Here is a 60,948-nt window from a genome sequence, read left to right on the forward strand (position 1 = left end):
TTCAGAAATAAACTGTACCATTAAAGAAATAATTAGTGACCCAGAAGTCCCTAAATATCTGTGCCAGAATGTCTGCTCTCGTTTAGGCCCCATATCCTTTCTGGATAATAATTCTGAAAGAATCTCAAATTGAGAAAATGACTACCTGTATTGATAACAAATTGATTTTCCCACAATCCTTGGATATTTGCTCTGTAATTTCCCTGTTTTGTATAGAGACAGTGAACTTTAAGGGGGAAGTACAACATGGCAGAATAGATCTCAGAAGCCATCAGAAAAGTTCTTATGAGTACAAAATGTTGTCCTTCTGAATCTGGTCATCTTATTCCTTATTCTGACTAGAAGGGAAGATTATATTTCAATCATATGTGTACAAGACTGTAGTTGATTTCTGACTTTTTCTGAATGTCTAGTGATCATGAATGCAACTTTTCAGCATAATTATGTTGATTTTATTTTTCCTTTTTATGTTAAATTGATTTTTATTCAGTGGTTGTCTATCAAACTTATCCCTATTTTCCCTTAAATATATGATTTCATATACAAAACCAAATAGAATATAGTAAGTCAAATCCAGCAGAGCACTAATCTCTACTTTGTCTTAGTATATTCTTTCAGTCTAGGAATGCAAAAATGGTTCAACATTTGAAACTCTATTTATAGTTTAAGAAAAATCATAAGGTTATATATCATGGATGTAAAAGGTATTTTTTGAAATTCAATATACATTCCTGATTTTAAAATGTGTAATTAACTAGGAATAAATTTCCTTAACACGTTAAATGTTTATTAGAAACACATTGATGTCTATCCCTCTGTTTCCTCCCTGCTTCATAAAATTATTTTGAGAATTAAAAGCTTTCCCTATGTTGTGGAAATGACAGAGATTACTTATTAGTGATAGTAATAGTGTAACATTAGGGGAACCCCCATTACAGTCAGAAACAAGGAATACAATAAAAATTTTGACTATCACCAATGTTATCCATTCAGTTTTCTTCTTTAATTCTTAAATGACGTAAGAACACTGAAGAGACACTGTTGTCATTTTGTAGTTACATCTATATCTAGAATGATGAAAAGGAATCACTTGGAACTATCAGAAGACAAACTAAGCATCATGAAAACACCCACCCATTTATCATCAATAAAAATTTAAAAGTTAATAGGAAAAAAGTTCTTATCCATAGTTAGCAAAATGTACCTGGGAATAAACACATTAAATCCATGTGGGGAAAAAACCTATGAAACTAATTAAGAGTCAGTGAGGATGGTAATAGATTTATTTATCCTATTAGCACACGTTAATTTTTTCCTGCATTTGTGATTTGGTATCCTAAAAAGTTGGGCTTCAGAAAACTGTTCTTTAGTATGCTAAGAGGAACTTTGTAATTTGGAGAAATTAATAGAATAGTATTTAAATGTTTGAATTCTTCTCCAGGTATGTGAAGTATACACACTTCATAGGGAAACATTTTATCTTGCACAAGACTTTTTTGATAGATTTATGTTGACACAAAAGGATATAAATAAAAATATGCTTCAACTGATTGGAATTACCTCATTATTCATTGCTTCCAAACTTGAGGTAAGCTCTCAGAGTTTATCCCTAGATATATTTACCCCAAACTCTTAAATTATAAGTCTCTGTTTTGATTCTGGGACTAGAATCTAGGTGAAATGTTCCATGACTCACTGTGCCAAACAAAACCACCAATGCTGTCTCTATATACCTAGTTATAGTGCTTGGATTCAACAGAATGGTCTGTGAAACCTACTTAACCAACCAAATGGAATAAATGCTACACTAGGTTAGAATAATGATCTATATCCAGCCTAATATTTCTGTATCTGATAATAGTGCCAGGATAGAAGGAAATAACTTTTCTGCCTGAAATCTCTTTTCGCATAGTTTCAATCTACTTTTCTTAAATTCAGCACAGATCATTAGTAACTTCATCTGATGTAATCAAAGCCTGTACAGTTTTGAGGGTATGGGAGGGACTGAATCATGCATTAATTTCCTTAAGTGTATTTTTCTTCCACGTTTTGTCTTTTGAGGTTTACGGGCTGTCCCCAAATTTTATAAGTTTGTATTTTCAGTATTTCCTTACCTGAAATAATACTGTATGTTTCAAATATTTTTCTAGACTGAATCTTGATCTTTAGCCTGTTCTCACCTGTGGCAGGCATCTCTTCTACTCTGATCATTCTGGTTCTTGTTCTCTGAACTGTTAAGACAGATCTGTCATCAACAAACTGCACAAATTATTGTTTGACTAGCCATACTTTTGTACTTAAGGTTAACAGTTTCAGTTTCTAGACTTTGCTGAGTATCCTGTTTTAGTCTAGTATGCTAGGGAGTCCTAAAACAAGTTTGGCTTTCTGCTTTAACCAGTTGCTGAAATCACTGATTAAAATACTCTAATTGTTTATTAACTAAGATTTTAAATCAGTTCTATACAAATCTTTCAATCAATACAAGTGGGCTAATTTAGATATAGATACCTAGATATGAAAAATATCATTAAATAAGGTTGTTTTGGCTATCATAGAATTATTTTATAAAGATTTATAATCACTGTGAAGCTGTCTTTTAAAAACGAAGCCTAGATGTGGTCTGTATATGTGTATATATGTGGTTTGTTTTAGTCTCAGTCTCAACTGTGCTTGATATTAATTAAATTCATTTTAAAGGAAATCTACGCTCCTAAGCTCCAAGAGTTTGCTTATGTCACTGATGGTGCTTGCAGTGAAGAGGATATCTTAAGGATGGAACTTGCTATATTAAAGGTAATAATAATTATATCTTTATTATTTCTACTTGCAATTTAGTAACTGTAGTTTGCCAAATCTCAAAGACTACAATGTAAGTAGTGAAAACTGAGATTTTAGTATTAGGATCCAGTTCTATGATGGGAGGGGAATTTGCTTAACCTGTAAACTATTCTTCTGCATCTTTTAAATTTTCCTATATTGAGAATATTATTTGTTAATTTAAAAGTGTTTAACAACACTTTTAAAACTTACAGGTAGTTAGCACAGTGTGTGTACTAAATGAATCTCAACAATGATTCTCAAATCTGAGTTGTTTTTCTACTTCCAGCAGATAGAAAATGAGAAATATTTTACTGCCTTTTTTTCTTCTCTATATGTATGGCAAGGGCTATTAATAGAGGGTAGATGAGAGATGCATAAAGGTGTTTAATTGGGCCTTGAATTAGAAATTAAAGGGTGAATGTTAGCTACTAGAAAGTATGTTATGGAATTTGAGCATCATGGCTTTATAAATGGGACATAGAGGAGAACACAATATGACTTTCATTTGTAAGTTATCTGTAAACTATATGCATTGAAATATAAATTACAAATTTGTTGTAAAATATTTATAAACATTCAGATTGATAGCTCTATGTTAGAATGTGATCTTGTTGGCATGCTGATACTGTTTTTTTTAAAAGAATTTATTGACATAGTTGATTTTCAAATGTTAGTTTTAGCTGAACAGCAAACGTGATTCAGCTTTATATATATATATATATGTACACACACACACGTTCATATTATTTTTCAGATTTTTTCCCATTATAGGTTATTATATTTAGTATAGTTCTGATATGTTCTAACAATCAAGTTATCTAGATTCAAACTTCAAGTACAGTGTATGCATACATGTATGCTAAGTCACTTTAGTCATGTCCAACTCTTTGCAACGCTATGGACTGTAACCTGCCAGGCTCCTCTGTCCATGAGATTCTCCAGGCAAGAATACTGGAGTGGGTTGCCATGCCCTCCTCCAATGGATCTTCCCAACCCAGATCTCTTTCATCTCCTGCATTGGCAGGTGGGCTTTTTACCACTAGCGCCACCTGGAAGCCCGAGGTATACTATAAGGATCTATAAAGAGAAGATGGAATTCTCTGGGTGGTCCTACAGGCATTAAGACTGTTCTATCCTAACTATTGTAGACTTATAAATGGTAAAGTCCCAGGGCTTCGTGGAGGGAAAGCTATCATAAATTAGGATTTGTCTTTTTTTTTTTAACTTTTACTCTTTGAATAGAAGCCACTGGAGATCACAGAAAGAAAGAAAAAGTGTAGAATCAGTTCTTGGAAGACTCGAATGGAATTAGCTGTGGAGTCATTGAATACAATTAAAAGGGCAGTTTCAATAAAGTAGAGAACACTTTTGGAAGACAAGGGGCTGCTGGAAATGAGAAAAACAGAAATGAAAAACAGGCCCAATGAACTTTGTAAATAAAGATAACTAGAGTATAATAAAGGGGTCTATATCAATAATAGACTAAAACACAAGCCACTTTAGATGGTGAGATACCTATAAATATTTTCATTAAAATAAGAAATAAGCCTAAAGCAGAAAGTTTCTTAAAACAGCTATTTAAGGAACTACCCATATAATGTGGTGTATATATAACTACACTTGTTAACAGGCATTTTAATTTCATTAACAGGCTTTAAAATGGGAACTTTGTCCTGTAACGGTCATCTCCTGGCTAAATCTTTTCCTCCAAGTTGATGCTCTTAAAGATGCTCCTAAAGTTCTTCTACCTCAGTATTCTCAGGAAAAGTTCATTCAAATTGCTCAGGTATTGATATTTTTATTGTATATATGCTAATGTTATTAATTACAGGTTTTGTTTAGTGTATTTCTTTAGTGTTAAATAGGCTAGACAACAAAATGACAACATACTGAATTAAATTCACTCCTTAACTGACTAGAACAAAGCTCCTGATGCATAAAATTCTGTCTCAGTATTTACATTGCTAACTGGAAATTCTAGAAAAGTTTTTAAACTTGAGTTTAAATATATCATGAGCACTTTTCACTAGGAGTATGAATGAGGTAGACAGTTAAATCCCTCTTTTTGATTTAACAGAGAAAAATATTTTTCGGCCAGTTGTTTCAGGTTTTAAATGGTATAAAAATTATTGCAATATAAATTATCTTACCGTCTTATATTTGAATACATATGGAACCTATTTTACATATTGGAATTAAAATCACCTAATTTAGTTATAACATTATTTAAAAATTTAAGTTTAAATTAAACTTTCCTAGGCCGGTGTGTAACAAATGTTCTAAGAAAGTACAGGAGGAGGGTACTATTCTTTCCTGCCTGCTTCTCATAAGTAGAATAATCAGAACTATAAAGGTCTGACTTCTTAAAGACCCTTTCTAGGCCGTAACTCTCTAGCAGCTCCCTTTTTAAAAACATGAGGGAAAAATATTCCTTTTTCATATTTTTTGTGTTCTGAAATACTGGAGTTCCACAGAAAAGTAATACTTTCACACTTATCTTTGGAAATTCTGTTTCCTGTATCTAGAACATTCTCTACCCCCCAGTCTCTCTGGCTGCCTCCTCTGTTAAGACTGATTTAAGCAGTCTTCCCTGCTCTGCATCAGGGCACTTCCTAATAGGATATGCATGCTACATTGTAACAGTCCTTTACTTGTCTGTTAACAAGACTGGAACTTCCTTTGGATGGCAATTTATTTCTCTTTGGATCCCTGCAGTTTTAGCAATTCTTGGCATATGGTCCACACTATAAGCACTTTAAAATGCTAGCTGACTAATGACATGTAGTACTCATTCTTTCCTAAAGTCTTACACTTTTTCCTCTGTTAGCTTTTAGATCTGTGTATTTTAGCCATCGATTCATTAGAGTTCCAGTACAGAATACTGGCTGCTGCTGCCTTGTGCCACTTTACCTCTATTGAAGTGGTTAAGAAAGCCTCAGGTAAGACCGTGTATTTTGTTCTTTTTTTACCCATTTACAACTCTTGAAGGGACTATTTATGAACTTAGCATCCTGCTAAACAAGACTTTAAAATTTTAATGGAAAAAAAGCAATTTAGCAATATCTTCCCTTCTATTATAAGTAGTTTCTAATCCAGCATATATCCACAAATAAAAATAAGGTTGGGACGTCCCTCGTGGTTCAGTGGCTAAAATTCCATATTCCTGATACAGGGGCCCAGGTGCCTCCCTGGTCAGGGATCTAGATCCCACATGCTGCAACTAAGACCCGGGGCAGCCAAATAAGTAAGTATTTTCTTTAAAAATGAAGTCAAATGGAATTTAAATCCATTTGAAGTTAGTCAGTGTGATTACAGCTCTGCCTTAAGTTTTTGGGTTTTGACAGTTTCAATTCCCTATGTAGCATGTACTGGCTAAAAAGCTCTTTTTCTCCCTCAAAACAGTCACATTATAAACCATTTAAGAGGAATAATCTGTTTTGACTTGCTAAACTTGTTGATTTTGTTTTATGTGCTTGTTTTGGTTTCCTTTTTACATGAGTTTTTAATTAACTATCTTTAAATTTTGAACCACAAGCAAATACAGTAATCATGTTTCTGATATAACAGAAACATATGTTATGTATTTTTCTAATGATACATGTATTTTTCTAACTTTTCTTTATCTAGGTTTGGAATGGGACAACATTTCTGAATGTGTAGACTGGATGGTACCTTTTGTCAGTGTAGTAAAAAGTACTAGCCCAGCGAAGCTTAAGATGTTTAAGAAGATTTCTATGGAAGACAGACACAACATACAGACACATACAAATTATCTGGCTATGCTGGTATGTTTCTTGTATTTTTTGGTCTATTTGATAAGGCACTGAAACTGACAGTAAGGATACTAATGGAGTAATATTTCAGGCAGTAATATAAGATAGTAAGGGGATAGAAAGTTCCAGTGAGGACACTGATTTCAAATGTAGAAAACCTAATAAAAATTAACTTTGAAGTCCAATCAAGATTTCTAAATGTCTCAAGATTAATACCAGTACTCCAGGTAGTTTAAAAATACAAGTTGCAGGCAGTTAATATTGTTGAACCTCTAGAATATGACTAGTCACAGTTGTAAAGACAGAAAGAGACCATTATATTAAGCCTAAGAGTCTGGTTTGACTTTGTTATCATATCAATGCTTTATCTTAGCTGTTAATCTCTACATGATTTCTTCACATGTATAGGATGAAGTAAATTATGTAAACACCTTCAGAAAGGAGGGACAGTTGTCACCAGTGTGCAATGGAGGCATTATGACACCACCGAAGAGCACTGAAAAACCACCAGGAAAACACTAAGAAAGTTAACTGAGCAAACAACTTGGAACTGATGAAGTGCTGCACAGCATTTCATGGAACTTAACTACTTAAGTTTTACAGGAATATAGTGCTGTGACTGTCCTGCCAATTCAGAAGTTTCACTGCCATTCTTTGATTTTAAAACCACTTAAAATTGGCACTAAGGAGGAAGTGTATTTAATTCCCATGTTAGCTGTTTAAAGAAACAGCAGTACTTGTTTACAAAGATGACTTCATTCCCAATACTGGCTGGATAAAAGCCAGCCACGATTTATGCCATAACAAGTCTTTTGACCCAGTGTTGCTATGTTTATCTTGATAAACTAGGAATTTCATCATTGGAATTTTCAACTAGATAACTGTTACCTTAAAGGGTATATTAAATGATACAGTACTTTGAATCTAGTTTTTAGATTCTCAAAATTTATAAACTCTTAACTAGTGCAATTTGGTTCTTGAAAATAAAATTTAAACTTGTTTACAAAGGTTTAGTTTTGTAATAAGGTGACTAATTTATCTATAGCTGCTGTAGCAAGCAAGCTATTATAAAACTTGAATTTTTAAAAAATGGTGAACTTTAATCTGTTTGACTATTTTTATTTGCCTTGCTATATAACATTTTTAACCAGTAAAGCTTAGATGAACATGGTGTTTAAACTGTACTCTGAACAGTGGGAATACCAAAGAAATTATAAACAAGATAAATGCTGTGGCTCCTACTTGGGGCTTTGACATAAAGGTTGCTTTATAATAACTCTTTGTACATCACAATTGGGGCAAAAAACTTAAGTACCCTTTCGAGCTATTTATATGAGAAAGTCACTTTATTACTCTTAAAAAAAATCTTTAGGGTTATCTTAATTTAGTGTGACTAAGGCTTTATTTATATTTGCAAAACTGCTAAGGTCCTTTTTAAATTCTTACATTATGAGTTAAGGACAGTGTCAAAGTGATAAAACTTAACACTTGACCTAAACTTCTATTTTCTTAAGGCAGAAAAGCAGTAAATGTATACTGACTCCTAGAAATCTATTTATTAAAAAAAAAAAGCAACAAAACCTTGACATAAGAACTTACTGTATATAGCTACTCTTACATAAACTAGTTTTTTTAAAAATGAAATGTCAGCCTCACAAGTAGATTAGAAAATTATGCTAGATTTACTAGTTTATTGTTGTTGAACATGTGACTCTTTTTCCTTTGAAGAAATTATAAATTTAAGCTATTGTTATGGTATGAAGTCTTCTGTATAGTTTTCATTTTTAAACTAATATGTTTCAGTATTCTGTCTGAAAAGAAAACGCCACTAAATATGTACATATGTATTATATAAACTTAATCTTTTAATACTGTTTATTTTTAGCCCATCATTTAAAAAATAAAAGTTAAAAATTGTAACTAACTGCTTAAAAGTAAAGTTTCGCCATTGCTTGGAGAAACTTTTTTTTCCTTCTCTGCGCTGCCAGCTGTAACACTTCTTCTGGGTTGCTTGCATTCAGTTCTGTCTGGCCGATGGCTTTGATCTTCCAAAACAGAAAAGTGATGTTGTTAGAGGTCTGGTAAAAAACAAAGCTTTGCTAGTATACATAATATAAAACTACCTACTTGCTAACAACGATAACTGAACCTCTAATTGTAGATGCTAAGAGGTGTAGAAGAAATTAACATAAAGACTGGAAGCACTCAAGGAAAAGACCAATTACCACAGTTTGTGGAATTATCTTCAGAATATTAAGTAAATTCATTTAAGTTTTATCTGACTAAAAATATCGCTAAATAAAGCCTGCATGTAATCTGACACATTTTTAAAAGATTCTAAAAAATAATTCAAAAAAATAAAAATTCATGTTTGGGGGCTTCACTTTTTATATATGTAAAAATAGCTAGTTGCTCAGCACTAAATATAGTGACCCATCTCTTTAATGATTAGAAAGAAATACTTCAGCCTGATAAAAATCTATAGTAGCATTCTGCCATGGAATGTTTTGTGAGAGCATGTTTTAAGATCTTAAAATTACCTTTAAAGAAGTTCTAAGATTTTTTTTTTAAAAAAACAAGAGACTATTTGAAAGGTAGCCTGAAGGAAGCTAAGACTATTCGAAATGATCATCAGGTTAGTGGGTAGGAGGACTTGCTGATAATGCTATTTCAATATGAAAGAATCCATGTGAAAAAACCTTGTAGTGGGGAATAACCAGAGTTATTTCAAACAAAATATCCTGAAGACAACTGGCTAAAAAAGTCCAAAGTATAAGACAAATTGGACAGAGAACAAACTTATGGATAACGGTGTGTGGGGGGGATTAATTTCGAGATTGGGACTGACATATATACACTACTACATATTTGAAAAAAAAAACAAACCTACTGAATAGCAAAGAAACTACTCAGTGCTCTGTGATGACCTAAATGGAAAAGAAATCTAAAAAAGAGGGAATACACATATAACCGACTGACTCTTGTACAGCAGACTAACGCAACACTGTAAAGCAATTATATCCCAATAAAAATTTTAAAAAGACAGAAATTGGAATAGGAGGCAGATATTTGAGAGAAATAACACACCCTAAGTGGGTAGTGGTCAAAACCGTAAGTGAATGAGGTTACCTAGGGAGAATGAAGGACCATCATGAAATACCCAAGGACTAACTTCTTGACAAAAACCCAAGTTTCAGGGTAGATAGGGAAATATCCACAAAGAAAAGGCTGAAGAGTCAGGGAGTTAATGATGTCAAGGAAGCCAAAGGAATAAAGAATTTCAAGGAAGGAAGGTGTAAACAATAGAATAAAGACTGAAAAGTATTCACTGCCTTTGGCATTTGGTGTCCCTTGAAAACAGTGGGGGACAGGAGAAATCAAACTGGGTAAAAGAGCTTCAAAAAACTAGGCAGAGGGGACAGAAAGAGGTAGAGGCACAGTCAAGAGAAGTTTTTATTAAGGATGAAATAGTTCTTAGGTTTAACAGGAGTGCTTGACAATATAAGAGGGGAGATAACCAACTGGAAGGGATAGAATGACTGAAGGGATAGAATCAAAAGCATAAAAATGTATCTTCATAAAGGAGTAGCATCAACATACTGAGTCCAGCTGGCGATTGTTTCAAAGGTGAAAAGTAGGGATCTGAAACAGGAATTTGAAGCTGGCGCTCACAAGGCCGTAACTCCCAAGGACACTTTCACAAGGACAGGAACTGATCAGTCTTTTTTCCTTGTCTACTTCAAACACAAGGAAGTTACTGAAAATGGGAAAAGGAGAGAAACCTAAAATATTCCCTAAAAAGAAGGCAGACCACTGACTACTGGCAGGTGGACACAGGAAATCAGGGGCCAACTAAGGCTGCAGGCCATGGAGTACACAAGCCAGTATGTGCTGTACTCCAGGCCAGTAGGAAAGAAGGCAAGTTGGGAAAGGGCTGACAGTCTGGGGACTTGGTCATGAAACTTGAACATCTCATGATCATGAGAAATATGAAAGTCAAGAGGTAAGAAAGGGACAGATTACTGGCAGAGAGATCTTAATAGAGCAATTCTGTCAAAAAGGCCTGGCTATGGATACTGGAGGCTGATGAATAAGGTGACAATGAAACCTGGAATGCTGGGGAGCTGGGTAAGTCGATTATACATCTTTTGATGCAGGCAGAGGAACAACTAGGTTAGCGTTTAGATGAGCTAACAAGGAGGTAGGTTTAAGCTTCCAAGAAGGGGCTTAAAAAATTATAAAAGTAGAGGTAATCTGGATATCTCATCAGGGTACTGAGAAATTTTCAGCATTACCTTCCAACCCTGGTTAAGTTGTAAACGAAAGAGCGAGCAGCTTCCAATAAAGTGGAACTGGCACAACATACTCTTGTCTCTTTCTCTCTTTTTAAAGATGCTGTTGTCACTCTGTCACCTCTAAGTAATGGCCATAGAGTTTAGTCCAAATAGGAAGCTTTAAAATATCAACAACCTCAGATACACAGATGATACCATTCTAATGGCAGAAAGTGAAGAGGAACTAGATGGCCTCTTGACGAGGGTGAAAGAGGAGAGTGAAAAAGCCAGCTTAAAATTCAACATTCAAAAAACTACTATCAACACCCGATCCCAGCACTTTAGGGCAAACAGAAGGGGAAAATATGGAAGCAGTGAAATTTCATTTTCTTGGGCTCCAAAATTACTGTGGATGGTGACTGCAGCCATGAAATTAAAAGACCCCTGCTTCTTGGGAAGAAAGCTATGACAAACCTGGGCAATGTATTAAAAAGCAGAGACATCACTTTGCCAACAGCCAAAGGTGTGGTTTTTCCATAGTCACATATGGATGTGAGAGGTGGACCATAAAGAAGGCTGAGTGCTGAAGAACTGATGCTTTCAAATTGTGGTGTTGGGGAAGACTCTTGAGAGTCCCCTGGACAGCAAGGAGATCAAACCAGTCAATCCTAAAGGAAATCAACCCTGAATATTCATTGGAATGATGCTGAAGCTCTAATACTTTGGCCAGCTGATGGGAAGAACCAACTCATTAGAAAAGACCCTGATGCTGGGAAAGACTGACGACAAAAGGAAAAGGGGGCAGCAGAGGATCAGATGGTTGGATTGGGACATGAACTTGAGCAAATTCCAGGAGACAGTGAAGGACAGAGAAGCCTGGCATGCTGCAGTCCATGGGGCCGCAAAGAGTGGGACACAACTCAGCAACTGAACAACAGCAAAGTAATGATTTCTAAAATGGTGACATCTGAGGAGAAACCTGAGCAAAGTTAAAAAAGAATGTTCCTGAAAGAGAAAATCTTACAGACACTTCGGTGGTCAATGTTCTTGGCATGCTCAGAGAATGGCAGGGGTACTGGTGCAGCAAGACTTAGCAAAGGGGAGTCAAGTGACTAGCTAGCGGTCAGGCCACTCTCGACCTCACAGACCATGTGAGGGCACCAACACTGTATGAGACAAGAAATGGTTTAGTATCAGGGAAATTAAGTGCATCACTGAAGAATCAAAGCACAAAACAACTTACTGCAATTTGTCTTTTATCTGTTTCTCCTCTTTTATGATGAAGATCTAAATGAATCAGTTAAGAATAATAAATTTAATACTATGACATACCATGATATAGAGTCTCTGTTCTGTTCTTCATTTTTTATTTAGAAAATACACGATATTAAATACTTTAATTTACAGAAAATGAACTGTTCTAGTAACACACACATATGTTAATGAAAGGATACAAGTCAAATATTCCAAAATGGTAACATCCCATATGTAGTCATAGTAGGAATCCATTGCATCATGACTGAAAAACAGAATTCAGTTATTTCATCTTCCTTAAGCAGAAAATTTCACCTCTATTATAAAAACCATTCATACCTGTTTTGTTCCTGCAGTGATTTAAAGGCTGTTTTGTAGTCAATCTCTCTGAGGAACTGACATAAAATTGCCACCTACATAAACAAAGAATTAAAAATGGTTTCACATACTGAACTTATGGTTGCTGTGGAGAAGAGATAGTTAGGGATTTAGGGGAGGTAATACACACTGCTGTATTTAAAATGGATAACTAACAAGGACCTATTATATAGCACATGGAACTCTGCTCGATGGTACGAGCCAGTCTGGATGGGTGGGGGCTTTAGGGGAGAATATATGTATAGCTGAGTCCCTTCACTGTTCACCTGAAACTACCACAACACTGTTAATCAGCTATACGCCAATACAAAATAAAAAGGTTAAAGTTTGGGGAAAAAATAAAAGTAAAAAAGGTTTCATGTAATTAGTGTCAACAGTGACTCCCGGTTTTGCAGGGATAGTTTTTAATGACTCTTATGATCAGAACGTGTGCTTTGTCACTCAGTCGTGTCCAGCTCTTGGTGACCCCATGGTCTGTAGCCTGTCAGGCTCTTTCCATGGGATCCTCCAGGCAAGAATACTAGAGTGGGTTGCCATGCCCTCCTCCAGGGGACATTCCCAACCCAGGGATTGAATCCTGCTCTCCTGCAACGCAGGCGGATTCTTTACCCTCTGAGCCACCAGGGAAGCTCTATGTCAGGAATATATTCTCTAACTTAAGAGGCCTTGCAGATCAGGCTGAATGAATCAGCTCGTATGTATGGAATCCATCCAATTTTAATGGTAAAAATCCTTACACGTGTCTGTCTGCCCAATATTTTCTTCACCAGTAACTTAAATCATAAAATTTTTAGAGCTTTACTTGAATGAGAGGCTGGCAAAAAGCCGGTTTAGAAAAGCAAAGGGAATGGAAAACTGACAAAAGTGTTAAATGTTCAAGGACATACATCCAATGGATATTCATCCAATTAGGCCTTTCACAGCTGGCAAGTACAGAAGCTCATTTTGGCAAAATGTAAGCTGCCAGTCTGCTTAAGATTAAAGACAGATCCATTTCAACCAGGTATGTAGGTCATAATGCTGATCTCTTTCTTAAATATTTATAGAAATTTTAAAATTATTATTCACACACCAAAATATGAACCCTTTCAGAGTATAAAATTCAGTGGTTTCTACTATATTCACAAAATTGTACAACCATCACCACTATCTAATTCCAAAACATTTCATTCCCCTACCCCAGGGGAAAAACTCCATATCCATTAGCAGTCGCTCTCCAGTTCCCTCCTACCTCCTCTCCCAGTCTCTGACAACCACTAACCTACATTGACTCTACAGATTTCCTTATTCTGGACATTTCATATAAAGGGGATCATACAAAACAAGCTTTTTGTATCTGGCTGTTTTTTCACTCAACATAAAACTTACAGGATTCATCTCTGTTGTAGCATATATCAGTACTTCATCCCTTTTCATGGCTGAATAATATTCCACTATATAAATGTACCAGATTTTGTTTATCCATTCATCAGCAGATGAGCATTTGGGTTGTTTCCACTTTTGTCTATTATGAATAATGAATGTGCTGTGTTATAAACATTTCACATATAAATTCTTTTGTGGACATATGTTTTCAGTTTTGTTGGTTATATACTCATGAGTGAAACTGCTGGGTCATATGGTAGGGAATTTGATGTTTACTTTCTTGAGCAGGCAGCAAACTGTTTTCCAAAAAGGCTGCCCCACTGCATATTCCTACCAGCCACATGAAGGTTCTAATTTCTCCACAGCTTCACCAATACTTGTTTCTGTCTTTCGATCACTGTCTCTTCATACATGTGAAGTGATATCTCATTGTGGTATTGATTTACATTTCCCTGATGATTAATATGGAACTTCTCTGGTGTCTCAGATGGTAAAGAATTTGCCTGCAATGCAAGAGACCCAGGTTCAATCCCTGGGTCAGGAAGACCACTGGGGAAGGCCATGGTTATCTACTCCAGTATTCTTGCCTAGAGAATCCCATGGAGAGAGGAGCCTGGCAAGCTAGAGTCCATGGGGTCACAGAGTCAGACATGACTGAGAGACTAACCCACACACAGTGATTAACGCACATATCTACTCTTAAATATTAGACATACTTGAGAATGGCTTTTCTAAGGTTCAAAGGCCAATGTTTTGTAACCCACACTTTCATTTCGGTTAAAATTCTGTAAACTATTAAAAAAAATTTAAAGATCATGCCAAATTCTTAAATGCCATAAATTTAAGGAATTATGACATGGAAAATACTTCCCAGTGCAATGCCTTGTATTTACTATAAACTCTAACTTACAAGACAAAAGACCATCATAATTTTATAAACTAACCTGTGTGTGGCAATTCAGCAAAGAACAGCACTTTATCATTCGTTTTATTACCTATAAAAACAAAATTCTGATTACTTTAAAAAACTAATTGATAACAATTGTAACAACTGTTCCACTCTGACGTGGGATGTCAACCATCAGGTAGGCTGTACATGTGCAAGGATGGGAAAAATAGAACTCTATTATTTTTCACTCAATTTTGTTGTGAATCTAAAACTGCTCTAAAAAATAGAACTTCTAATTTTAAAAACCTAATTATTAAAATATTTTAAATCCTACTTTAAGTCATTATTGTTAAGTATTAAAAATGCCATTTATTACATTATGATATTGGAAGCCTAAGCAGTAGAGCATATTGGGAGAAAATAAGTAAAATTTGAGATTGAAGAGACAGAATCAACATTAAAGGTTGAGTGGATATTGGTGGAAGGATTAGAAAAGAAAAGAGGATGACACTCAGGGTTTATGCTTGGTCAACTTAAAGGGCAAAACAAAGTTGACAGATACTTCACTGGGGGTTTACGTTTTTGTTCTGGTGTGGGAAGGTCATTAGGAGGAGAGACTGGCAGAGTAAGATGCTGAACCAGCCGTGGAGAGGTTGAGTTTGAGGTGTTTGAGGAAATCAAATCAGCAATGGCTGTGGGCACTGGAACCATGAAGGTGGTCTGACCTAGAGCAATCAATCCATTTGGGAGTTACCACCAGATTTATGGAAACGAAGAAACTCAGGCAAAAAGAGGCCCAGGAAAAAGAATGTTTTCAGACACTTAAGAAGCAAGCAAGCGCACAACAACAATTTTTACCTGGTCTGTATAAACATCTGGGGGCACAGCCTTGTTAAAGAAATCAGAGCACACAGCTCCTGCCTGGAGGTAATAGTGAAGAGCCGCTGAATACTGATTTGTTGCTTGAAGCAGAAAACAGAGATAAAGATTATCTGTCATTAAATATGCAGCTAAAAAGACAGGGCCTCTTTTGTGAAGGGTCAGGTATTATTACTTCATGTGTGACAAAGTAGATTCAAACCACAGACCTAGGGGCAACACTTAGCCAGGGCAAGAATGAGAAAAATTGGCTTTATTATTTCAACCACTTTAAAGAAGCCCTACATAGACTGTTTTCTTCTAAGACTGATTAGCCAAAATTTTACCTCAGATTCCTTGTCAAACTTACTAGTTCAGAACTTAGTATTTGGAGGCATTTATTTCCCAAATGCTTATACTAGAAACAGACCTTATTTTTCTGAGATAGTTTAGAATCAGAAAATTTACTCTGAATAAAGATATTAAGATCCTGAAAATAAATTCTTTGTGGGGCTAGGGTAACCACAAGCATTAAAACTGGCAATCATTGGGCTTCCCTGGTGGTCCAGTAGTTAAGATTCAGCCTTGCAATAGTGCAGGGGACACCAGCTGCATCCCGGATCCAGAAGATCCCACATGCCTGGGGGTGACTATGCCCAGGCACCACACCCACTGAGCCTGAGCTCTGGCACCTGCGGGTCACAGCGACCGAGTCCAGTGCAGCAACCACTGAAGCCCCCAGGCTCTGGAGCCTGTGCCGGTACAAGGGAAGCCTGCGCGTGGCAACTGGAGAGCAGCCTCCGCTCTTTGCAAACAGAGAAAAGCCCTCAAACGGCAACGAGACCCAGCACAGCCAAAAATAAAGACATATTTGTTAACTGGCCATTGTTTGTTTCAAAAATAATCCGGAAGAGAGCAGGATGATGTAGGTGAGGGTACAGATGAAGTAAGACTGGCCCTGAGTTGACTGCTGCTAAAACTGGGTGGCCACACATCTCTTCCCATGAACACAAATAATTATCAAGTCCCTGGACGTAGTCAGAACCTTTAAAATAGCAATTCTGCAAACTAAACTTTAACCTCCTAAGAATGTTTTACCAACTTTTCAGATGATCACTTACTATGGGAAAAAACAAACAAACAGAAAAAAGGCGGTCAACATAAAATTAAAAACATCTGAATCAAAGACTCAGAAAAATGCATACATTTAACAGTAACAATTATTCTCAATTTCATCTTGGAAGAAGATTTAGAGAATGTCAGAAACAAGACTCAAGTTTAATAAAGTACTGTAATAGTAAGTGTAACATATTTATTTTCACTTCTAAAAGAGTTACAAACACAAAACACAAAGCAGTGATACATGTCACTTACCAAAATAAATGTCCGCCTGAATAATTAACCAGGAGTGGTTGTTTGGGTTTACACTGAGGGCATACCGAACTAGCTCTTTCACTGTGATCGCTACAGCTTCAAAATCCACTGACTGGAGGCTACAGGAAAGACAATAAACATAATTCAGGAGTCAACTTCACAAATCCATACACACATTTATTAAAACAAACAAACAGAAGAGTCAAACTTTAAGTGATCATAAATACAATGCTAAATATTACTAGCAGTAAATATTTTAAAACTATCAAAACAACTTAATTGGAGGACATGTGATCAGCTAACTTTTTATATGGGGCTGAAAACAATCTGATTTTTGTTTCCTTTCCCCAAAATGCCAAAGAAGGTAAACTAGGCCACTCTAAGAGTATCTTTAAACATTTTACAATGTAAAGCACAAAAAGGTGATATGATATAACCCTATCTCCACTCTTTATGCATAACTTACACGCAATAAAATTATAAGGAGATACACTGATAAAAATTTTCCAAATGATTTTTAAGTTCTATTATCTAGAGAAAGCTACAGAAAACAAGGGTTCAAACACCAACAATACTGCTATATGTGGCCTTAAATCCATCCTGTGGCTTCTTCTGAGAGTAACTAACTCCTTTGGATTAGATGTTTCACTGGGGTAGGGGCAAGATCTGGCAAGTGTCATCTCGGCAATGCATTTGGAAGCAATGAAGAATCCAAAAAACCAGAGGGGAACGGGGCCAGCTGCTCTGAGCCCGGTTAAACCTGGAAATTCCGAGACACAGAATAAGATGACAAAAAAAAAAAGAATAAGATGACAGAAGTGTGAGGATAAAAGCCAGGCCAGCACCCAGGAAACACAATCACAGCTCCTACGGAAGCAGTGAGACCCCACAGTAGGGAAAACAGGCTTTTGATTCAGAAGCGTACCACAGTTCAAGTCCCGGCTCTATCATTTACGAGATGAACTTGGACAAGGACAATCTCTGTTGCCCTGAGGAGCTAAATTTTACCATAATTCACCACTGTTCCCAGTGTAGTGGGAAAGTATCGTGGTGCTACTAGAAAACACCCAACTGCTTGTTTACAACTTATTTATTTTTGGCTGCACTAGGGCTTCATTTTTGCAAGTGGGCTTTATTTAGCTGCAGGGCGCGGGAATTGCTCTGGAGTCGAGGTGCGCGGGCTTCTCGTTGTGCTGGCTTCTCTTGCTGCCTCTTGCAGGCCCTAGAGCACACAGGCTTTCAGCAGTTGCAGCTCGCAGGCTCAGTAGTTTTGGCACACCAGCTTAGTTGCCCTTGGCATGAGGGATCTTCTGGGACCAAGGAACCTTGTCCCGTGCAATGGCAGGCAGATTCTTAACCAGTGGATCACCAGGGAACTCCCTGCGCTAAGTCACTTCAGTCGTGTCCGGCTCTTTGCGACCACACGGACTGAGCCTGCCAAGCTCCTCTGTCCATGGGATTCTCCAGGCAAGATCACTGGAGTGGACTGCCATGCCCTCCTCCAGAGGATCTTCCCAACCCAGGGGTCAAACCCACGTCTCCTGCAGCTCCTGCACTGCAGGTACATTCCTTACCACTGGGCCACCAGGGAAGCCTAAAACTAATTTATTTACAATTATTTAAATAAGTTAAGGGCTTCCTTGGTGGCTCAGAGGGTAAAGAATCTGCCTGCAATGCGGGAGACCTGGGTTGCAGGAGACCTGGTAAGTGGACAGGCTGGGCCTCAAGCTCTCCGAGCCTGGCTCGGAACCTCTATGACAAGCCACTGCCTCAGTTATAAACACACACTGAAAAAAAGGAATCAGTACTTTATAATCTGAACTTAGGCTGAAGAAGTAACACCTAAGACTTACTACAACCAAAGGCAAATGGGGATTTCCCTAGTGCCCCAAAGCAGGGGACATGGGTTCAATCCCTGGTTGGGGAGCTAAGACCCCACATACCACAGCATAACTAAACCCCCACACCACAACTGGTGAGCCCGCGGGCTCTGGAGCCCACACTGCAACCAGAGCCCCCTCACCACCACTGGAGAAAGCCTGTGCACAATGAAGACTCAGCACAGTCAAAAAAAAAAAAAAAAGGCAAAATGATCTCTACCTGATTAATGGACTATTATTTTACAAATTTTACATAAAAAATCTGCAGTTATTCGCTTCAGGAAGCATGGTGCTGCTTTGGGAACCAAGCCTCGTAAGTGGAGCCAAGGGTCACTCACACTTTGGGTCTTCCAAAATCCCTGTCTGAGAGAGCTTCCCATTTCTGAGACTGTTTACCTACCTACTACAATCTTTTCTTCTTCAGAGATGCCTTTATTAACAGCAATAAAATATGGCCTAGATTTCTGTGCCTGCCCTTCAGGCACAAAGAAGATGACTAGGGGCTAGGGGAGAAAAGGAAGAGTCATTTCTGTGAGGAAACAAATGGGCTCACCTGAGTAAGAAGCTGGCGTCTGTGGGAAAAGAAAAATGTAAACGGTTTCTTCTTCCACAAAAGGAAGAACACTATCTTCTCCCCTTAGTTGTCCGCCTCTTACTGTGGTTCTCAGGTGATAAAAGGAAGAGAGAAGCGTTCTTAAAGTAACTAAAGAATTTCTTAAGGTAACGAAAAAGAGTTGGGGACCTCTGTCAATCAGTATTAGAAAAACCAGGTAGAACGTCATCCTTTTATTAGCCTCCATTTTCTAATTCCACCACTGACAAATCGGGACTGCTGAGAGACTGTTTAGATTCAACCTAAGGCTAGTGCACTTCAGCTCTTACTTAGCTATGCCTGATGCTTAATTTTTAGGAAGATCATTACTGTAATAGAGAAATATGAAGTTGCTATAGTCGCAACAAACTGCAGCCTTTTAATCAAGTTATTCAAGGTTATCTATATCAGTCTGGATAGTTTATATATATATATACACATATATATAAACAATTTAATAAAATGTAAGCTATAATACTTCTTACTTGGGGATGGAGGATGGCCAGATAGAAATATGTTCAGCTGTAATATCATTCACAATGTCCTCCTTATTAAAAAAAAAAAAGAAAAAAAAAAGAGTGTGATTTAAAAAGAACTTTCTTTCAAAAAAATTTTTAGATGAAATTATGAAATACTGACCCGAACGTTATGAAGTTTCACAAAGAGTGACAAAATAATAGTCAAAACCAATGGTTCCTATGAGAAAGAAAACAAAGAATCCTTAAATATTATATATATCTTAATATTTCTCTATCAGCCTCAAGGATACCAAGTACTTTCCTTCAAAAGATTCTTACCCTTTTGAAAGTTATCACCTGCTTTAGTTAGGAGTACACTAGAGATTAACATTATTCTTAATCTCATGAAAGAAACCACAACACACAATTTACAAAAAAATGACCAAATTTAGGTGTCTGTCCTCCCACGTCTTTTGAAATTGAATTAAAAGAACTCCTTCCCATTAGTACTTCCAGCTACCTCTAAAAAAAAATTGCCTTTTTATTCCTCAAACTAATATTCAGGGACTTTCCTGGTGGTCCAGTGGTTAAGACTCCATGCTTCCACTGCAGGGGGCGCAGGTTTGATCCCTGGTGGGAGAATGAAGATCCCACAAGCTGTGTGGCACAGCTGTTTATAGAATGGAATTTAAAGAGCGGAATCTATGTCCAATAAACAAATATGATATTAATCCTATGAAAAAGTTAGGATTCAGACATCCAGCCCTATTACAAAGACTTCTTTACAACTTAAAAATACCTACTCTACTCACTAAAACAGAGTAAGGTAAATACAAAATAAACTTCTCCATCCAGACTATCCCATCCTCAAAAAAAATGATCACCAAAGATAAAAAGCACATTAACAGATTACTTAAATAATCAGCATTTTAACACTCAATAATTTTTTTTATCATATCCTCAGAAATCAGCAATAGTAGTTAGACCCACTTTTATAAAACTTACCCTTAATCTTTTGAGGAAAGAAAGCAGTTCACTCCTACAAAGACACAAATTTTTGTATATACATTTAATACCAGAAATTCAAAATAAAAACAGGAAAGTAGATTCTAGCTGAAGCTCTAGTCCTAACTTTTCAGTTCTGCACGTACAGAAGAGTGTAATATCCTATTGTTATACTAACCTAATAAAATGTCTTTCCTGTTTTAATTACATGTGACATCTTCAGTACTATCCAACCAGACACTGTCGATAGGGAATACACAGATATTTCCTAAGTTGGTGCTATTAGACAAGTCCATCCGAGATCAGCACCAAAGAATTCTTACATTGTCCATTTTTATGATACACAAGGATAATGACAGACGTTCTTAAAATAGTACAAAATAGTATAAATAACTTAAAAAATAAACTGATAGAAACGTACCGATACATTATACCTAATGTAGATTCCCTCTGCTTTATTAAACTAACTCTGCCATCATTTCCTCGTTTGTGTTGACTGGACACACTACAGATCTGGACCACAACTTCCCAAAGGTCTTTAGCAGTCCGTCTACTTTCCTTAGGGCCTGGAAGTTCTTTGCACGTAGCTGCTAAAAGCTGTCCAAGCTATAACAGGAAAAACAGAAAACACACAGAAGACAATCTGTAATGTCATACATGCTGTTTCTATTACTGAGGAACATCTAAAGAAAGATCGAAACTGCCCGCACACACGAAGCAGGGTTATCTGATGCTGGCCTCTATCTGACCACTGGGGAATTCAGAGCTCACTGTCCACTGACAGATCTGAATCAGATCTGGGAAGAGGATCCTCTGGTTCCACCACATTACAAACCTTGTTTCTAAACAACCAGTCTAAGGAGAACAAAAACAGCATAGTCTAATGAGGATAAAAGTGAAGCAAGGCAAGAGACATGCTATTAAGTGGGGGAAAAAAGTTGCTAAATACACTTACTATGATCCCACTTGGGAAAAAAAAGAAGCCTGTAATGGAATATATACAGGACAGTGTTACCTGTAAAAGCCCAGAGATAGATTAAAACAGTGCTTAAATTTCACTCACACGCACACATTATTTTTTTTTTATGAAAAAAATGAGGAAAAAATATAGACACTGAAGTTGGCAGAACAGAAGAACAAGATTTAGAGCAACTTTTCTCTAAGGAAATGGTAGCGACTGGGGATGTAACTACTGTTGATGTGAGGAGGCAGAATTAAGGAAGCACAGATTACTAAAAGGGACTGATCTGAACAAAGGCAGCCTTCAGGACCTAAGGTGGCGAAGGATCCAGAATGAACCCTGGCAAAAGTGCAGGAGCATCAGGAATCACCGTGAGGACGGGGCTGGGAGCGCGCTGGCACCACAGACAGGCTGGAGGGCAGGCCAGGAAGGAGAGGCTCCCGCTCCGTAAGAGGCTGGCAGGCTCGGTCCAAGCCAGGCCTTTTCCTACACCATTGCGACCTAAGTGAGCACCAACCTCTCCTCCTCCTCCCACCAGCCAGCCTCCTATAATCCAAGTGCCCATCAACGCTGTACATTTTCCTAGACTACACTACCCCCACCCTGATCCGTGAGACAGGCTGGACAGTTTTTACTATTTCGAAAGGTCTTTAGTCACATGCTTAAAAGCTTCTTTCCTTTTCATGATAAGCGGATATTTAAAGAAATATGTAACAGAATGGAAAATAAAATCGATTTAAATCATTTACTGTTTCACTACCCAGGGATAATGACTATTAATACCCTTCCAGACTCTTCCCTATACATGTGTATTAATATTCCACATGAAATTCAAAGTCTGAAAGGTGCTCTACTCTGTATAATTTTTAATACACATCCCACACTCTAGACTTATTTCTCTACTTTCTCCTCTATGCTAACAAGGGAACAAGGGGCCAGCTAAGGAAGGAGGCACACAAAACCCTAACCCAGATGAGACAATGAGACGCCTGAGTGGCCCTGCAGCAAGGACAGAGGGGGAAGTGCAGGAAGCAGGGGCTAACCGGGCCCAGGGTGAGGTAACCAACAGCACAGCCTTCTGCACTGTGGGCCCTAAAAAACACCCAAACAACCTCTCGGGTGCACGGCTCCACCGAACTCACTGCTAAGATGAACAAAGAGAGAAGCTACAGAAGCATCTTAATACCAAGCCACCATTCTCAGTGGACATGACCATCTTGAGACAAAACGGTTCTCGCATCTGAGGGCTTACTAAAGCCTAAGGGACTGCTGGGCATAATCAGAAAAACTCCCTAAATATGAGGAACTCCCATCTCACAAAGTTGACTAAAAACACAGATATAATCCAAAGTCTGAAATTACAAAGAGAAGGATAATTCAGAGACAACAATATATTTTTATGAACAATCAGGAAGAAAACAAAAAAGGAGGGAAAACCAAAAAAACCAATAAGTCTCCAAAAGGCTGAAATAAAATGAGCTCAGTTCTTCAAAGGACATACATGAAATAAGAAAGAAGAAACAAATAACTGAAGACAAATGTAAAAAACTAGTACAATCTTGCAAGGTTCCCAGATACCCATCAATTTAAGGGACTATGTACTAAAGATGAGATGAGGGCAGATAAGAACAACAAAAGGTAATACAAGCATTAAGAAAAGAATAAGGGTGTCCCTGGTGGTCCAGAAGTTAAGAATCTGCCTTGCAATGCAGGGGATACAGGTATGATCCCTGGTCAGGGGCGATCCCACGGGCCGCAGGGCACCTAAGCCCACGAGCTGCAACTACGGAAGCCGTGCGCCCTTGAACGTGTGCTCTGCAGCAAAAGGAGCTGCCACGGTGAGAAGCCCCCTGTCGTCACAGCCAGAGAAATCCCAAGGGCAGCGGCAAAGATAAATAACTAAGCATTTTTACAAAAGAACAAAGAAACTTGGGATGAGATGCATACATTAAAAGTCTTAAATCATAAAACTTCTTTTTTTTAAACTGTAAGACCAGAAAGGGAGAAAAGCTCACTGCTTCTTTACGGCAAACACAGAATTAACAAATGAAAGATTTGTTTCCTTAGGGAAAACATCTCCATAGTTTTCAAGTTCTCTGCACACAGAAGTACTTTCAGTGGTACAGGAGATACAATTAAGAAAGAAAAATAAACAACATACCATCAATTCACTGAATGAATTCTTTCACATGGAAATAATTACTAATAACAAACATGCACACTAATAAGGGGGCGTCCAGTGGTAAAGAATCCACCTGCCAATGCAGGAGACATAAGAGACTCGGGTTCGATCCCTGGGTTGGGAAGATCCCCTGGAGGAGGGCAAGGCAACCCACTCCAGTATTCTTGCCTGGAGAATCCCCATGGACAGAGGAGCCCGGCGGGCTACAGTCCATAGAGTCACAAAGAGTCAGACACAACTAAAGCGACTTTGCAAGCACACTAATAAGAATCAGGTATCAACTTAAGAAAGTTTAACAGGCTTTGAGGAAGGGTAAGGAGTACGTCAAGGCTGTATATTGTCACCCTGCTTACTTAACTTATATGCAGAGTAAATCATGAGAAACGCTCGACTGGAAGAAGCACAAGCTGGAATCAAGATTGCCGGGAGGAATATCAATAACCTCAGATATGCAGATGACACCACCCTTATGGCAGAAAGTGAAGAGGAACTAAAGAGCCTCTTGATGAAAGTGAAAAGAGAAGAGTGAAAAAGTTGGCTTAAAGCTCAACATTCAGAAAACAAAGATCATGGCATCTGGTCCTGTCATTTCATGGGAAATAGATGGGGAAACAGTGGAAACAGTGTCAGACTTTATTTTTTTTGGGCTCCAAAATCACTGCAGATGGTAACTGCAGCCATGAAATTAAAAGACGCTTACTCCTTGGAAGAAAAGTTATGACCACCCTAGATAGCATATTCAAAAGCAGAGACATTACTTTGCCAACAAAGGTCCGCCTAGTCAAGGCTATGGTTTTCCCAGTGGTCATGTATGGATGTGAGAGTTGGACTATGAAAAAAGCTGAGCACCAAAGAATTGATGCTTCTGAACTGTGGTGTTGGAAAAGACTCTTGAGAGTCCCTTGGACTGCAAGGAGATCCAACCAGTCCATTCTGAAGGAGATCAGCCCTGGGTGTTCATTGGAAGGAAGATGCTAAAGCTGAAACTCCAATACTTCGGCCACCTCATGCGAAGAGCTGACTCACTGGAAAAGACCCTGATGCTGGGAGGGATTGGGGGCAGGAGGAGAAGGGGACGACAGAGGATGAGATGGCTGGATGGCATCACCGACTCGATGGACATGAGTTTGGGTGAACTCCGGGAGTTGGTGATGGACAGAGAGGCCTGGCGTGCTGAGATTCATGAGGCTGCAAAGAGTGGACACGACTGAGCGACTGAACTGAACTGAAGGTGCTCACATGGAAATGGCTGCAGTTCATCCCTGGAGGCTCCTTCAGTTCCACCCCGGGTACTCCAGAACGAAAGTCACAGTCTGACTACATCAATCAAAGCAAGAAAAACTAACTAACTTTTCACTAGTTTAGGATTATACCAAAATGTCTGTTAACTAAATAATTTTTGCTTAAATTTTCATAACTATATGGTACTAGAAAAAAAAACATTAAGAGAGGGCAAACTCAAGTGCCTTAATTATCAAAAACTATACTCTTACCTGCAAACCAATAGGTATTTGTTCACACTTATATTCAATCTTAGAAACTGGACAAGTTACCTAAGGAGTATAGATCTAAAGAAACTCGTCCAATAATCCCACCCTAATAATTCTTTTATTTAGATTAAACATGAATTACCTTCACAAACGGATTACTCTGGAGTAGAAATGCAGGAACTTGCAGAGTAAGGTATTCATTTTCCCTCCAGTTTAACATAAAAGCCACACACTCCTCAGAAATAACTTGACGAAAAGGAATATCTAAAAAGCAAAGAAGAAAGTAGTTAGAATTACTACCATAACATTAAAAGAACAAAGCAAATAGTTGCTCAGATTCCAGTTGAGTAAATGAAAAACAATAGTTACAGACGAAAAAAACAGAAAAACTCTTAACGTTTTATACTTTTCTTCTAGAATTTCCACTACTAATCAGCAAAATTCTCTACTGATAACACCTTAAGATGCCTAATACTCTACTATAGAAGTGCAGGAGTTGGTATCTAGTCTCTACAAATTTATCATTTAAATGTGTGGAGAATAACCACACAAACAAAACAAATATATGATGGTACAGTATAACCTTCTAGCATATTTAGAGTGCAGAAATGGGTAAACTACGCATTAAACCTGCATATTTCTTTAAATATTTTTCATTTTTAATAGTTATTCTGAGGAAAGCATGATAAATATGCATGACACAAATCATTTACTCATTCAAAAAATATTACACCAGCAACAATTTTAAATAAAGATATGAGGAAAAAAGGCACTCAGAACTGTTTGACAATTATTTCCTTTGAAATAAATATAATATTAAATACACTTGAATTTTTATAGCTCAAAGTATATAATAGTCAGGTTTTAATGTATTTCAAGAAAGAGAAAAAGAAACCCACTGAATACTAAATAACAATGTTGACACTTAAAATGGGGAGAACTAGATTTTTCAGTCTTTCTAAAAGTCTGTACCTGTGGCTATTTGTATAATACCTCACTTTAATCCAAAAAGCAATTGGAAACAACAAAAAAGAGGCATAGGAACACAGAAAAATTAATAAGAATACACTCTTTGCATTGTCTTTTTAAAGAAGGAATGAAGACAGAAGCAAATTTAATATCCCAGTGCACAACATTTCACTGTGCATTGCTCACTATGCACTCTGCCAAAGGAAAGCCAGACAGCACCTGGCTCCAAGGCTTCCTTTTTCACTGGTCACTTCTCATTAGAGAGTCCACAACTGTTCTTAGAGAAGAATTAGCATCTAGAGTGGGGATCAATCATTTTCTCATTCTTCCTAACAGTACATCCTTTCCCTTCTCATTTCCAACACTGTTCACAACACAAACTATGGGAAAAACAGATGAACATTCAGTAAGTCAACGGAGGGAAGGAAGGAAGGATGAAGGGAAGGAAAAGTATGTGAACCCCAAACTGTTCAAATGACAAGGTAGCACAGAGAGACTGTAATTATATGAAGGCGTTTCCAATCATTTCAAAGAGTAAAGGCACAGGGTTAAGCTGGACTGATGAGTTCAAAACACACTTTTGTCTCCTACTTCATGGCCAAATTCTTTAACCTTTGTTTCTTGATTTACAAAACAGGGATAATTAAAGAGGCAGCTACTTCACAGAGACGCCGTGAGGACTAAATCAGTTATGTACTAAGTTCTAATGTCAGACATATAGTTAGCACCACTCAATAGATGTTAGGATTTCTAAAACTCTTTTTGCTTTTCATTTCAGAGAAATCACGTATGAAAAACCAATCTTCAACCTTTAAAAAGAAAACACTCTGTTGACAGTATATATTAATTAAATCAATTCTTATTAAGACTGAAGGGCACTGACATATTAAAACTCAAAGGAATTCTATCTCTAGAGTGCTAAAAAGTTGTAATGTCTTTAAGAAAACACAATGTTATTAACAATTAATTCAAAAGACCCCAGAAAACCAGCAGCCATTTGTTTGCACACATTATTACACCTTTGCACACATTATTAGCACCTTGATATTTCTACAACATAAATTTTACTGTTTATAATATTAAATGTGTACAGTATGATTGAAATGCTCTAAATATTATTAAAATATGTAAAATTAAGAAACTTCTTAAAGCAAGATTATATGTAACAGAGATGATAAGTCTTATTTAAGCCCCTTTTCATAAGACATTTTTGGACCGGCCAAACCTGTTCCTAAAGTGAGCACAAGTGAGTTTCTGACCCACTGGCAATCATTTTGAGGGCTGTCTATGGCAGCAATGAGGAAATAAACCTTCAACATGCAGCTTCAAGGACATTTTGATTCTTCTAACAGAATATCTTAAAACTGCAATATAATTTCTATAGTGTGCTGAGAGGTGTCCCCTCAGAATTTATGTCCACCTGAAACCTCAGAAGGTGATCGTACTCAGAAACTGGGTCTTTGAAGATGTGTTAATTAAAATGAAGTCACGTTGTATGGGGGCAGACCCTAAATCCAGTGACTGGTGCCATTACGAGAGGACAGATGGGGACAGGGATGAGGATACAGACACACACACACACACGAGAAGGCCACGTGAAAGAGACAAACCACTACACACACATACACACACACACACATACACACACACACACACGAGGCCACATGAAAGAGACAAACCACCACACACACACACACACACACACACACACACACACACACGAAGGCCACGTGAAAGAGACAAGGACGAGCAATGCAGCTGCAAGCCCAGGAATGCAAAGGCCGCTGGGAGCCACTAGAGACGACAGAGGAGCAACAGCCTTCAAAGGAAGCATGGCCCTGCAGACCCCCTGATTTCAGACATTTCATCCGACAGAGCAACAGCCTTCCAAGGAAGCATGGCCCTGCAGACCCCTGATTTCAGACATCTCATCGGAACCGTAAACAAATATATTTTCGGTACTAATATATGGCAGACCTAGAACAGTTTTCTACACTTCCCTCAATGTTCTCGAGTGAACTCCACATCTGAATTGTTTTAAAAGAAAATTTTTTCACTGATGATTAAAAAGTCCTGTAAATATTCTTTTAGAATCTTCCCCACAGTTACTTGAGTACTAAAGTCCTGAAATTTGGCTTTGTGAAAGTGTCTTACCAGGAAGCCTCATTTCCAGATATCCTCGCACCCTACTAATAAGATCAGAAGGCGGTCTCTCTCCTGACTGCCCTATTCCAGCTTCATGTGTATAAATATCCAGAAGAAGCATCTCATTCAGCATGACCTGACGAAGTTTTGGTGAGAATTCTGTCACCAACTCCAAACAAGCAGCAAATAGCTGTTTAGCATGGGCAAAGTCCTATAAAAAGAATAGCAGACTGGTCTGAATCACCTTTCCTCTGAAGTGAGAAAAATGTCTTTATAAGTAAAGAACAAAGAGAAGAATTAATTTAAATGGTGAACACTGGTTATCTCGAGCAGTGAGGCTAGATTATCACCTTTTTACTTATCACCTCTGCATTACTGACTTATTCCAATAAATATTTAATGCTTTTATATATATATATATATATTTTTTTTTTTTGGCATCACCACATGGCATGCGGGATCTTAGTTCTCCGTGGTGGTGGTGCAGATATATATGGTGGTTTAGTTGCTAAGTGATATCCAACTCTTGCGACCCTATGGACTGTAGCCCACTAGGCTCCTCTGTCCATGGGATTTGCCAGGCAAGAATTCTGGAGTGGGTTGCCACTTCCTTCTCCAGGGGGATCTTCCTGACCAGGCATCAAACGCATGCCTCCTGCGATGGAAGCATAAGTCTAAACCACTGGACCTCCAGGAAATTCCCTGTAATTTTTTAAAAACATTCAATAAACAATCAGTATAATATGCATGCTGTATTACTAAAGAAGTTTTACATAAACTGTAACAAAACTAAAAGGTTTATATAAATGTTATATACAATATACATATGTTATACAGGTATAAAATTCCATGATTAAACACCCTTCTCCACCTAAGACAGTCAGAATTACATGTTACCCCCTTCCACAAGGTTCCACATTCTAAAATTGTGCACACTACCCTATTAGCCTATGTAACTGACTAATAAATAAAACAAATAAGCTATGATCTAAGCCTGTACTATACATCATCTTCTAATTTTTCCAAAACACAGCCTTCGCTCATTCTCTCTCTCTTCACATGCTTTTATAATCTGGCTTCTATTCCTCCTGTCATGAAGAAAAAATGGCTCTTACTAAATAAAGAACCTGAATTCCAGTGAAGCTATTTTAAATCCTGAAAGATAATGCTGTGAAAGTGCTGCACTCAATATGCCAGCAAATTTGGAAAACTCAGCAGTGGCCACAGGACTGGAAAAGGTCAGTTTTCATTCCAATCCCAAAGAAAGGCAATGCCAAAGAATGCTCAAACTACCGCACAATTGCACTCATCTCACACGCTACTAAAGTAATCCTCAAAATTCTCCAAGCCAGGCTTCAGGAATACGTGAACTGTGAACTTCCTGATGTTCAAGCTAGTTTTAGGAAAGGCAGAGGAATCAGAGATCAAATTGCCAACATGGAAAAAGCAAGAGAGTTCCAGAAAAACATCTATTTCTGCTTTATTGACTATGCCAAAGCCTTTGACTGTGTGGATCACAATAAACTGTGGAAAATTCTGAGAGAGATGGGAATACCAGACCACCTGACCTGCCTCTTGAGAAATCTGTATGCAGGTCAGGAAGCAACAGTTAGAACTGGACATGGAACAACAGACTGGTTCCAAATGGGAAAAGGAGTACACCAAGGCTGGATACTGTCACCCTGCTTACTTAACTTATATGCAGAGTACATCATAAGAAACACTGGACTGGAAGAAACACAAGCTGGAATCAAGACTGCTGGGAGAAATATCAATAACTTCAGATATGCAGATGACACCACCCTTATGGCAGAAAATGAAGAGGAGCTAAAAAGCCTCTTGATTAAAGTGAAAGAGGAGAGTGAAAAAGTTGGCTTAAAGCTCAACATTCAGAAAACGAAGGTCATGGCATCCAGTCCCATCACTTCATGGGAAATAGATGGGGAAACAGTGGAAACTGTCAGACTTTGTTTTTTCTTGGGCTCCAAAATCACTGCAGATGGTGACTGCAGCCATGAAATTAAAAGACGCTTACTCCTTGGAAGAAAAGTTATGACCAACCTAGATAGCATATTCAAAAGCAGAGACATTACTTTGCTGACTAAGGTCCGTCTAGTCAAGGCTATGGTTTTTCCAGTAGTCATGTATAGTTGTGAGAGTTGGACTGTGAAGAAGGCTGAGCGCCAAAGAATTGATGCTTTTGAACTGTGGTATTGAAGAAGACTCTTGAGAGTACCTTGGACTGCAAGGAGATCCAACTAGTCCATTCTGAAGGAGATCAGCCCTGGGATTTCTTTGGAAGGAATGATGCTAAAGCTGAAACTCCAGTACTTTGGACACCTCATGCGAAGAGTTGACTCATTGGAAAAGACCCTGATGCTGGGAGGGATTGGGGGCAGGAGGAGAAGGGGAGGACAGAGAATGAGATGGCTAGATGGCATCACCGACTCGATGGCCGTGAGTCTGAGTGAACTCTGGGAGATGGTGATGGACAGGGAGGCCTGGCGTGCTGCAATTCATGGGGTCGCAAAGAGCTGGACACGACTGAGTGACTGAACTGAACTGAATGGCACACTCTACTGAGTATCTTCCAGTTTCTTAACTGGACTTAGGGGCTACAGCCCAGTACTGTCCATTCCCTCTACCTGACATCTTCCATCCCCTTAGCTGTCATGACTCCACAAGTCCGGTTCTCATACCAGACTCTTCCATGACACTGTTTCTTGGATGCAATGCTAGACACCCTAGTATATCCTCCTAGGGTGATCTATGATGATTCCCAAATCTGTATTTCCAGCCCAGACTACTTCCCAAGTGATTTTAAGGATCTTTGTTTTGTTTTTAGCTTGAAATACAATCTTTTACTAACAAATACTAAATACAAATAACAACTATTCATGTTGTCTAATTTTTTAAAAGAAATAGACAAAGCCATATGTCCAAGACCATTTTTGTACAGTTATGAGGATAAAGGAAAAAGACTAAACCAAAATGCCTTTTCAGATATCCTTTCAGACCTACAATGATGATGTTAAGATCAGAAACACAAAACTGATCCTGATTCCTGGTTTCACCCTAAACTAATAAAACATATTCTTAACCAGAGGTCAGTGTATACTTTTACTCACCTTAACAGTACTGCAGTGTAGACCTTTGGCCATTAGAATGTAAACCAAATCTCTTGTTAAATTGTCTTTAATTCCCAGGATGACACTACTATAGACAAGAGGTAACTCCCACTAGAAGAAATAAAAATACATAAACACACACACACAAAGCCAAATCTAGATAACAATTCTCCAGTAACAGTCAGCTCTATTTAATAAAATCATTCAAAGGTCATTTTTTAAAGAGAAAAGAAAATGATAGCCACAACTAACTGCTAATTAAGATGAACATATTCACTATAATAACCCAGTAATAAATAATTAAATGGATTGGAACTTTCTGAAGGATAGCCTATAGAAATAAAGACGAAATCTAGGAGTTTAGTATGTATTAATCCATATGATCCTCACAAGTTATTATTAAATAGGTACTATATCTCCATTTCACAGATGAGAAAATGGAGGCACACAGAAGTTAAATAACTTGCTGAAGACTATCCAGCTAATTAAGCAGAGCACTGGGATTCACACTCAGGTCCTTAGTACCAGAACTCTGGCTCATAACTCTTATGCTGTACACTTCGTCATCCATATAAATGAACACAAATAACGATTTCAATGCTATGGAAGCCCAACTAAGACTGAGATCAATTTTTCATTTCACTTCACTTGTACATTCAAATCCCAGAGAATACACATCAAATTTCTAGCTGCTTTTTATCACATTCAGCAGAGAGGGAGTATGCAGCTAGCTATATTAGCAACACATTCATATTATTATAGGGGCTTCCCTAGTAGCTCAGCAAGTAAAGAATCCTCCTCCAATGGTGGAGACCTGGGTTCAATCCCTGGGTCAGGAAGATCCCCTGGAGAAGGAAATGGCAACCCACTCCAGTATTCTTGCCCAGGAAATCCCATGGACAGAGGAGCCTGGTGGGCTGCAGTCCATGGGGCTGCAAAGAGCTGGGACACAATAGCATGGATGCGCTACGACTACACCTAACGAATAAGATGCACACACTAAAGGCAAACTCCCCGTATCATCACACTTTACCTTTACCTGCATCTGTGAGCTAGTTCCCTTAGCTCACAGATGCAGGTAAAGGTGAAGTATAATAATCTCTAGCTATATTCCACTGAATGCTTAAAAAGCTACTTCATTTGCACTTTCCATGCAGGAGAACTTAGACAACTTCAGAAACAGTATCTTGGCATTTTTTGGGGAGTGAGGGAGGCATTTTTAAAAAAATATCTAAAGCTAAAAATATTCTATAAACAAGTTTTAATGAGGTGATTCTAACCTGCAGGCTTCGGACTTAGAGAGGACATGAAAAAACTAAACCAAAAATACTTTGTATGGCAAGTATTAGCTACAGACTGCACAAATATACACATATTTACAGCTATACTAAAAATGCATGTAGCTGCTATAACAGCAAATGAAATATAAACTCATTTTTAGTTGTTGATTTAATATCTCTATCTATTTCATATTTTCTCTATCAGTAGATGTTCAAAATACAATGTCGTGTGAAGGTCTTTCACATTACTGATGAATTATTAACAAACAAAAGGGCTTCTTATTCTCAAAAAGGTCAAGGAACAGCTCTTCTATTAGATTACATCAGAAAACAAGGGTAATTTTCTTATCTGTTCTCAACAGAGGTTTCTTACCTTATTAGACACTGTCCAGAATTCACGCTCTGAAGTCATACCATGTAATTCAATTAAAATCTGTCGAATCCTCCATGGATCCACTGACAGTATCAGTTGATGTTCTAACTGGCCAATGGTGACACTTGCAGAGGCTAAGAAAGGAAGAAGAGATTTTCATTTAAATAATTATTTGATACGTTATTCATTCGTTACTCATTCATAATCGTGAAAATCGTGAAAACATGAGAATGGTAATTTACTGACAGAAATTGTGCATGTTTATAAACATGAGAAGTTAAAAGTCTCTCTCATCTTGAAAACTGATTTATCCAACTTAATGCAAACTATGTTTTAACTTCACTCTCATATAAAAAGCCTAACACAACTTGGATTATATCTTGCATTTATCAAAAAAGGTAATGAAAATATAAACCAATAAAAATTTGTAACTTTACATGGAAAGAATTATGTGGGATATATGGAAAAATTTGATTTATTTTTGAACATCCTGTGTTAAAAGCACTTCTAAAATGTTCTGAGTAGTAAACTTTAAGAATGTTTTTCGAAGGGAGAGAATGAGAAGGTGGAGGCACTGCCTTCCCAGAGAACCAAGAATTGATCATTAAAATTCCTAATTACAACTCAACTTTCAGATACAGTCTTCAATAATGCATTGCCAGCATTTTAACTGTGATATCATCACTCTTTTCCTTTACGACCGAGTCAAAGCAGCTTAAATCTAGTGAGGTCCAAAGTAGCAATAAGTTCAGTCAATTGAATTCTGTCTCCCCTGCATGTTGAAGTGTTGAAGCTTGTATTTCTTATTAACAAGCAGCACTATATTTTCTTATTACATTTATAAAATAAGAGAAAATAATGGAAGAAAATCATCAAATAAGGCAAAAATGGCATGTTGCCAAAGCTGAATGTTTAGCCAGCAGACAGTGATATAAAGGCTGAAATGCATGCAAGCCTGCACCATTTTTTGCTTGTAACCACTCCTATTTCCTCTTGGTTTATACCTTCAAAACACAGCAGCAGATCTATTTCCTCAGCTAAAATCTTTTACATATCCAGACCTACATCTCCATTAACCATACTCAGCAGACTCCCAACTGCTTAGACAGAAATATGACCTCAAAAGACAGGTTTTCTATTAGTTACCAGCATTAGTGTAAATAGAAAAAAAATTAAGAAGACAGCCTCAAATATCCTGAGGAGCAAAATATGCCAAAATTCGAGCTAGGAAATCTAACCTGGGATATCATAAAATGAAGTTACGGGTTTAATGCACAGATTGACTCTAGGGGACCTCTTCCTCATCTGATCAACAAGTAACTTTCGTTCTTCATCTTTCAGTAATGTGATGAAAAGCTCGTGTGAAGAAATCATGAAAACATACTGCAGGTCTTCCAACCCCAGACACACATTCCTAGATCAGTAAGAAATGTTATAAAACAAAGAAGAATATAATTTTAGTTTGGGGAAAAAAAATCATATAACCAATTTTTATTAATAAACTGTTTAAAGGCCACCATTCAGTAATTGCACAACAATAATTTGAACAGTTTTTAAAATTTCCCTTTGGTCCTTATCTAAAGTTATGATTTCACTGCTACAATATACAAAGAGGGTAACAGCAAGAATCCTAAGTTTTATACGGCTACACAAATTTAAACTGTAAGTGTTCTCAACTACCAATTACTACCTGGTTATACGAAGACAGGCAAGGTAAATATAAAATGATAAGGAATAAAAGATATTTTTCTCACAGACCTAAGCTCAAAATTAAGAAAAAGAAGAAAAGGCACTTACTTCAAAAAAGCAGCCATGTTTCCTTTCAAAGTATCCAAAGCTTTTTCTAAATTTATTGATCTTGAACAAACCTAGGAATTAGAGTAATTTTTATTTGAATATGGGTACTTCAAAATAATTATACTACAGTTTGCAAGTTTAGATTTAAAAACAATCAAACTGTCCTTTCAGACATGGATCAGTCACAGATTTGGTTAAGAAATTTAAGAAAGGAGACCAAAGAATAAGAATGCATTATGGGCAGAGGGCGTGGAATGTGACCATTTCAAGAACTGCAGGTAAAGGATAATCTCACGGATTATGCAGTAAAGAATAATCTATTTAGCATACGAACAAGTCCAAGTATGGACCCAAATTAAATAGAGTGATAAACTGTAAGAATCAGTAGTTCCCGTCAGAAAAGTGAGAAAAGACTCATCTTGGATAGCTGAAAAGGATGATCAATAATAGCTAAAGAACACAGAACCAATGGTTAAGGAGGTAACCAAGGTTTAAAAAATAAACAATGAAAACAAAGAGCAACTTAGCTATGAAAATATTAGTCATCTAAAAATAATATTATTTAAATACCATTGTGAATTTATTAGGTTAGGCTTCCCACATATTTTTTACAAGAAGTCAAAAAGTTATTAGTATAAAAGATCCTAACCTCAACAAATTGTCAATGCTCTCTAATATGCTGACACAAAACCTAAATTATATAACGTGTACAGCAGTACTATTAACAAGAGCCAAAAAACAGAAACAACACTAACGTCCATCAAGTGATGAATGGACACTCAAAAAGACACTGAAGAGTAAGTGTATCCATTCAGTAGGACACTATTCACCTATAAAAAGGAATGAAGTACTGATGGACATTCCAACATGGATGAAATGTCTTCAATACCAAGTGAAAGAAGTCAGTTACAAAAGACCGTATGTTTTATGACTTCACTTATATGACATGTCCAGAACAGGCAAATCTACAGAGACAAAAAATAGATCAACAGTTGCCTGGGGTTGCAGGGATTGAGAGAAAAATGAGAAATGATTGCTAATGGTTAAGAAGTTTTCTTACAGGGGCAGAGAGGAATGAAATGTTGGCAAACTGGCTGAGGTGATGGCTGCACAACTCTACGAACATACTAAAAATCACTGAACTGTACACTTTAAATGAGTGAATTGTATATTACTAGCTGGAAACAAACTCAATTATATAAATTCAATTATAGTTCATAAAAAAAAAGATTTCTCTGGAAAAATTATAAAGCTTTAAAGTACATTAAAGGGTGCCAAAATAAATCAAGAACCATACCAGTTCCTGGATTAGGATACTCAATATGGTAATGCTACTAATTTTTCACAAGCTGGGTTTTAAGTGTAATGTAATTTCAAACAAAAATCCAACAGTCTTACTTCTGAAACTTGACCATCTGAGTCTACTGTATACAAGAAAATGTAAAAAGATAAGCAGAACCAATACAACTTTGGAAAACAAGGTTTGTGCTTCAGATGATACCAAACCTGGGTACAGGTATGATGGATGGGTAAACAAACAGAAAAGCTGTCACAGAGTAGCCTAGAGACAGGCCCACACACTTGTGCATGTCTGACACTCGGAATCCAATGGAGGCAGTGCTAGACACCGGCAGAAAAAAGAGGAAACTTTCAGCAACTGGCTCTGAAACACATGAGGAAAAAAATGACACAGGATTCCCTTCTCCCCATGATACACAACATTCAATCACAGGTGGATTAAAGACCCAAATCTCCCCATGAACACAAGATTCAATCACAGGTGGATTAAAGACCCAAATGCGAAAAGAAGGCCAAGTTCTAGAGCTTTTAGAAGATGAAATACAGGATAATTTCCACAACTAAAGGATATGAAAAGCTTTAAGCAAGACACAGAAATCCACTAATCTCTTCCTTTATGAGAAAGACTGATAAATTTTATATTAAAATTAAGAACTTTTAAAATAAAAAAAGTTAAAAGTGAACCTCAGAAAACATACTTGCAATACTTAAAACTAGTAAAGGACAGAATACATTAAGAACTCCTGCCAAAAAAAAAAATAAAAGACAATTCAACAGAAAACTGAGGCATACCACTTGGAACAAGCACCTCAAAATATGAAATCTGTATATGCAAAAAAATAAATGAAAAGCTGTTAAATTCATTAATAATAAAGGAAAATAAAGAAACAAAAAATAAAGAGAAAGGAAAAGGACATTAAAACCTCAATGGGGGCTTTCCTGGTGATCCAGTGGTTAAGAACCTGCCTGCCAATGCAGGGGGCTGGAGCTCAATCCCTGGTTCAGGAAGATCCCACATGCTGCAGAGCAACTAAGTCCCCGCCCCACAACTACTGAGCCTGTGCACCTAGAGCCTGCACTCCTCAAAGAGAGAAGCCACTGTGAGAAGCCCTGCAATGCAGGGCTAGAACTGCACTGAACAGCTGAACTGCAATGAACACACTGCAATCAAGAGTAGACCCCACAGGCCGCAAGCAGAGAAAGCCCACTCAGCAACAAAGACCCGATGCAGCCAACAAATAAGGAAGATCACCTCAACGAGATACCGTTATACAATGACCCAGACAGGAAACCTGACAGTGAGATCCTGATCAACCAAAACGCTCATACATGTAGTGGCAGAAATGCTTTGAAACTTTACGGAAAAACTGCAGATATACTTTCTCCAGGAATGTAACAGATAACTGGTATGTGGGTGCACCAGGATGTAAGCACAAGAATGTTCAATCAGCAGAATAACCCCAACCTGTAAATAACACAAATGTCCATAATCATAAGAATAAATTAATTGGGGCATGGTTATATAATGTTGTAACATCTTACAGCAATGGGGAAAAAAAAACTATCTGCATACAACTTGAAAAAACATCTCACAAATATGTTCCCTGAAAGACAACTTATTTTGTATGATTTCATTTATGTGGAGGTCAACACAGGCAAATTTAAGAATATTCTTTAAGGGTACATACAAAGGGGATACAACTGTAATGAGAAACAAGGAAATAACTATCACAAAAAAGCAGGGTGGTAATTTCCTCAAGGAGGAGCAGAGAGGGTGTGGGAAGACACATTAAGGACTTCGAGAGCACTGGCAGTATCGTATTTTTGGAACAAAATGGTATTATCTGTAGTCGACGCACTTCTCTCAAGGTCTGTTACATTAAGACTATTAGACAGAGAGAGAGGTCCAGTAGAAACACAAATTATGGAGCTCACATGAGAGGCAAGAGGTATGATCTGAGCGTTTTTAGTGAGCAGGTGACTGAAGTTTTGGAAGAGAATAAAAGTGAAGAATAAAAGAAGCTGAGTGAGCCAAGGACAAAACTTTAGTAAAGAAAAACATTAGAGGGAGATCAAAGGAGAAGTCAATGGAGGACTAAGGAAAACCCAGTGATGGCGGAGAAGCAGAAGTGAGCTCCAGCAGCAGACATGGTGGGCAAGAGCGCTCTTTCGGCCACGCCGCCTGAGCCGGAGAGGCGAGACGGATGAGGACAGTGAAGAGGGCTCCAGATGCGGCAGCTGGGAGGCCACTGGAAAACTCAAAGCAAAATTATAAACCAAACAGGGAAAAACGTCTCACCTCAAGCAGAAAGTCTATTTTCTCTTTATTAGGTCTAAGAAACAGCTGGTTAAATTGAACACTAATCGTTCTACCTTCTAATACATCACGGACTGTGTTACAGGCACAGACTTTAAAACAGATTTCATCCAGGGCTTCATTTCTGTCAAATACAAAAGTAGATACACTCATTTATTTTTTTAATAGAAAGGCATATAGTATAAAACTAAAATCACAAGAATGGGCCATTTATTCTTGAGAGGTAAGATTTTTACAATATTCAGGCACACTAGTAATTACCTAAGTCAATGGGGGAAAAAAATAAACAGGAAAGTTTTAAATTTACCAAGGGATAATTTAGGTATACAGATTAATCTGAATCAAACTAACAGAATCAAACTCTGCTGTGTAAATTTTTTTACCCAAGCACTTTTAAAAAAAGATTTAGATGAAAATTAAAGTGGCTCCTCTAACCATGCTAACTCTCCATACAGTAAAAATAAAGTGAAAGCATTGTGATAGACACAGGTAATCTGGAGGGACATTATTGATAAATCGGAAATGCACACTTACTCTTACATAAAAATCAAAAAGTAATTCACTTACTTACCCCTGTTGAGCTTTCTGAAAGAGTTCCCTTAGGACCGACTGCCGGAACTGGATAGGTAAACTGAAGGTTAAGTTGTCTTCAACAAAGATCTTTATTACCTCCTGGAACACAGACAAAAAATTTCAACTATTACAAAAATCTTGAAAGTCTCTTAAAAAAAAAGAAGTTTTTAAAATAAAATTTTAAGTCTTTCTGAAATAGAAATTACACAGTGAAGAAAATCATTAAAATATCTTGTTAGGAAAATCTCTTCCTAAAATTTTAAAATTACATTAAGGGTAAAAATATCACCCCCCTCAGTTCAATTCAATGGCTCAAGTCATGTCCTACTCTTTGTAACCCCATGGACTGTAGCATGCCAGGCCTCCCTGTCCATCACCAACTCCTGCAGCTTGCTTAAATTCATGTCCATTGAGTTGGTGATGCCATCCAACCTGTGTTGACCATCCAACCAATCTGTTGACCCCTTCTCCTCCCGCCCTCAATCTTTTCCAGCATGAGGGTCTTTTAACTGTCCAATGAGTCAGTTCTTTGCATCAGGTGGCCAAAGGACTGGAGTTTCAGCTTTAGCATCAGTCCTTCCAATGAATATTAAGGGTTGATTTCCTTTAGGATTGACAGGTTTAACCTCCTTGCAGTCCAAGGGACTCTCAAGAGTCTTCTCCAACACCACAGTTCAAAAGCATCAGCTTTCTTTATGGTCCAACTCTCACGTACATACATGACTAAGTGAGGAGCAGTGTCCCCACAAGAGACTGAGCTAGACTTCCCTGTGAGTGTCCAGGAGTCTCTGGTGGGTCAGCGGTCTGGCCTCAGGCCAAACAACAGGGAGGGAACACAGCCCCGCCCATCAACAGAAAAGTGGATTAAAGATTTACTAAGCATGACCCCGCCCATCAGAACAAGACCCAGCTTCCCCCCCTAGTCAGTCTCTCTCATCAGGAAGCTTCCATAAGCCTCTTATCCTTATTCATCAAAGGGCAGACAGAATGAAAACCACAATCACAAAAAACTAACCAAACTGATCACATGGACCACAGCCTTGTCTAACTCAGTGAAACTATGGACCATGCTGTGTTAAAGCCATCCAAGACAGACGGGTCATGGTGGAGAGTTCTGACAAAACGTGGTCCCTTGGGGAAGGGAATGGCAAACCACTTCAGTATTTTTGCCTTGAGAACCCCATGGACAGTACGAAGTGGCAAAAGCACCCCACTACCCTTCTTTAAAATTGGAGATCATGAGCCAAAAGTGAGAAGTGAGAAAAGAATCATTAAGTAGTAATTCAGCTATGTTATTAGAGACTTTTAAAATTCCTCTCCTCCACTTTAAACATGATTTCATACAACAAACTTTTTAAAACGCTAAAACAGAGAAATATTTCAGCTAAAAAATAGTATGCTAAGAAACTAGTCTAATCAAGTCAAATGGTTTAAAATTAGTGAACTGTACAAAATTTATCATTCTAATAAATGATATTATCATAGTCTTTTTATAGTCTTTTTTCTCAGCTGTTTATCAGCTCTTTATCAAGCAATGGAAGAAAGCAGGGGTGACAATGTGGGGATTTCTGGAAATAGCTAAATCGGCTCTACAACAAGAGCACTGACAAAAATGGTTTCAAAATCACAGAGCAACCACTATTTCACTTCCATAGCAAAACATGAGCTACATGGGAGCAAGCAAGTCACTTCCCAAATGTTAGAACACCAATTTGTTGCAGCTGTTCAATAACTCATCAGCTACAGAGAATCCTATCCCCTCACCCCCAAAAAGCTAAATAGGATTTCTAAGACACTCCCGCATATACAGCTAAAGTGACAAAATTCGAGTGTTGCAACAAAATCACTCTTCTCCCCTCTCCTAGCGATCCTTACACTACTTCCTGAGCTGTACATTTGGCCCTTTATTACATCGATGGTAACATGCGGGCTTCCCTGATGGCTCAGCTGGTAAAGAATCCACCTGCAATGCAGGAGACCTGGGTTCAGTCTCTGGGTTGGGAAGATCCCCTGGATAAGGGCATAGCAAGCTACTCCAGTATCCTTGCCTGGAGAATCCCCATGTACAGAAGAGCCTGGCGGCCTACAGTCCATGGAGTCGCAAAGAGTCAGACACGACTGAGCATGGCACACGTGGTAACATGTGTCAATCTGTAACTGACATTCTTGCCTGCACGGGTCTTACTATGCCAGGGACCGTCTTAAAGATTCTACATCTTATCATAATTGATTACCACTCCCCATAAGCCTGTATTAGGGATATGTAACTGAAAGATCTCTTGTGTTTGATAACTTCATTTATAGCTGAAATCCACCTTCAAGAAAGTTTACTTTTCTTCCCTAGGGCAAATCAGAATTGGCAAAAAAGGGGCCAGAGGGCAGGGGAGGGAGCACTGTCTCCTCTCTTCTTCTATTTTCTCTGAAGGAAAAAAAAACCCAGAACTCTAGTTGAGAAAAGTGAACTAAAAACCTAGGCTAAGTCCATTGTGGAGACACAAAACTAAAGGTATGTTATAGCACTGTCATTTCATAATTTGTTTTGAATTTAATAAGATGAAGGCACTGTTCACTTTCTAGAATGAAGGCTTTTTTTTAAAGTACAAATTCTAACTCCCAGTGATTTTCATTACAAAGCTGCAGATATATACTCAGAGGGGGCAACAAAAAAATCTCAACAGACTCATTTAAGCTCTTTTCATGAGTAAAACTAAGATGATGACCAGCCTCCCTGGAAAAGTGGGCTATGTAACAGACTATCCAAACCGACCAAAACTGCTCTGCTCACCCTCTCCTTCAGTCTTACTGTTCGCAGTGGCTAATAAGGTCAGGCTGGAAGACCGTACTTTCAGATCTTTAGCCTCCATAAAACCAAAAGTTCTCTACCTGTAATTTTAAAAGTTATAAGTTCTGCCTACAGAGTTTCTTACAGAATGTACTTAAAATGGGCAAATTTTATACCTTCAAGACAGGATAATTGTCAGTAATATGAGTCAACATCTATCCAGTGCTCTCCCTTAAGAGTTTATAAACTATAACTTTTCATTTGATTCTCATAAAAAGCTTAATTATTACAACTATTTTATAGGCCAATCTGTTTGATGTGCCCCAAATGGCACAACTGTAAATGGTGATGTCATGATTTGAACTCTGCTGTCTGGCTTACAGGGCTTTCCAATGACACTACTGTATCCCCATCATACATCTTACCTGATAGTTGCCAGATCTCAAACAAATATGGACCTGACTATATGGAGTCAATTGCTGAGATGTACTATCAGAAGATGGTACGAGAACATCACATGCTTGACAATAGCCAGCTAACCGCTTCTCATCTATGGTACAATGAAGAGATAATGAACCTATCTGTAAAGTAAGAGGTATATATCATTATCCATCAGTGTAATAGAAACAATAGCCTAGCACCCATTTATTGCATTTTAACAGTAAAAAAACGCCAATGGAAAATAGGAACCGTAAAAAATGAAAAAGTTAAAGGTTTAGAGCAGGGGTCAGCAAACTATTGCTCACAGGTCAAAACCAGCCCATGTCCTGTTTTTATAGATTCCATGACCTAAGACTAATCCTTAGTGTTGTAAATAGAGGAAAAAAAAAAAACCCAACAAATTAGACGATGCCACAGAAACTGTATATGGCCCACAAACCCTAAAATATTTATTATTTAGCCCTTTTCAAAAAAGTATGGTGACTTCTGGCTTAGAGTTTTCAGGCCAACATAAAAAAGTAGACATTATTATCACTCTCTGTAGGTATAACAATAATTAAGATACTAACAAAGAATGAAAACTGTTAAAAAAAAAAAGATTAAAATACTTTAAAATATTGACACATATACTTGGCAGAGATTTAAAGGGGGACAACAAAGAAAACTCAATCTTCACTCAACCAGAAAAAACAGAAATATTTCCACCAAAACAGAAAAAAAATGTTTTGACATACTTTTTTAAAAAATTCAAGTTTCAAATTACTATATCCCAAATGCCATAAAATTAGAAATCTGATGAGTTCCCCAGGCAAATTAAAATGAGAATTCCCAACAAAAGACATCTCTAGTGCATTTATTCAGTGTTTCTGGTGAAGAAAGGAAAGATTGAAGTGGGAATTTTTCTGGCCACCAGGCATATAAAAACCTAGTTATATACTTTAAAATTCAGTTGTGTGAATCATGAAAAGAAAAATGTAAACAATAAACACATGAAAATCTTTGCCCTGCTAGGAATTAAGAAAACACAACTTTTTAAAAGATATTCTAGATAAATATCAAATTAGCAATTAAAAAAACTTCACTGCTAATAGCAGAGCCCTCGGAAATCAATTTGTACCCAGATATGTACCTAGAACTCAATTTGTATATTACATCGTTTAAAAAAATTAATGACCATTAACATTGTAATTCTACTTGCAGGAATTTAACTCTATCTAAAGTCCAAACAAAAATTTATGCTTGGAGATATAAATTTTGCAACTTTATAATAAATAAGAATAGCAAACTACCTAAATGCTCAACCATTGGGAAAATAAAATCACAGCACCTCTATATATAACAGAATAGGATAGATATATTTAAAATATCTATTCTAACATTTTAGCAAGATACAAAATAGCATGAGCTTAACTGTATAAAAACATAAAGAACAAAAACTGTTAAAAAAAAAAAAAAAGCTAAAACTGCAAAAGGGATTATTTCCAGGCAGTAGTATTACAGATTTTTAAAAATATTTCCATTAGTTTTTTGCACTATCAAATTTACTACAATGAACAGTTTTTTAATCACCAAAAAAATGAAAGCCAAAAAATATACAGATGTTTTAAAGGACTGAAAATCATGTGACTGTTATGACTGTATTTACCTCCGCAATTAGTTCTTTGGTTCTAAAAAATTTTTCTCTGGCATTTTCATAGACAGCTGGATTTGTAGAGCCTTGCTGGAAGTATGCTGCACCCAAATCATAACACACCTAAAATGGTAATGAAAACCAATTTGCTCAGTGATTTTTCATGAACGTAAGAGCTGACAAAACTCAAAATCACCTTTATCTCAGCAACATAGTTACACATGTAGGAAAAAAGAAAAAAAAAAAACATTTCAATGAGCAGTAAAACAGTTAACGTTGATCACAAGCAACAGAAATCAACTCTGACTGACTTAAGAGGACTTACTGGTAAGACCTCAGGTGGCCTACAGAATTATTGGGAAAGCCAAAGAATCAGCCCTGGAAAACAAATGGGGGATGGGAGGCAAGCAGCCAGAACAAGAGCTGCAACTGATGCAGTGAAACACTGCGCAGCCATCTCAACAGCCAACGCCACAGATCCCGGCAACTGCAGCCAGCAGGACCAGACACTGAAAGCAGCAGCTCCGCTCCTGCCGGGCTGCCCGGAACTAGACCTACCTGTCACTGCTGGAGTCACTCACCATCACAATGGATGCTCCATCATCCCACTTCGCTGACTCACTAGCAAGTTCCTGCGTGTGTCCTAAGTCGCTTCAGTAGTGTCTGACTCCTTGAGACCCCATGGACTGAAGCCCGCTAGGCTCCTCTGTCCCTGGAATTCTCCAGGCAAGAGTACTGGAGTGAGTGGCCATGCCCTTCTCCAGGGGATCTTCCCAACCCAGGGATCAAATTCACATCTCCTGTGGCTTCTGCATTTGCAGGCAGATTCCTGACTGCTGAGCCACCAGGCGAGCCCAGCTAGTTCTTAGTTCAGTCTAAATGTCTCTGTCACACCTCCACCAGGATAAGGCTAGAGAACATGAATATTTGGAGTTGTCAGTTTTATTACAGGAAACAGGGTCTCCCTCCCATCAAGTCTCAGAAGGTAGGGGATTCTTCTAACAATGAAAAAGGGGACAGCCACAGGGGTGTCTCCAAAAGGGTAGGAGGGGCAAATGTGTACTATCAAAGAACTGGCCAGAATAAAATACTGAAAAATCTGAACGAATGAGTATAAAATGACAGCCCATTTCCAGTTGTCTAACAGAATCTGTACATTTTTCCAGGAGCATTCTTAAACAGACACCTAGATTTACCTTATGCAGAATTCAAAGACTAAGTTGAACTTGGCCATTTTATGAACAAGAATACTAAGGCCCAGAAAGCGACATTTCTACTTGAAAGCATAAAACCAAGCACTGGCAGAGTCCAGACTTGAAGCCAGACCCTTAGGTTCCTAATATTCTACCACAAATTTACTCCTCACAAGGCTGACTGCTCTGTCTTCTCGATCTGACTTTTTAAAAAAGCCTTCAACTTATTCCCCCAGGGAGGAGAAAGTCCAAACCCCCTGGGCTGATTTTAAAGGATCTCAGAATCTGGACTACCTTCTCTCTCCAAACCTCTCTATTCTTCTCTATTTCTAACACACCAGTCTTCTCAACTCCCCATTCACATCAGATGTAGAAATAAATTTCATTCCACACCGTTTATTTCCATTTGCACCAAACCAACCTGAGCCAACAGATACTCATTCCTCTTTCAAATTCCTAAGGTGTAAGTCTCTGATACTCCTGACCAAACTACTCTTCACTGATACAGACTATAGATACTATTCTGTCCTGTTCAACAAATCAAGATTAATTCTTCCTCAGCCTCTAGAATACTGCTTTACACTATTTAGTCCATACTTAATGTTGGGCAGATTTTCATTCTAAAGTGCTTCCTTCCATCTAGGATAAAGGAGTGCTAAAGTTTAAAATAAAGTATGTGTATGTATATTGTAAAGATGTATATACACACAAGCACACCTATATATGCACACATATTATAGATACATATTCCCCTTTCCAGGCCAAGACAGAGTTGTTGTTGCTGTACAGTTGCTCAGTCGTGTCCAACTCTTTCGCAACCCCATGGGCTGCAGCCCACTAAGCTCCTCTGTCCATGGGATTCTCCAGGCAAGAACACTGGAGGGGGTTGCCATTTCCTTCTCCAGCAGGTCTTCCTGACTCAGAGACCGAACCTGCATCTTCTGCACTGGCAGACAGATTCTTTACTGCTGAGCCACTGGGGAGCCCTTGAAGTGGTTACCAACTGCAGTGCCTCATGACTCCTACTCGGTGAGACTCCATCTCAGCAAGTCTTGAGAAGGGATTATCTTTAACTCCAGAACCAGCTAATCTGAAAAGGTACCTCTCAACCCTTTTTAAAGTCAGAGGTATTTCTGCTCTTTCAAGATTGGGAAATAGTGATAAAAGAAGTCATGCCAGACATCCCTGGTGGCCCAGGGGTTAAGAACCTGTCTGCCAATGCAGGGGATGTGGGTTGGATCCCTGGTTCAGGAAGATTCCACACGCCTTGGGGCAACTAAGCCCATGCACCACAACTACTGAGCCTGTGCTCTAGAGGCTATGAGCCGCAACTACTCAAGCCCAAGTGCCCGTGCTCCACGAGAAGAGAAGCCACCGTAAGCAGAGAGTGGCCTCCACTCGGCATAACTAGAGAAGGCCCGCAAGCAGCTACAATGAACCAGCGCAGCCAAAAAGATTAACTTTTAAAAATGTTATGCCAGTTCACACGATGAAGAAAATATAGAACATGAAAGGCTCTATCGTAGTGGTCCTCCACAGGCAATCATTAATTCTTTTAAAATTTCTATTCTACTCAAGATTCTGTGCTAGAAAGTACGGAAGATGCAAAATACAAATGTATTTTTAAAAAGAGAGAGAGACCTCAAAGAGTTTACAATCAAGCAGGGAAAAAGAAGCTCTCAACACACAAAATATCTAACAACAAAAAACAACTGAAAGCAGCAAAGGAACTAGGGTACAGAGTTACGGAGAGCGGGCAGCCTTTAGATCCTTGAAAAACTGGGTATTTCTCTAGGAGCCTACATTTTTCAAAATCTAGCACAATATCAGTTTTGTTCTTTCTTCTCGGTCTGATTAGATTTCTTATAATGTGAATGAACTGTTAAGTCAGTTCATTCATATTATTACTCCCTGCTTTGTCAGTCTCTTAAATATAACAAGGAAACTAGTTTGGAAACAAAAGATCATATGAAATTTTCCCTCCATTTCTTTCAGAAAATTTTCAAGGGAGGTCTTATAAAATTCACAATTAACTATAATGCAAAGTTTTAATAAACATCGGAAGTAAAATCAAAGGGACAAGGGCAGAAATAAGCTCTAATTAAAAATACAAGGATGATTTTATGTACGATTTTCCAAAAATTTGCCATGCATTGATTAAACACTGAAATAAATACCTGGCACTGCATCTCCTCGGTTTTGATTTTCAATCCAGCAGTGGAACTCTCAGTTTCTCCATTTACCATGCCTGGCTCCACGGCCAGTAAGTCCAGTGTTCTCATCGTGTGGACATAAAGATCCTTGTTTAACTTAAGGGCTGCCTCTAGTACCAGGATAGAATCAGAAGCTTGTTCTTTTAGCTACAAAAGTTCAATAAGCAAATTTTTAAAATACAAAAATGGCAATACTGGACTATATCAACCAAAAAATATTTACAGGACACTTAGCAGCTTAATGTACTAGTCTATTTTAAAAATGCATCTAACATAGCAAGAGTGAAATTATATTTGTGAAAATTATCTTAAGATTTTAAAATTCACAAGGTTCCTATTGTGAAATTGAAAACACAAATTGGAAAAGATTGCCATCTTTCTTTTATATAAAAGTTACTGATGAAAAATGTTTAAGATTTGCACCATTCCACTGATGTATTCAAGAAATGTTTTGTATGCTTTGACATGCCAGTCATTTTTACTAGGCATTAGATAATAATAATAAAATGACATTTTTTGCTTCCACATTCAAAATACATTATCTGTTGTATATAGATACAGATGGTTACCTTCCTTCTCCTTTCCTAGCCTCTGCACTTTGGGTGGTATCTCTGATACACTGTATATTAAATAAAGAATTAAAGAGATCACTTTTAAATTATGGTTTCTACTTTTATGTTGACCAAAGCAATTTAAAAAGTAACTGTATTTTTCTGAATATAAAAGTAGTTTTAGGGAATTTCTGGCAGTCCAGTAGTTAGCACTTGGCACTTTCACTGCAGCAGCCTGGATTCAATCTGATTGGGAAACTGAGATCCCAAACGCCACACAGCATGGCCAAAAAAAGAGTAAAAATCATTTTTAAAATAAAAGTAATTTTAAAATACATGTTTACTACAGAATTTTGGGAGGATATAAAATGTAAAGAAAACATCTATAAGAGTGACTTCTCACATCTGCTAAAGCACTATGAAATATCTGACAACAAAACTAGTGGCCAAGTACTCTCATTAACCTTAAAAAGTGTCAATTTAGAGTACTATCAAATTATGTTCTAACAAAGTCTAAATGTTATCCAATCTAAAGCAAGCCAACTCTTAATATATATAAGATTAGAAGAAGCATATACACATGCTCTAAATATAATACATCCCAGAAAGGTTACGGTGTAACCGAAACCAATACTCACCACTTTCAAAATATTTTCCGTTAGTTCTTTCTCCTGTTGCATCTGATTCATACTAAAAGAGAAATGATAGAAGAGTACCAAATATTACTTGAAAGACTGAAAATTCAAAACTTCAAGATCATTCTTGACAGTGAGATTGAATTTAAATAAATAAAAATGCTTTTAATGCTATTTCTTTTCATGCTTCAAAAATAAACTCAATTATGATGATGCTCCTTTATTTACCATTATTTTTTCATTTGCTTTGCATTAAAAGAAAAAAAAAACTCAGTTTAAAAATAAAACTTTCTGGCAGCAAAAGCTTATTTACATCAAGTTAGAAACTTGATGTACACTCTAGCTCCAAATTTGGGTAAATTACTACTACTTGGAATTTAAGAACTAGGTTTAAAACTCCAGACCTGATCAAACTATTGTACTTAACTCTTGCACTCTAAATTAAAATTTCCCACATACAGAACAAACATATCATTTTCATGTAAATTTAATTAGATGAAAACAATCTTAATTCCTGAAAGCAGGTCAGCTAACATTAAGATGAAAGGCACAGTTTACAAAGTGCTCCCCTCCTTTTTCAGAGCTCTCTACTCTAATTATCCAAAGCCCTGTCTGATTCTCTCACTCTTCTGACCCCTCCAAACCTACCTGCATGCAGGCCTTCTGCCCTGATTTCTGCTTTTTTCCTTCTGTACCAAGAGTTCTTAAAAACTTGCACAAAAAAAAAAAAAAAAAACCTGACAAAAAAGTGCCAAGTAAGGGTCTTTATTGGCCAACTTACACACTTAACTGAGGAGGTCCAGGTTTTGCCTGTTTAACAGGAAAACTACTTTGAACAATAGTCCTAATTGCCCTTTAAAAAAAAAAAGACAAAAACAAAATTTAATACATTATAAATGTCACTTCAAGTATTTTTGTAGTACTTCCTAGAAGACTTATAAACTATCCAAAATTCTGACATATAATAAAAACTTTATAAGTCATCCACTTCTCTATCAGAAAGCTTTTCATCTATGTAGTCATAATTTTCTCCACCATCAGATTCACTATTCCCAAGATCCTCTGAGAGATCCCTGGAATGACTTAGAAGCACATCCCTCAAGTTATAATGCAATTAAAGAAAGGCTGCCCAACACATTTTAGGTTTATGAAACATTTACCATCTATTGTAGAGAAGTATGGCCATGGCAGTGGTTGGAGGTAAAGTGGCCAGATCCATATCTATGTGCTTTGTCCCGGGAGGAACTTTACTGATGCACAGCAGTTCATTCAACAACATATTCAATACTGGAACAGACAAACTTAAAAAGGAAGAATCAAAAGACACATAAGTTGTGCAAGGACACAATGCATAATTCGGTACTTTGCTAAAAATAATTATATTGTTTTAGTAATAAATCCACACGGCCATTCTATCAACCTGTCTCAACAACGTAAATGAAAATTTACCAAAAGAACTTTTAAGCTTTTCTTACGAAAACCATTTAAATATATACAAAAGTACACAGAATAATATAATACACACCAATGTGCCCATCATCCAGCTTCAACAGCTAGCAACTGATGGCCAATCTTGTTTCATCTCTACTCTCACACACTTCCCTCCTTTCCATATTACTGTAAAGCAAATTCCCAATAGTAAATCATTTCTTCCCAAGTATTTCAGAACATATCTCCAAAAAATTACCTCCTAACATAATGACAATATAAATTTCACACCTAATAAATTATTGTTTATCATTAAATATCCAGTCAAGTGCTCAATTTTCCAACTCTATCATATACATCGTACTGTTTTGCACACATTGCTATCTGGTGATAAGCCTTGAGTCTATTAACAGATAAGCTCCTCCTTAAAGAACAAACCTTTTTTTTAATCCTAATATTTAATGCTGGAAAATATATGGTGAAAAAAGTGTTCAAATACTACTAGTGCAAGTATAAACGATAACTCTCTGGAAATCAATCCAGTATATGCATAATGAGCTTTAACAATGTTTACACCACTTGACCTGGCAATTTAACAATCTATACTAAAGGCGCAACTCGAAATTCATATAAAGCTTATGGACAAAGACATTTTAAAGCTCTATGATTTATAAAAGTGAAAAACTAGAGAAAAACTAAAAAACTGTCAATAGAGGAACAATTAATAAATTATCTATACAATGGATAATCTCCAAAAACCAAACTGGGGAAATGCTCATGATATCCTGCTATATGAAATAACCAAAAATCAAAACAGTATACAAGGTATGTTCACAACTTTGTTTAAAAATATACGGAGGAAAACAACAAAAATTACACAAAAATGTTAAAAACACTTCTTTCCCCTCCCCTATTATTTCTTATTTTCTGAATTTCTCCAAATATTCTATAAAGTATTTCTCTATAAATTGTGAGAAGGGGGTAAAAACAAATCATTATATAACAATGCACTTGAAATATTTATTTATAAACAAATAACCACTGATTCTAGTAAGATAGTTTAAAAGTTTAAGAGACAGTGACTGATTTATGACCAGTAAAATTAAATGAATTATTCAACAAAGATAATATGTACCATAATATTACATACGATTCATCACTAATTTTTATTTTCTTCAGATATGTAAAAGTAAAATGAAGATTTAAAACTGTTTAGGCGTGGATTTTCTCTACTTATCACGTCAAAAAAATAAGAATAATAACAAACGGGCTCATTATTGGTAACACCAAGTTTATACTTTAAAAGGTGATTTAAATTCATTCAACAGTCAAATATTTTCTTATACTTTTTGAAAAATACTTCTATATTTTACCAAGAATTCACAGAAAAATAGTTTTCACTTTAAAGACCCATATTACAAGAACACATACTGAAATAAACCAAAATATCTAACAGTTCTCAAAATAAATTCATTTAAATCTTTTTTTTAAATTCATTTAAATCTTGTATACCTTTTCTCTAGTATGTCTAAGTCCCATTTCAAATGTGCAGCAACTTTAAGAGCAAGTAGCTTTAAAACACGATTTCTCTTGTTATCAGGTGGAGGTTGAACTTGGTTTTGCTCATTAACTGAAGGTTTGGAAGCCTGTTCCAAAAACTGGACTATAAGCTGAACTGGTGCAGGATCTAGGATTTAAAAGAAAGCAATTCTTGAACTTAAGATCTAATTACAAAGATGCAAAAGGATTCACCCTATTGTTTTCTGGCCACAAAAGGAATCCAAATAGGCCAACAGGCACTTGAAAAGATACTCTGTATCACTATTTGAGAAATGCAAATCAAACTACACAGAGGAATCAATCAACTCACAATGGTGAGAATGGCCACAGTCTAAAAGACTACAAATATGAAAAAAATACAAAGGTTAGTTTAAAAAATTAATTTTTAATAATTATTGGAATGGAAATAATAACCTATAATAGAAAATAACTTTAATTAATATCATCCAGCAATCTCACTCCTGGGCATATGTCCAGAAAAGATGAAAACTCTAATTTAAAAAGATACATCACACCAGTGTTCACAGTGGCACTACATACAAAAGCCAATACACTGAAGAAACCTAATGTCCACTGACAGATGAATGGATAAAGAATGTGCAGTACATACACAGTGAAATAACACTTGGCCATAAAAATGAATGAGATTATACCATTTGCAGCAACGTGGATGGATCTAGAGATCATACTAAGTAAAGTAAGTCAGTGAAACACAAATGTCATATGACATCACTTTTATGTGGAATCAAAAAAAAAATACAAATGAACTTACTTACAAAATAGAAATAAGAGTCAGAAAGAAAACAAATTTATGGTTACCAAAGGGGCTGGGGGGCAGGCATAAATCAGGAACTTGGGACTAACAGATACACACGAATATACATAAGGCAGACAACAAGGACCTACTATATAGCACAGGAAACTATATTCAATATAGTAACAACTCACTCCAGTATTCTTGCCTGGAGAATCCCATGGACAGAGGAGCCTGGTAGGCTATAGTTCATGGGGTCGCAAGAATCGGACATGACTGAGCAAATAAGCACATAAACAATGGAAAACAATCTCAAAAGGAACAGGTGTCTACATATAACTGAATCACTTCACTGTACACCTGAAACATTACAAATAAACTATTCTTCATTTTTGAAAGTTAAGGTGTAAAAAAGGGGACCCAAACAGTTGTGTAGTTACAATGACTAAGGATTATAATTAGCAAGAAGTGTGCATGGCTATTAAAACGAAAGATCAGGAAGGATGTAAGAAGGAAAGATAACAGATTTTTGCAGACGAAAGCACTTTAGAGGACAGAACATAATGGTTACAGATTTCAGTTCAGCAAACAACAACTGTCAATTAGGGGAAAGAAATACCATGTTTAAAATTATTGCTTTAACGCTTAATTAGTGGGACTTGCATCAAGTTACCTCTCTGCACCTGTTCCTGTCAATGCAAAATAGAGGATCACCTACTTCACAGGATTATCATGAAGACGGAATTAAACGAGAATGCAGCTATGAAGCACGAAGCACAGAGCCTGGCACCCAGAAACACGCAACAAACGTTCATCAAAAGCACTGAATTAAAAGCACATTAATACAATACAGTGGTAAAACCGCCCACGTGAAGTACACCAACTTCTCGCACAGGAGTCTCCACCAGTTCAGGCCAGTGGATTAGACTTAACAAGCCACATCTGGATTCGAACTCTTGTCAGCAATTTATCATCCAAGGAACTTACCTTTTCAGCCATCACCTCTTTCCAGAAATACCTGTTATTTCCCACCCTCCCTAAACAGCACTCCTGAACTGCGGTATCAATCATGAACATCATTATACAATAACCATCTTGCAACTGTGACAGCATTTTCTGCTTTCAGAAGTTTTCGCTTTGATTTACAGCCCAACTTTGGAATAACTGAGTCAGCAGAATCCGTTCGTTGAGGAATAAAACAGTTAAAATAGGGACCTAACATAGTTATTCAACGTCAGGACCAGCCTCTGAACAGCTGATGTCTCCGCAGACCGCACCCCCCGCCCAAACTGTCCGGGGTTCAGCCCCAGGGGAGGGCTGAAGCCCCAACCCGAGTTACGGTCACAAGGCCACCTGAGAGGCGACAAGACGGCAGACACGAAAAGGTGGCGGGCGCGGGAGGGCCTCTGTTTCCCGCTTTTCTTAGGCCTCCCGGAGCGGCGCCCCGCGCGGGCAGTTTTGATGCCCAGTCAGAGACCGGGCGGCGCCACAGCTCGGCCCCGAGGCCCGCCTCCCCGGGTCGTTGGGTCGCGGCAGAGGAAGGCGCGGGGCGCCGGGAGCCCCGAGGGCAGTCCTCGGGCCGCAGGCGCAGCGCTTACCCGGGCAGGGCTTGCGCAGGTGTTTCTCCAACAGCGACTCCTGCAGCAGAAACTCGAACCAGGAGGTCTGCGGCGGGGTGCAGGGCCGGCTGGAGGTGGCCGCCTCCCGGTCCGCCGCCTCCGCGCTCATCCTGCCCCCGCCGCCGCTACCCCCAGGGGCGCTTCCCGGCTCCAACCTGACGCTCGGACGCGGGCCCCGGGGGCCTCTGACGTGCAGAACCGCCCGGAAACGAGGAGGCACGCGGAACGTCCCGGAAAGCCACACAAACCAAAATGGCGGCCTGACCCCCAGCCGGGGCGGGGAGTCCTGGTTCCGCCCCCACCCCACCCCCGCCGCGCCTGCAGACCAATCGTTATTCGAGTTGGAGAAGGAAGGAGGGCGGGGCCGATGTCCAGGCCACGCCTTCTCCCAGTTACCCTGGGAGACGGCTTGCGAGAGAGCTGCGTCGCTCAGCTGGCTTGCCCTGTTCCCAGGCGGTTTCTTGGTCAGCCGACAGAACACCCTCATCGGCAGGCCTGAGTCTTTGGAAAAGTTAGTGAACGCTACAGGTTCAGACTGTGATTAGGCAAATCTGTTTTTGTTTATTTCAATTTTCCGACTTCCATTTCTGAGATTTCAGTTCAGTCGCTCAGTCGTGTCCGACTCTTTGCGACCCCATGGCCTCTCTGTTCATCACCAACTCCTGGAGTTTACTCAAACTCATGTGCATGGAGTCAATGAGGCCATCCAACCATCTCATTCTCTGTCATCCCCTTCTCCTGCCCCCAATCCCTCCCAGCATCAGGATCTTTTCAAATGAGTCAGTTCTTCGCATCAGGTGGACAAAGTTCTGGAGCTTCAGCTTCATCAGTCCTTCCAATGAATATTCAGGACGAATTTCCTTTAGGATGGGCTGGTTGGGTCTCCTTGCAGTCCAAGGAACTCTCAAGAGCCTTCTGCAACACCACAGTTCAAAAGCATCATGTCTTCGGTGATCAGTTTTCTTTATACTCCAACTCTCACGTCCATACATGACTCCTGGAAAAACCATAGCCTTGACTAGATGGACCTTTGTTGGCAAAGTAATGTCTTTGCTTTTTAATATGCTGTCTAGGTTGGTCATAACTTTTCTTCCAAGGAACAAGCATCCTTTAATTTCATGGCTGCAGTCACCATCTGCAGTGATTTTGGAGCCCCCCAAAAATAAAGTCAGTCACTGTTTCTACTGTTTCCCCATCTATTTGCCATGAAATGATGGAACCAGATGCCATGATCTTAGTTTTATGAATGTTGAGCTTTAAGCCAACATTTTCACTCTCCTCTTTCATTTTCATCAAGAAGCTCTTTAGTTCTTAACATTCTGCCATAAGGGTGGTGTCATCTGCATATCTAAGGTTATTGTTATTTCTCCCAGCAATCTTGATTCCAGCTTGTGCTTCATCCAGCCCAGCGTTTCTCATGATGTACTCTGCATATAAGTTAAATAAGCACGGTGACAATATACAGCCTTAACGTATTCCTTTTCCTATTTGGAACCAGTCTGTTGTTCCATGTCCAGTTCTAACTTGCTTCCTGACCTACGTACAGATTTCTCACGAAGCAGGTCAAGTGGTCTGGTATTCCCATCTCTTTCAGAATTTTCCACAGTTTATTGTGAAAGGCTTTGAAAGGCTTTGACACAGTCAAAGGCTTTGACATAGTCAGTACAGCAGAAATAGATGTTTTTCTGGAACTCTTGCTTTTTCGATAATCCAACGGATGTTGGCAATCACACATCTAATTAGTATTAAAATAGGGACTTGAGTTTCCATTTTATCTGATCCCAGAGGCCAAACTTAGCATTCTGCTTCATAAAGAAGACACCTGGCGTGCTGCGGTTCATGGGGTGGCAAAGAGTTGGACACGACTGAGCGACTAAAATGAACTGCAGGAATTACCTGGCCGCTCAGTGGTTAAGGCTCAGCACTTTCATCGCTGCGTATCATGAGCCCAGAGTTCAACCCCTGGTTGAAGAACTAAGATCCTACAAGCCCCACAGCATGGCCAAAAGGAAGATACCTTGCTGTTGTGTGTGTGTGTTTTTTTTTTAATAGTAATAAACCTACAGGTTGGTTGGAAGAACAGTGTATAGACCTCTCACACCCCTTTTGCCCAGATGCCTCGATTGTTAATATTTTGCCACACTTCCTCCATCATTCTCTCTCCACAACACCTTCTTGGATTATCTTGTTTCCTTTGGACACCAGTAGAGAGACCAGCTTCTCCTGGTTTGGCCGAGACTGTCCCAGTTTTAAAGTGAAGTCCTGCAACCTAACAAGGCTCACCCTCTTCCCAGCAAACTCTAACAGTAGGCAAGTCGACATGCATGCAGCAGCCCCTCACTTTGCCCGGATGCTGGATGCTACATCTCCCCTTCGAGAAGGAATGCAGGAAGGGAAAGGAAGATGGGACGGGAAGCTTGTAGTAATTGTTAATCAAAGGGCCTGAAGGCTGTCACAGGGCCTGAAAGGCACTGGAGTGCTTAACTTTATGTCAAGAAAAAAATTAACAAAAGAGATGGTACCAGATGTGGCAATATCAGGAGAGTAAGTGGAATCCTAGCAAACATTGTTACAATGATGGTTACCTGTTACAGAGTATCTTGCAAGGGTCGCACTCTGTAGGTGCTCAACAGTGACTCAAGTAGGAGTTTCTGTTTTATGCTGATGGTAAACAGCAGTAGCTGGTCATAGTCTCCCCCCGAAAGCTTCATGATATGAAGCTTCACGAGAGCTTAAAATATTTTCTCTTCTATCCTCCCAGCATTCTTGGTTTTCCAGTAAGTTATTAACTTTTCCCTTCTGAAATCAGTTCTCCCTACTAGGAAAATAGAGTTATAATGGTGGGAAAAATGCATAGATATTATTACTATTATGTATCCAGGCAGCACTAGTGGTAAACAATTGGCCTGCCAATCTAGGAGACACAAGAGAAGTGGGTTCGATCCCTAGGTGGGGAAGATGCCCTGGAGGAGGAAATGGCAACCTGCTCCAGTATATTTGCCAGGACAGTCCCATGGACACAGGAGATCTGGGTTCGATTCCTGGGTTGGGAAGGTCCCCTAGAGGAGGAAATGGCAACCCACTCCAGTATTCTTGCCTGGAGAATCCCATGGACAGAGGAGCCTGGTAGGCTACAGTCCATGGGGTCCCAAAGAGTCAGACATGACTGAGCACACAGGCAGTGTACCCTAAAGATTTTTTCATAAAAGATCTCTGAAAAATCATCAGTTCAGTTCAGTCGCAGTCGTGTCCGACTCTTTGTGATCCCATGAATCGCAGCACACCAGGCCTCCCTGTCCATCACCATCTCCAGGAGTTCACTCAGACTCAGGTCCATCAAGTCAGTAATGCCATCCAGCCATCTCATCCTCTGTCGTCCCCTTCTCCTCCTGCCCCCAATCCCTCCCAGCATCAGAGTCTTTTCCAATGAGTCAACTCTTCGCAGGAGGTGGCCAAAGTACTGGAGTTTCAGCTTTAGCATCATTCCTTCCAAAGAAATCCCAGGGCTGATCTCCTTCAGAAAGGACTGGTTGGATCTCCTTGCAGTCCAAGGGACGCTCAAGAGTCTTTTCCAACACCACAGTTCAGAAGCGTCAGTTCTTCGGCACTCAGCTTTCTTCACAGTCCAACTCTCACATCCATACATAACTACTGGAAAAACCATAGCCTTGACTAGACATATCTTAGTCGGCAAAGTAATGTCTCTGCTTTTGAATATGCTATCTAGGTTAGTCATAACTTTTCTTCCAAGGAGTAAGCGTCTTTTAATTTCATGGCTGCAGTCACCATCTGCAGTGATTTTGGAGCCCCAAAAAATAAAGTTTGACACTGTTTCCACTGACCTCAGAGATGCAGATGACACCACCCTTATGGCAGAAAGTGAAGAGGAACTAAAAAGCCTCTTGATGAAAGTGAAAGTGGAGAGTGAAAAAGTTGGCTTAAAGTTCAACATTCAGAAAACGAAGATCATGGCATCTGGTCGCATAACTTCATGGGAAAAATCATATAAATATAAATAAATTTAAATTCAGTTCATATTGTTCTGAAAATTTTTTTAAAGCCAACACAATATGGTTCAATTATGATTCAGTTAAGTATTTTGCTGATGGATCCACTGCCATCTTGTGGCCGCTTGTGGATAGTACGTCTCCTGGTGGCGTAGATCCCCCTGCTTCTGATGCGTTGCTGTAAGGAAGGAGGCATGTCACACAAGCCTGGTGACTGGAGGTCATCTGTTCTTTACATAAGCTATCCTGCTACAATCAACTGAATCACATCTTCATAGAGGCTTCCAAAAACAGAACTCTGGAGGGATTAGAAGTGAGTCCTATAGCTATCAAACAAATTCCTGATGCTTACATTGACTTTCTCCGAGGCCTTCCCTGAGCCCTGTTCCCTGCTGCCATAGCACTGGGCATCCCCATCGGGGCACTCACCTCACCTCCTTGCAATTCCTGAACAGGCTAACTTCGCTGCTAGACTACACTCGTGATGGTAGGTGGGAAGGGGCAGGACAGTGGTTGCACTGTTAACCTGGGCACACGACAGGCACCCAATAAATATTTGCTAACTAAATAAGCAAATAACCTCAGATATGCATATGACACCACCCTTATGGCAGAAAGTGAAGAAGAACTAAAGAGCCGCTTGATGAAAATGAAAGAGGAGAGTGAAAAAGTTGGCTTAAAGCTCAACATTCAGAAAACGAAGATCATGGCATCTGGTCCCATCACTTCATGGCAAATAGATGAGGAAACAGTGGAAACAGTGTCAGACTTTATTTCTTTGGGCTCCAAAATCACTGTAGATGGTTATTGCAGCTATGAAATTAAAAGACATTTACTCCTTGGAAGACAAGTTATGAACAACATAGCAAGTGAAGTCGCTCAGTCATATCCAACTCTTTGCGACCCCATAGACTGTATGTAGCCCACCAGGTTCCTCTGTCCATGGGATTCTCCAGGCAAGAATACTGGACTGGGTTACCATTTCCTTCTCCAGGGGATCTTCCCAACCCAGGGATCGAACCCAGGGATCGAACCCAGGTCTCCTGCATTGCAGGCAGACACTTTAACCTCTGAGCCATCAGGGATGCCCTAGACAGCATATTAAAAAGCAGAGACATTACTTTGGCAACAAAGGTCCATCTAGTTAAGGCTATGGTTTTTCCAGTGGTCATGTATGGATGTGAGAGTTGGACTGTGAAGAAAGCTGAGTGCCGAAGAACTGATGCTTTTGAACTGTGGTGCTGGAGAAGACTCTTGACAGTCCCTTGGACTGCAACGAGATCCAGCCAGTTCATTCTAAGGTAGATCAGTCCTGGGTGTTCATTAGAAGGACTGATGTTGAAGCTGAAACTCCAATACTTTGGCCACCTGATGAGAAGAGTTGACTCAATGAAAAAGACTCTGATGCTGGGAGGGACTGGGGGCAGGAGGAGAAGGGGACGACAGAGGGCGAGATGGTTGGATGACATCACCGACTCAATGGACATGAGTTTGAGTGAACTCTGGGAGTTGGTGATGGACAGGGAGGCCTGGTGTGCTGCAGTCAATGGGGTTTCACGACTGAATGATTGAACTGAGCTGAACTGATAGAATTATACACAATGCAAACATGACTAAAAATGGGAGAAAGAAAACAACAAGGGCAAAAAAAAGTTTGAATCAAGTTGTATAAAAAAAGACTGAAATGGGGCACCAGAGATGAACACAATTTCCCTGCCTCTCACTGGCGCCTGGGCTGCCTGTGCTACAGCTATGCCCCCATCCCCTCCTCCACCACCATGATACCACCTGGAGGATCCCTTGTGTTCAAGGGGACTGACCACTGGGGAGCTCAATATTGAGCTCATTATTGCTGCCATTTCCAAAGTCAATATCCCTCTTGCAAGTGGTGCTTTCTGTTCAGTTCAGTACAGTCGCTCATTCGTGTCCACCTCTTCGCGACCCCATGAATCGCAGCACGCCAGGCCTCCCTGTCCATCACCAACTCCCGGAGTTCACCCAAACTCATGTCCATCGGTGAGTGGACATGAGTCAGTGATGTCATCAAGCCATCTCATCCTCTGTCATCCCCTTCCCCTCTGCCCCCAATCTCTCCCAGCATCAGGTCTTTTCCAATGAGTTAACTCTTTGCATGAGGTGGCCAAAGTATTGGAGTTTCAGCTTCAGCATCAGTCCTTCTAATGAACACCCAGGAGAACCCCATGAACAGTATGAAAAGGCAAAATGATAGGATACTGAAAGGGGAACTCCCTAGGTCGGCCGGTACCCAATATGCTACTGGAGATCAGTGGAGAAATAACTCCAGAAAGAATGAAGGGATGGAGCCAAAGCAAAAACAATACCCAGCTGTGGATGGGACTGGTGATAGAAGCAAGGTCCGATGCTGTAAAGAGCAATATTGCATAGGAACCTGGAATGTCAGGTCCATGAATCAAGGCAAATTGGAAGTGGTCAGACAGGAGATGGCAAGGGTGAACGTCAACATTCTAGGAATGAGCAAACTAAAATGGACTGAAATGGGTGAATTTAACTCAGATGACCATTATATCTACTACTGTGGGCAAGTGGTGCTTTACATGTCATTAAATTGCAGGAGCTGGCTTTTCTTACGCAGGGTAACAGGTTGCCTAGAAACAGCATACTGTCAGGAACTCACACTGCCTGAGAAAAGATGACATTTCATCATCCACATTGGCCTAAC

General features: G+C 38.5%; 2 protein-coding genes across 2 annotated transcripts in view; one reads left to right on the forward strand and one right to left on the reverse strand.

Annotated features, from left to right (window-relative positions):
* The window catches only part of CCNE2 (cyclin E2), a 10,395-nt gene extending 3,153 nt beyond the window's left edge, over nt 1–7,242 (forward strand). The window contains exons 6-11 of the mRNA XM_068983903.1: nt 1,442–1,588; nt 2,698–2,793; nt 4,472–4,606; nt 5,648–5,759; nt 6,448–6,605; nt 7,002–7,242. Of these exons, the coding sequence (XP_068840004.1) occupies nt 1,442–1,588; nt 2,698–2,793; nt 4,472–4,606; nt 5,648–5,759; nt 6,448–6,605; nt 7,002–7,115 (762 nt within the window). The 3' untranslated portion in view covers nt 7,116–7,242. The remainder of the gene's footprint in view (nt 1–1,441; nt 1,589–2,697; nt 2,794–4,471; nt 4,607–5,647; nt 5,760–6,447; nt 6,606–7,001) is intronic.
* A 1,252-nt stretch (nt 7,243–8,494) lies between these two features.
* On the reverse strand, nt 8,495–54,349 carry INTS8 (integrator complex subunit 8). The gene is made up of 27 exons (XM_068983509.1): nt 54,220–54,349; nt 51,820–51,994; nt 50,040–50,180; nt 49,661–49,732; nt 48,883–48,934; nt 47,658–47,840; nt 44,303–44,410; nt 42,642–42,797; nt 39,433–39,533; nt 38,844–38,985; nt 35,246–35,316; nt 34,687–34,862; nt 33,449–33,582; nt 31,796–31,906; nt 28,677–28,878; nt 25,696–25,817; nt 21,342–21,526; nt 20,921–20,954; nt 20,097–20,153; nt 19,943–20,004; nt 16,986–17,104; nt 15,612–15,715; nt 14,809–14,859; nt 12,461–12,534; nt 12,322–12,386; nt 12,111–12,154; nt 8,495–8,638 (listed from the first exon to the last, which is right to left on the reverse strand). Exons 1-27 carry the CDS (start codon nt 54,347–54,349, stop codon nt 8,522–8,524), a joined length of 2,988 nt encoding a protein of 995 aa, XP_068839610.1. The 3' UTR covers nt 8,495–8,521.
* Nucleotides 54,350–60,948: the final 6,599 nt, after the last annotated feature.

The sequence above is a fragment of the Capricornis sumatraensis genome, chromosome 11 (genome assembly GCF_032405125.1).
Source record: "Capricornis sumatraensis isolate serow.1 chromosome 11, serow.2, whole genome shotgun sequence".
Lineage (NCBI taxonomy): Eukaryota > Metazoa > Chordata > Mammalia > Artiodactyla > Bovidae > Capricornis > Capricornis sumatraensis.

Bases quoted from the DNA above. Each gene is read 5' to 3' on its own strand.
- INTS8 (XM_068983509.1), bottom strand. From the start codon at position 54,349: ATGAGCGCGGAGGCGGCGGACCGGGAGGCGGCCACCTCCAGCCGGCCC. The intron at 34,863-35,245 runs GTAAGTGCCTTT...TTACTGATCTAG, and splicing joins AACATGGCTGCTTTTTTGAA to GAATGTGTGTCTGGGGTTGG. The intron at 15,716-16,985 runs GTAAGTGACATG...TTCTGCTTCAAG, and splicing joins TCAGGCGGACATTTATTTTG to CAACAAATCAGTATTCAGCG.